The following is a 57,500-nucleotide window of genomic DNA, read 5'->3' on the forward strand; positions in this document are numbered from 1 at the left end:
GGACTGGGCTCTAAGAAAAGCTGTCTCTGGTGTGGACCAATCAATTTCAAGGAGAATGCACACATTATCAGAGTTGTTTTTTGTTTGCATTCTGACCTCAGGTATTATGGTTAATGCAAACACGATACCTTGTAAAAAGGTGTCAGTTTTGTTGCCAGAAAAAATGGTAAAAAAAACTATTATTATTAATGTATAACCGTTTTTTAGATGATTCATTTGGGCTTAAGGGGAAAATCCACGAGTTATTAATTCACGTCTAAATCTCAACGGTGCGGTTAATCCGCAAATCGGACAAACCGCACGCGCACAATCGAGAGTCTGAGTTGCTACAAAGTCCAGAGTCTACTGGTCATACGTGGGAAGTGTCGGCCTGCACGCGAAACGAGTTGAGTCTTTAGAGAAGACCTCAACAGGGTGAGCGAGCTCGCCCGTCTAGCCACTGGTGGCCAGGGCATTCCGTGGTCTTGGCGCAATCAAAGGCCCGCGGTCAGCCCAGACGCAGAGGCTTAGTTCTCGGCACACGGGGCAAATGTAAATCGTCGGATCGGAGAAGCCGTGAGTTGTTGAATGTGAAATGGTTAAGGGCCGTTTAAGGCCTTGGAATGTTAGCAGCAGCAGCAATACTTAAAATTGTACCCGAGATTTAACCTAACCACACAAGGGCTAGCCAACTACGCAACCACTAAACTCCACAACTACTCAAATCATTTAGCCGCTTCAACCACTCAACGGCACAGTCACTCACCTACCCAACCTCTCAATCAGCGTCGCCACCACACGACCACTCAATCACACGGTCCACTCTCCTACCCAACCTCTCAACCGCTCAACCACACACACGGTCACTCACCAACCGACCTGTTAAGTCATTCAAAGATACAGACCCTCAACGACATGGCTTATATTGAAGCCACCACTCAACCACGCAACCATTCAACCACACGGTCACTCGCCGAACCAGCCCTCTCAACCGCACTGATTTATTAATCTTGCTACCATTGTTTCAGCTGCTGTGCCAGGAGATGGAATAGAACCAGCGACCTCTGGATAACAGGTCACTGTAGTGAGCTATCACCACGACTGCCAACTGAGTCTGTCCCGTGACCTTCTGGCAGCAGCGAGCATTTCACACTTCACGTGATAGCTTCAAGGTGTACCTAGCGTGGCACAAGCGCCGTGGTGACGGCTGACGACGGTTGTTGTTGTTGTGTGTGTGTGTCTACGTCGCTGTAGTGAGGAGGAGCGCAATGACTCTGGCCCACTGATCCCAGCTCCCAGGAAGTGCTTGCGGCTGGACTTTTCATCTACCGAGTCCGAGACGGACTCCGCACAAGGTGATCGCCGTGTGAGCGCGCGCGCCGGTCTTGGCGAGACGCCGAAATCTCGTCGCGATCGTCGGTTAACGCCGTTCCGTCTCGAGGTTGAAAGACGTTAACTCTGTCCGTCCGTGTCTCCCTCTGTCTCGTGTGTAACGTGGTGGGGGGGGGGGGTGGGACGGTGGGTCGTAGCGTTCATTCGACGCGAGGGGACGTTGACTACCTCGCCTGCTATGCAGGAGGTCATGGATTGGATCGCGACCCTGACGCCTGCTGCTGCTGTATATTTGGAGTTTGCGTGTCTCTCTCTCTCTCTCCCCGTGGTTGTGTGGATTTTTATTCGGGTCCTCCGGGTTTTCCCTCCACATTTAGAATCAACTTCAAGCGCTTCCAGTGTTTGGCTGTAAATATTGTGGGTCTGGGGGGGGGGATGGTGTGGGGGTAGGGGCGGGTGGGGGGGGGGTGTGGTGGTAGGGGGCGGGTGTTGGGGGGGTAGGGGCGGTTCTGGGGGGGGGGTGTGGGGGGGGTGGGTGTGTGGGTAGGGGCGGGTTTGGGGGTGGGGGTGGGGGTAGGGGCGGGTCAGGGGGGGGGGTGTGGGGGTAGGTGCGGGTCTGTGGGGGGTGGGTGTGGGGGTAGAGGTGGGTCTGGGGGGGGAGTGTGGGGGGGGGGGTGTGGGGGGTAGGGGCGGGTGTGGGGGGGGGGTCGGGCAGCTCCATCAGGAACCGGCCTTGATCGTTATCGCCGTCACGTTCCACAGACCAAACGGCATCTCAGCCAATCCCCTTGAGACGACCGCAGGCGAACCTCGCCAGGAGGTCGGACCAAGACTTGGACGTCACTCCTGGCCACCGCCACCATCAGCAACAGCAACAACAGCAGCAGCAAGAGTTGCAGAGTTCGGGAAGTGAGACTGATATTGAGGATTTGGAGGTGGAGCAAGGAGTTGGGGGAGGAGGAGGAGGAAGTTGCAAAGCTGACAAAGGTGAATCCGTGAAATTGACAGCGAAACTCCCTCAACAAGCCCCAGAGTTTCACATGGACAGCGACACGGACATTGAAGAGGATGCTGGAGATGGTGGTGATGGCGGCGGTGGTGGTGGTGACGGCGGTGGTGACGGCGGTGGTGGTGGCGGTGGTGACGGCGGTGGTGGTGGTGGTGGTGGCAGCGGTGGCAAAGGTAGGCGCCTACTCGTTGAGAACGCGCTTCTGGGGAGAGGCGGCCGGGTGGCACTGGGAGGGCAGAGACGCCTCTGAGCCGGCGCTGCTGAGAGCCTGTCCAGGTTTCAGCCGCACAGCCACTGGGATTACGGTGGGGACTCATAGACTCACTCAGGAAGCCATAGACTCGCTCAGAGAGCCATAGACTCACTTAGAGAGCCATAGACTCGCTCAGAGAGCCATAGACTCGCTCAGAGAGCCATAGACTCACTCAGAGAGCCATAGACTCACACAGAGAGCCATAGACTCACTCGGAGAGCCATAGACTCGCTCAGAGAGCCACAGACTAAATGATTTGAAGAAGCGACGTAGCCAACAAAAATTCTAACTCAACCCAGTGACTCATCACCATCACCACCATCATCACGTGGCCACTGGGGATACAAAGGCGGCCGGGCGTGGTAAGTGGTGGCCACCCACCGCCTCGTGTCGGACCTTCAATCGGTGGTGCTGCTACTCGCTAACAGCACTTGCCCAACATTATGCTGAAGGCTACATGGGGGGATCTGTCTTTGTGTCTGGGATGACGATTCAGTGGCTCAAGCTATTGCTGGTGCTGCTGGTGCTGCAAGCCCTGAGGACGCGGATCAAGATGACGACAGCGAAGATGATGTTCATTTGCTGGGTGAGACCCCAAACATCGCCCAACCCCACACATCACCCAACCCCACACATCACCCAACCCCACACATCACCCAACCCCACACATCACCCAACCCCACACACCACCCAACCCCACACATCACCCAACCCCACACATCACCCAACCCCACACATCGCCAAACCACACACACCACCCAACTCCACACATCACCCAACTCCACACATCACCCAACCCCACACATCACCCAATTCCCACACACCACCCAACTCCACACACCACCCAACTCCACACACCACCCAACCCCACACATCACCCAACTCCACACACCACCCAACTCCACACATCACCCAACTCCACACACCACCCAACCCCACACACCACCCACCCCACACATCACCCAACTCCACACATCACCCAACTCCACACATCACCCAACTCCACACATCACCCAACTCCACACACCACCCAACCCCACACATCACCCAACTCCACACACCACCCAACTCCACACACCACCCAACCCCACACACCACCCAACCCCACACATCACCCCCCCACACATCACCCAACCCACACACCACCCAACTCCACACACCACCCAACTCCACACATCACCCAACTCCACACACCACCCAACCCCACACACCACCCAACCCCACACACCACCCAACCCCACACATCACCCAACTCCACACATCACCCCAACTCCACACACCACCCAACTCCACACACCACCCAACTCCACACCCCACCCAATTCCACACACCACCCAACTCCACACACCACCCACCCACACACCACCCAACCCACACACCACCCAATTCCACACACCACCCACCCCACACACCCACCCAACACCACACACCACCCCAATTCCCACACACCACCCAACTCCACACATCACCCAATCCACACACCACCCAACTCCACACACCACCCAACTCCACACACCACCCAATCCACACACCACCCACACCACACACCACCCAACTCCACACATCACCCAACTCCACACATCACCCAATCCACACACCACCCAACTCCACACACCACCCAACTCCACACACCACCCAACTCCACACATCACCCAATTCCACACACCACCCAACTCCACACATCACCCAACTCCACACATCACCCAATTCCACACACCACCCAACCCCACACACCACCCAACCACACACCACCCAACCCCACACACCACCCACTCCACACTCACCCAACCCACACACCACCCAATCCACACATCACCCAATTCCACACACCACCCAACCCCACACACCACCCAATTCCCACACACCACCCAACCCCCCACACCACCCCAACTCCACCACATCACCCAACTCCACACACCACCCAATTCCACACATCACCCAATCCACACACACCCAACCCCACACACCACCCAACTCCACACACCACCCAACCCACACACACCCACCCCCACACACCACCAACCCCACACACACCCAACCCACACACCACCCAACCCCACCACACACCCAACCCCACACACACCCAACCCCCACACATCACCCAACCCACACACCACCCAACCCCACACATCACCCACTCCACACATCACCCAACCCCACACATCACCCAACCCCACCACACCACCCAACCCCCACACACCACCCAACTCCACACACCACCCAACTCCACACACACCCAACCCCACACACCCACCCCACCTCCCACACCACCACACCCCAACTCCACACACCACCCAACCCCACACATCACCCAACTCCACACATCACCCAACTCCACACACCACCCAACTCCACACACCACCCAACCCCACACATCACCCAACTCCACACACCACCCAACTCCACACATCACCCAACTCCACACATCACCCAACCCCACACACCACCCAACCCCACACACCACCCAACCCCACACACCACCCAACTCCACACATCACCCAACCCCACACATCACCCAACTCCACACATCACCCAACCCCACACATCACCCAACTCCACACACCACCCAACTCCACACACCACCCAACCCCACACATCACCCAACTCCACACATCACCCAACTCCACACACCACCCAACTCCACACACCACCCAACCCCACACATCACCCAACTCCACACACCACCCAACTCCACACATCACCCAACTCCACACATCACCCAACCCCACACACCACCCAACCCCACACACTACCCAACCCCACACACCACCCAACTCCACACACCACCCAACCCCACACATCACCCAACTCCACACACCACCCAACTCCACACATCACCCAACTCCACACATCACCCAACCCCACACACCACCCAACCCCACACACCACCCAACTCCACACACCACCCAACTCCACACATCACCCAACTCCACACACCACCCAACTCCACACACCACCCAACCCCACACATCACCCAACTCCACACACCACCCAACTCCACACATCACCCAACTCCACACATCACCCAACCCCACACATCACCCAACCCCACACACCACCCAACCCCACACATCACCCAACTCCACACATCACCCAACCCCACACACCACCCAACCCCACACACCACCCAACCCCACACATCACCCAACTCCACACATCACCCAACCCCACACATCACCCAACTCCACACATCACCCAACTCCACACATCACCCAACCCCACACACCACCCAACTCCACACATCACCCAACTCCACACATCACCCAACTCCACACATCACCCAACTCCACACATCACCCAACCCCACACATCACCCAACTCCACACACCACCCAACCCCACACACCACCCAACTCCACACATCACCCAACTCCACACACCACCCAACCCCACACACCACCCAACTCCACACACCACCCAACTCCACACACCACCCAACCCCACACACCACCCAACTCCACACACCACCCAACTCCACACACCACCCAACCCCACACACCACCCAACTCCACACATCACTCAACTTCACACATCACCCAACCCCACACATCACTCAACCCCACACACCACCCAACCCCACACATCACCCAACTCCACACACCACCCAACCCCACACACCACCCAACCCCACACATCACCCAACTCCACACACCACCCAACCCCACACATCACTCAACCCCACACACCACCCAACCCCACACATCACCCAACTCCACACACCACCCAACCCCACACATCACCCAACCCCACACACCACCCAACTCCACACACCACCCAACCCCACACACCACCCAACCCCACACATCACCCAACTCCACACACCACCCAACTCCACACACCACCCAACCCCACACACCACCCAGCCTGGGTTCGATACCTGACTGGGGCAACTTTCTGCGTTGAGTTTGTATGATTCTCCCCCTGTTTTGCAGAGCGAGAGCGAGTGTGAACTCCCCCTGTTCTACAGAGTGAGTGAGTGGAGTTTGTATGATCTCCCCCTGTTCTACAGAGTAAGTGAGAGTGAGTGGAGTTTGTGTGATCTCCCCCTGTTTTACAGAGTGAGTGAGTGGAGTTTGTGTGATCTCCCCCTGTTTTACAGAGTGAGTGAGTGGAGTTTGTATGATCTCCCCCTGTTCTACAGAGTGAGTGAGAGTGAGTGGAGTTTGTATGATCTCCCCCTGTTCTACAGAATGAGTGAGTGGAGTTTGTATGATCTCCCCCTGTTCTACAGAGTGAGTGTCAGTGAGTGGAGTTTGTAAGGTCTTGAATGAGTGCGTACAACAGCTTGCTGCGCTACGTACCCAGCGTCCCGAGTTCAATTCCCGATCACGGCCTTTGTCTCCCCAGTGGCGATGTTTACACCCCCCACCAGGTACTCATTTGAGGCTTAGTCGACCTAGGGAAGGCCCAGGACCGGTTCAGATAATCTCCCGTGAGCGGGAATCAGATTCGTAGCACAGCGCGCTGACCACTCGCTCGCACGACGTCACTCTGTGTGGGTTGTTCTGTTGCTGCAGGTGGATGGATCCGCCAGCCGGGAGCTCGAGTGGAGGCAGGGCTAGAAGCAGAACTGGGGGCAGTGCTGCACCAGGAGTCCTCTCCTCAGAGCCTCTCAGACATGCCGACTCAGCATTTCCCCTGCATCGATGAGGTGTGTGTGTGTGTGTGCGTTATCGCCACTCGGGGAGAGAAAGGCGGCCGGGACTGGCGCTGGCCACCCACCCCCTCGTTGCGCTGTGTGCTGGCGTTAGTAGGTGCCGCTCGCTAACAACGCTCGCCCCGGCAGCTTCAGTGAGCTACATTGGTGGGTCTTCATCTTGAATGTGCATTATGCGAGCTGTCACAGTCAGCGATGGTGTTGGTGCATCTGTCAGTCACCTGGGTCTGTCCTATGATCTCACAGTGACCCTTTCACCATTCCACCTATTTTTACTATTTTAATTTTACCAGTTGTAAGGACCCCACTGAGCTACGTAGCTCAAATGATCGCTCAACGAAGTGGCTTATCATCACGTGGAAATTTATAGCAGCGAAATACTCTAAACGCGTCGTGTTGAGTCTAAATGTGGAGGGGAAAACGGAGGGCCCGGAGAAAAATCCACGAGATCACGGGGAGAGAGAGAGAGAAAGACACCACACATTTCAAATATATTGGTGCCAGGGTTGGGTTCTGACTCACGACCAATGATGGAGCCAGGATTTTCAAGAGGGGGGGGCAACCCCTCCACAGAGGTCGCAACCGGGTACCCGATACCCGTACCCTACCCGATACCCGGCTACCCGTACCCGGCCGGGTACGGGTACGGGTAGGCCGTGAGTCACTGGTGAGTAACCGTTTGTCACTCATTTCGGGTAGAGTACGGGTACGGGTAGGGAACGGGTACCCGTACCCGGCCGGAAACGGGTACCCGTACCCGGCCGGGTACGGGTACGGGTACCCATTTGCGACCCTGGTGCGGCCGGGTACGGGTACGGGTAAGGAATCAAAACCCGTTTGCGACTTCTGCCCCTCCAGCAATGAAAAATGATCGGAGTTGTTATTAAGTAAGGACTACCTGTACTGGCAAAACGTCACGGTACTGGAATTGTAAATGTTGTAGTGGGTTTTACTCTCCGGCGTGCTGAACCAGTCAGTAATTGGCACGATTTGTTTACGTGACAAACCTTACTAGTTGGGTGGTGGCGGGTTTAACGACACATTTATATTTACGTGATCTCACCAAAAAAAACGGTATTGTGGATTATTATGAAAGTTGGCATTTGTCCGCTGCTGGTGCTGCGATTGCTGTGGCTGATGCGTACGTGTGTGTGTGTGTGTTGATGGCGTAGCGGTTAGTGCTACGAACCCATTGACGGGCAAAATTCTGTGAAAATTATCTTAACCGGTCCTGGGCCTCCCCTAGGTCGACTTGGCGTCAAATGAGTACCGGGTGCGGTGTGGGGTAAACATCGCCACTGGGGAGACAAAGCCGGCCAGGCGTGGTGCTGGCCACCCACCCCCTCGTGTACCGCAGTGCCGGCCTGCATAGGTCCTGCTCACTAACCGCACTTGGCCCAACAGTCTGTTAAGGCTACGTGGGGGATATTTGTCTTTGTTGCAGGTGGAGACGCAGGCGTACGTGTATCCCAAGCAAAGTCATTGGACCTCCCTCTTTCCCAACTCTTCAAACTCTTCCATGCAGCCCTGTGGCGCAGGTACATGGACAAACTCTTTGGTGTGTGTCTCTCTGTCTGCGGAGGAGGCTCGTGAAGGACGCTGCTGCTGCTACTGGGCAGTTGGAGGCAGTCGCCCTCCAGCAACAGCGGAGGGCAGAGGAGCGACGCTCACAACAACGAGCGGAGCGCCGGGTGGATAAAATACAGCAAGTTGGCACAGTAGGGGGCACAGGTGGTGCATCGGCCAATCATCTCAGTCAGTCAACCCATGGCATCTGGGTCAGTCCCGTGACCTGCCAGTGGGCGTTCGACACTTGACATGGCCTTAAAGTGCACATAGCCTGGCACAAGCGCTGTGGTGACATCACCACCACTTAGTGGCGAATGGCGGTTGTTGTTGTCGTTGGGGGTTCATAATGGCCATGTCATAGACATTGCTGAGCTTGTACTGTTGAATTCTTGGGTTCGAAATCCTGCATCTGGGTGTCTTAGCCGAACTAAAAACTAAACTAAACTACTTTTATTTTACCAGGTAAGGGCCCACTGAACTATATAGCCCTTTTTCAGAAGCGATCTGGCCACAAATGGTAGCGCAACGAAGCGGCTTATCGCGTGTAAATTTACAGCAGACAAATACTCTAAACGCGTGACGTTGATTCCAAATGGGAAGGGAAAAACCGGAGGACCCGGAGAAAAATCCACGAGACCACGCGGAGAGAGACACGCAAACTCCAAATATACAGCAGCAGGCGTCAGGGTCGGGATCGAACCCACGACCTCCTGCCTACCAGGCGAGGTAGTTAACATCTCCTAGCCACTGTGATGATGAGAGAGAGAGACGCAAACTCCAAATATACAGCAGGTGTCAGGGTCGGGATCGAACCCACGACCTGCCTACCAGGCGAGGTAGTTAACATCTCCTAGCCACCGTGATGAGGATGAGAGAGAGACGCAAACTCCAAATATACAGCAGCAGCAGGCATCAGGGTCGGGATCGAAGTTAACATCTTGCCATTGCGGCATCCTTAGGGGGTTCATCATGGCTATGTCAGGATCACAATGGCCTTGTTTGAATCATAATGGCCATGTTCGATTCATGATGATGACCGTGTTGGAGATGCTCACCCAGAACCGTTGAGAAACTGGGTTCGAGCCCTGGGTCTGGGTGTCTCTTATAAACTCGTACTGTCCGTGTCGGAGTATAAAGTAATTACTCTCAAACTTAAATTTCTGCAACTAATACCCTATCTGTGCCTCCACACACACACACACCCCAACATACTAACACACACACGCGTAAACACACACACACACACACCCCAACGTACACATTCACACACGCACACATACGCCCACTGTGGAACGATATCCACCACCCTTACACTGCCTACCAACGTTCCCACCCACAAAACCCATCCAGGCTCCCCATTCCATCCACCGCCATCATCAGCATCACCACCATCAACGTCATCGGCACTGCCAATGGCACCAGAAACATCACCGTCATCATCATCATCGTCCCTCGACGAGACGCAGCCGATGGAGCAGTACGTCGGCAACAAGCGGCAAGAACCAGCTGCCGTGTCTCCTGCCACCGGCGCCTGCCACTTTGATGACTGCGAGCCCACGCAGCCCGTGGAGCGGTTATTCGGCGTCGGTAACGACCACGAGATTTCACCGGGCACCAGCGGCGGTTGGGAGGTGGGGTCGGCGTCGGCGTGCCGAGCGAGCAGAGGGCGCCTGTCCAAAAGCCGGAGGTCGACGGCGAAAGTCTCGGTGGAGGTGTCGCCTTCGGGGGCGAGGGGCGGCCGAGGCGTGGGGGGTGGCGCCGGGAGAGACGGCGCCCAGAAGGAGGTGGGCGGAGAGGCGGCGGTGGAGGCCGCAGATGAGACGCTCGGTCCGCAGGGCGAACTCCCGCGCGCTTCCAAGGAAGCGGGAGACGTCGGCACGCCGTCGACGGAGGAGGCCGAAGGTGGCGGATCGCTCGGCGGAGATTCTGGTGGCCCGGTGAGAGACGGTGGAGATGGCGGAGACGGCACGGCGGCGGCGGCGCTGGTGGAGAAGAGAGACCGCGGAGAGAAGAAGTCGGGTGCCGATGGCGGTTTGATGAACGCGGAAGGCGGGAACTCGGCCTCGACCATGGGAAATCCCGAGGGTGTTGAGACCGCGAGCTCTGACGACGACGAGACGATCGATTTGGACGCCGAGTTTCCGGCAGAGTCGCGTGAAGGTGAACCGACAGGAGGTGACGAGCCGCTCCGCTCCGACACCGGCGGGCAGTCGACGGACCCCCCCGAGGAAAGTTCAGAGGGGGGAGGAGAAGCCGGGGCAGGAGGAGGAGTGTCGGGGGAAACCACGGCTAAGACGCTTTCCCTGACAACTGAAAGGCCGGCGGAAGATCCGAAGGCTGATGGAGACGGTGAAAAGACTGCGACTGAGAACGAAGATTCTCTGCCGAGCACCGCGGCCGGGTGCCCGTCGACTGGCGGGGAAGATCGCGGGCGCGAGGGGGCGTCCACGCAGACGGACGCCGCTTCGCTCGGCCCGCGAAGCACGTCGACGGAAACCGGCGACGCCGGAGAGAAGTCGACCGAGAGGCAGGGTGCCTCCCCGCCGCCGCAAACAGCCGTGCCACCGACTCCCGCGGGCAACGGAGAAGAGGTACCGCCAGCAGCGGAGAAGACTGCCGGATCATTGCAACCGGGGATCCCGTCGTCTTCGAAGCGAGGAGGACGCCTTGGAGGGAAGTCGTCGGGCAAGAAAGGCGTCCCGGGAGAGCGCGAAACGGCGGGGGGCTCCGCGACGAGCGGAGCGCGTGAAGCGGCGGCAGCGGCGGTCGTCGAGGGAGAGACACGGCGGCCCACCAAGGTCGAACCCCCGGGAACTTCGAAGAAACCCGGAAGGAAGTCGGCAAGGAAGTGGAATGACTTGCAAACGGCGGCGGCCTCCGGAGAGGCGAAGGGGAACTCCGACGTCCCGTCGACGGCGGTCGGGGCGGAGACGCGGCACCCTGGCGCCAGACGCCCGGAAGCTCCGAGGAAACTAGGAAGGCCCTCGGCGAAGACTCAAGGCGACTTGTTCGGGTTGGAGACTTGGGTGGCTCCGGTCGAGGGCGAGGGGCGCGACGAGCTGACGGCGGGGGTTGAGGAGGCCGCTCGTGCCGCCGAACTTGATCGCCCGGAAACTCTGAAGAAGGTCGGAAAGGCGTCGACGGGAGAGAGAGAGTCGCCGGGTGAGGCGAGACATGGCGGAGATCCGCCGTCGGAGGATGGTGAAGAAACGCGAGCGCGCCGCACGGAATGTCCGGAAAGTTCTAAGAAACTTGGGAGGAAGCGTTCGGCGGAGGATGGAGACTGCGCTCCGCCGGGAGAGTGCGGGCGCTCGGGAGACGCCGAGGAAGCGAGACTCGGCGGCGGTGACGGTGACGGTGGCGGCGCCGACGGTGGATCGTCGGCCGAGCCTTCGACGCCCGCGGGGAGAAATGCCCCACGGCGTTCCGCCAGGACACCGAGCGCGGGACGAGGCGGCAGGAAGTCCGCGACCGCCAAGAGGGGCGGCACGGCCGCACCGGCGCCAGAACCGGGAACACAACCAGAGCCGCCGAGGTCGAGACGCCAGCGGAGTTTGACGGTGGTGGTGAAGCGTCTGGCCAAGGTGACGGGTGCCGAGCTTCCGGAGGATCGCGGGGAGGAGGAGGAGGAGGAAGGTGCTCATGTGGAAGCTGCTGGGACCGTTAAACCTCTGGCTGAAACATCGAACCAAAGGGACGTTAATCCAGGTGGGTGTACGTATCGTCCGCGGATTATCTGTAAGTCTGTGTGTGTGCCTCTGTGGTGGTTAGCGCTACGCTGCGCTACAAACCTGGTGACCCGGATTCGATTCCCGCTTACGGCAAACACCAGTGACGATTATCTGAATCGGTCCTGGACCTCCCCTAGGTCGACTCAGCCTCCAATGAGTACCTGGGGCGATGTGTAAACGCCTCCTCGTGTGCCACAGTGCCGGCCTTCACAGGTGCTGCTGCTGCTACTCGCTAACAGCACTTGGCCCTACAGTCTGTTAAGGCTGTACTGGGGATCTTTGTATCTGTGTGTACTGGGGGTGGGGGGAGCGGTGGTGCAGTGGTTGGTGTGCCACGCTAAAAACCCGGCGACCCAAATTCGTAGGTGCTCGCTAACAGCACTTGCCCCAGCAACCTGTGTAGGCCACACTGGTCGTCTTTGTCTTTGCCATCCCCAGGTCACCCCTCGCCCAGCACTCGTAGGATTGGCCAAAGGAGGACAGCAGCCGGGAGGTCAAAGGTCGCCAGTTCAGAGGATGACGCCACAGAGCAGGTTGGACGGGTGGTGGAGGTGAGTGAGCGGCCACGGGGAGAGAGAGAGACGCTAACTCCACATATACGGCAGCAGGCGTCAGGGTCGGGATCTAACCCACGACCTCCTGTGTATTATAAAGGATTGTATAGAAATAAGTTGAATGGCGGATGAGGATAGGGCAGTAAATAGAATAGCGGATAAGGGGATTGTGCAATTGTGAAATTAGCGGATAAGAGTATGGCAGATAGCAGGATTTATGCTCTTTGTTTTACAGGATGTCCCCATATCCAGCAGCATGGATCGGAAAACCCGAGCCAAGCAGAAAGCAGCGACGGCAACATCGGCGGCAGTGGCAGTCAAACCAAGCGGAGGGGCGGGAAGTGATGTCGCCACAGCCCCACATGACGACAAGACAGGAAGTGATGTCGCTAGAACCCCACGTGACGACAAGACAGGAAGTGATGTCGCCAGAGCCAAACGCGACGACAAGACAGGAAGTGACGTCACCAGAACCACACACGACAGGACAGGAAGTGATGTCACCATAACCTCACGCAACGACAGGACAGGAAGTGACGTCGCCAAGGCCCGAGGCAACGTGCGGCGTGGTAGAAATCCGCGGAGCAGCGCCGCCGCGACAGGAGGAGGTGACGCCGGCAGTGACGCCGGCAGTGACGCCGTCGACGCGGGAAGCAGCGGCGTCGACACGGGAAGCAGCGGCGTCGACGCGGGAACCAACGTCGCCCGGACAGGACGCGGCGCGCCCTCGAAAGCGGGCGATGGCCGGGCGGAAGGCGCCGTCGTCGCGGCAGGAAGTGATGTCACAGCAGTGGGAAGCGGCGTCGGCGATGCCGTGCGCACGGAAAGTGTCGCCCCCGGGACGGGAAGCGACGGGGCGGCGGCCACTCCACGGACCGGCAAGGTGGCCCAGGGAAGGGCTCCAGGCCGGGCAAAGGGCGCCGCGACGCCACAGAGGAGGAGGAGGCGGGCCGGCGGCGGCGATGACGACGGCGGTGACGGCGGCGATGACGAGACAAACGGCGCACTGGCGCGGGGAGGAGAGGTCCACCTCGTCATCTGGCCAGATGATCCCAGAGGTCGGGGGGTCGGCAGCGGTCATCGAGGGTCAGCCGAGGTGGAGGAAGGGCAGCAGCGGCGACACCGGGGGGCGGGGGGTGGCACGCGGAGCAGGGGACGAGCACGGGCCGTGGTGGCGGAGGAGGTGGAGGAGGCGGTGGTGGAGGAGGAGGTGGTGGAGGCAGTGGTGGAGGAGGCGGTGGATAGCGGTGGTGGAGGTGCGGACGAGACAAAGGGAGTAGAAACAAGTGAGTCCCATCGTCGTCGTCGTCATCGTTGTTGTTTCCAGGAGCATCACCACGGCGGCGTTCGTGGTGTAGTTGATAGTTGGTGAGACAAGAGATTAGCACGTAGTGGGTATGCTCAGCTAATGTTACGGTTCGTAGTCGATTTATTTCAGGGTTGGGCCGCATAGTGACCGTCTCGCCAGATTGTTTTGTCGGGACGCCCTCCACCACCGACTAATGACAGCCAATCAGATTAAACCGTCACGCGGTGGGCAGGCGTTTAAAGACGTGGCGATTATGATTGTTTCAGCTCACTCACTGACCTACCCACTCAATCACTCACCTACTCACCCACACACCCACCCACTCACCCACCCACTCAATCACTCACCCACCCACTCACCCCCCCACCCACTCACCCACCCCCCCACTCATGCATCCACTCACCCACTCAATCACCCACCCACTCAGCCAGACACTCACCCACCCACTCACTCACCCACTCACTCACTCACCTACTCACCCCCTCAGCCACTTAGGCGGTGGAGGGTTCTCAAACATCACCCCAAACGATCACTTATGAATCAAGTCTAAGATCTGTTTTCATGATCTCCCTGTCACTAGAAGCGGAGAGCGGTGGGGGCGGGGGAACCGCACCACAGGAGGAAACCCGGCGGAGGCGGCGAGGTCGCCCACAGCAACAGCAGGTGGCCCCGCAGGAGGTGCCGCCCCCCTTGGCTGCCTCCCACAATGCCGCGGGGCAGGAAGAGGGTAGCAGTGATGCTGCCGCCGCTGCTACTGCTGCCAGTGATGATGGAGACGGTGGCGATGGTGCGGGAGGTGCGACGATAGTAAGTGGAATCAGTACTGACGTTACACAACAGTACTTAGTCCCCGGTTGATTTATTAAATTAGTACACTATGGGAATGCGCCTTTTGGCGCCATCTGGTCCAACCCATGTGAGACTAGGCTCTAAGGAAAGCTGTCTCGGGTGTGGACCAATCAACTTCAACTTCAAGGACAGTGCACATTATCAGAGTTATGTTCTTTTGTTTGCATTATGACTGCAGGTATTGTGGTCTATGCAAACATGACTCCTTGTAAAAAGGTGTCAGTTTTGTTGCCAGATAGAAGGGTAAAAAACCAATTATCATAAATTAGTACAGTCAACAAAATCCCACCTAAGCCCCCCCCCTCCCCACCCTTTCTCCCCCCCCACCCCACACAGCCCCCCCTCACGCTGTCCACCCGGAAGAGACGTGGGGCCACGGAGCAGCCGACAGCGCCGCAGAAATCCCGTCGGAATTCCAGGAAACCGGGAACGTCGGCAACGTCAGGAACGTCCCAAGCCGCCGACGCTCCGGGAACGCCGCAGGGGAGCGGAGGGCCACCGGGAAACTCGGGAACGCCGGAAGGAACGCCGCAGGGGCGAGGAGCGGCATCGGGAAACTCAGGAACGCCGGAAATTCCTCAGAGGCCAGGAACGCCGCATGGGCGAGGAGCGGCATCGAGAAACTCGGGAACGCCGGAAATTCCTCAGAGGCCAGGAACGCCGCAGGGGCGAGGAGCAGCGAGAAACTCGGGAACGCCGGAAATTCCTCAGAGGACAGGAACGCCGCAGGGGAGCAGAGGGGCATCGGGAAACTCGGGAACGCCGGAAATTCCTCAGAGGACAGGAACGCCGCAGGGGAGCAGAGGGGCATCGGGAAACTCGGGAACGCCGACAACGCCGGGAATTTCAGGAGGGCGAGGAACGCCGCGGTCTGCCCGCAATCCCAGGGGAGACGTTCCCAAGGTGAGATTCTCCCTGTGCGAGCGTGGCATGTACGAATGTGTGTCAAAGTTCTTTTCGCACTGCAACATAGCCAACTGTGCTCATCGGAGGTGAGGCTCGCTTGGTGCACTGGCTTGCTGGGTGTGCACAGTTCAATTCACTTGCTGCGTGTGTGTGTGCGTGTGAGTGAGCGTGTGAGTGAGTGTGTGTGTGAGCGTGTGAGTGAGTGAGCGTGTGAGCGTGTGAGTGTGTGTGTGTGAGCGTGTGAGTGAGTGAGCGTGTGAGTGAGTGTGTGTGAGCATGTGAGTGAGTGAGCGTGTGAGTGAGTGTGTGTGTGAGCATGTGAGTGAGTGAGCGTGTGAGTGAGTGTGTGTGTGTGTGAGTGAGTGTGTGAGCGTGTGAGTGAGTGTGTCAGCGTGTGAGTGAGTGAGCGTGTGAGTGAGTGTGTGTGTGAGCGTGTGAGTGAGTGAGCGTGTGAGTGAGTGAGTGAGCGTGTGAGTGAGTGAGTGAGCGTGTGAGTGAGTGAGCGTGTGAGTGAGTGTGTGTGTGAGCGTGTGAGTGAGTGAGTGTGTGTGTGTGAGTGTGTGTGTGTGAGCGTGTGAGTATCTGCTGCAGGTGGCGTTCACGGGTGCGTACAACTGTCTCTATCTCTGTGTATCTCTACTTATCTATCTCTGTGTGTGTATCGCACCCCAACAACAGCGTAGCGCAGCGCGGATAAAACGCAGCAAGCTTGCACAGTAGGGGGCACAGGTGGTGCGTCGGCCAGTCATCTCAGTCAGTCAACCTACGGCACCCGGGGGTCTGTACCGTGATCTCCTGCCAGCAGCGAACCTTCGACACTTCGCGTGGTCTCCGAGTGCACCTAGTCTGGCACAGGCACCGTGGTGATGTCACAGCAGAGGTCGCAAACGGGTTTTGATTCCTTACCCGTACCCGGCCGCACCAGGGTCGCAAATGGGTACCCGTACCCAGCCGGGTACGGGTAGCCGGGTATCGGGTAGGGTACGGGTATCGGGTACCCGGTTGCGACCTCTGTGTCACCGTCACCTGCCGTTGTGGTATCTCTGTGTACGTAATTCTCCGTTTGTACCCACGTGTGCACGTGCTCGCACACGCGTGTGCACGTGCACACGCGTGTGCACGTGCTCGCACGCGTGTGCACGTGCTCGCACGCGTGTGCACGTGCTCGCACGCGTGTGCACGTGCTCGCACGCGTGTGCACGTGCTCGCACGCGTGTGTAACCTGCCACTCCGTGCGTACCGGCGGCAGGTGGCGTTCACGGGAGTGGCGGAGCTGGAGGCGCTGGAGCAGCGCGTGCGGGCGCTGGGCTGGGCCGTGAGCGCCAGCGCGCGCCACTGCTCCCACCTGGTCACCGACCGCGTGTGCCGCACCGTCAAGATGCTGTGCGCCGTCGCCAGGGGCGTGCCCGTCGTCACGCCCGCCTGGATCCAGCAGGTGCCGGGGGTTGTGCGGGCGGGCAGGGTGGTGGTAGCAGCGAGTTGGTGATGCTCGGGCCTTGGGTTCAGTACCTTACTGGGGCGTCTTTCTGTGGAGTTTGTGTGATCTCCCCCTGTTCTACAGAGTGAGTGAGTGGAGTTTGTGTGATCTCCCCCTGTTCTACAGAGTGAGTGAGTGGAGTTTGTATGATCTCCCCCTGTTCTACAGAGTGAGTGAGTGGAGTTTGTGTGATCTCCCCCTGTTCTACAGAGTGAGTGAGTGGAGTTTGTATGATCTCCCCCTGTTCTACAGAGTGAGTGAGTGGAGTTTGTGTGATCTCCCCCTGTTCTACAGAGTGAGTGAGTGGAGTTTGTATGATCTCCCCCTGTTCTACAGAGTGAGTGGAGTTTGTATGATCTCCCCCTGTTCTACAGACTGAGAGTGAGTGGAGTTTGTGTGATCTCCCCCTGTTCTACAGAGTGAGTGAGTGGAGTTTGTATGATCTCCCCATGTTCTACAGAGTGAGTGAGTGGAGTTTGTATGATCTCCCCCTGTTCTACAGAGTGAGTGAGTGGAGTTTGTATGATCTCCCCCTGTTCTACAGAGTGAGTGAGTGGAGTTTGTATGATCTCCCCATGTTCTACAGAGTGAGTGAGTGGAGTTTGTATGATCTCCCCCTGTTCTACAGAGTGAGTGAGTGGAGTTTGTATGATCTCCCCCTGTTCTACAGAGTGAGTGAGTGGAGTTTGTGTGATCTCCCCCTGTTCTACAGAGTGAGTGAGTGGAGTTTGTATGATCTCCCCCTGTTCTACAGACTGAGAGTGAGTGGAGTTTGTGTGATCTCCCCCTGTTCTACAGAGTGAGTGAGTGGAGTTTGTGTGATCTCCCCCTGTTCTACAGAGTGAGTGAGTGGAGTTTGTATGATCTCCCCCTGTTCTACAGAGTGAGTGAGTGGAGTTTGTATGATCTCCCCCTGTTCTACAGACTGAGAGTGAGTGGAGTTTGTGTGATCTCCCCCTGTTCTACAGAGTGAGTGAGTGGAGTTTGTATGATCTCCCCCTGTTCTACAGAGTGAGTGAGTCGAGTTTGTGTGATCTCCCCCTGTTCTAGTGAGTGAGTGGAGTTTGTATGATCTCCCTCTGTTCTACAGAGTGAGTGGAGTTTGTATGATCTCCCCCTGTTCTACAGAGTGAGTGGAGTTTGTATGATCTCCCCCTGTTTTACAGAGTGAGTGGAGTTTGTATGATCTCCCCCTGTTCTACAGAGTGAGTGAGCGGAGTTTGTGTGATCTCCCCCTGTTCTACAGAGTGAGTGAGTGGAGTTTGTGTGATCTCCCCCTGTTCTACAGAGTGAGTGAGTGGAGTTTGTGTGATCTCCCCCTGTTCTACAGAGTGAGTGAGTGGAGTTTGTATGATCTCCCCCTGTTCTACAGAGTGAGTGGAGTTTGTGTGATCTCCCCCTGTTCTACAGAGTGAGTGAGTGGAGTTTGTATCATCTCCCCCTGTTCTACAGAGTGAGTGGAGTTTGTGTGATTATCCCCCTGTTCTACAGAGTGAGTCGAGTTTGTATGATCTCCCCCTGTTCTTCAGAGTGAGTGGAGTTTGTGTGATCTCCCCCTGTTCTACAGAGTGAGTGAGTGGAGTTTGTGTGATCTCCCCCTGTTCTACAGAGTAAGTGGAGTTTGTGTGATCTCCCCCTGTTCTACAGAGTGAGTGAGTGGAGTTTGTGTGATCTCCCCCTGTTCTTCAGAGTGAGTGGAGTTTGTGTGATCTCCCCCTGTTCTACAGAGTGAGTGGAGTTTGTATGATCTCTTCCTCACGTTCCGTGCCGGTCTTCAAAGGCGCTCCAACTCGCTAACAGCTCTTGCCCCAAAAGTTATGTTCAAGGCTACACAGGGGACCTTTGTCTTTGTCAGTGTGAGCAGAGTGGCCGCGTGGTGGACACCGACGCGTTCATCGTGAGCGACGAGGAGCAAGAGGCCAAGTTCCACTTCCGGCTCAGAGAGTCGCTCCTTGCGGCGAGAGAGAGGCCGCTGTTCCACGTGGGTGACGCACGCACGCACACACACACGTACACACACACACGTACACACACGTACATGCACACACGCACACACGCACACGTACACACACACACGCACACGTACACACACACACGTACACACACACACGCACACACGTACACACACACACGTACACACACGCACACACACGCACACACACACACGCGCACACACACACACATACACACACGCACGTACACACATGCACACACACGCACTTACACACACACACGTACACACACGCACGTACACACACACACGCATACATGTATGTACTGGCCTGCCCGGCTTGTAGTACACTCACCACTCTACACTAACAGTGGTGTAGAGACTCCCTGTGTGTACTGGCCTGCCCAGCTTGTAGTACACTCACCACTCTACACTAACAGTGGTGTAGAGACTCCCTGTGTGTACTGGCCTGCCCGGCTTGTAGTACACTCACCACTCTACACTAACAGTGGTGTAGAGACTCCCTGTGTGTACTGGCCTGCCCAGCTTGTAGTACACTCACCACTCTACACTAACAGTGGTGTAGAGGCTCCCTGTGTGTACTGGCCTGCCCAGCTTGTAGTGCACTCACCACTCTACACTAACAGTGGTGTAGAGACTCCCTGTGTGTACTGGCCTGCCCAGCTTGTAGTACACTCACCACTCTACACTAACAGTGGTGTAGAGACTCCCTGTGTGTACTGGCCTGCCCAGCTTGTACTGAACTCAACACTCTACACTAACAGTGGTGTAGAGACTCCCTGTGTGTACTGGCCTGCCCAGCTTGTAGTACACTCACCACTCTACACTAACAGTGGTGTAGAGACTCCCTGTGTGTACTGGCCTGCCCAGCTTGTAGTGCACTCACCACTCTACACTAACAGTGGTGTAGAGACTCCCTGTGTGTACTGGCCTGCCCAGCTTGTACTGAACTCACCACTCTACACTAACAGTGGTGTAGAGACTCCCTGTGTGTACTGGCCTGCCCAGCTTGTAGTACACTCACCACTCTACACTAACAGTGGTGTAGAGACTCCCTGTGTGTACTGGCCTGCCCGGCTTGTAGTGAACTCACCACTCTACACTAACAGTGGTGTAGAGACTCCCTGTGTGTACTGGCCTGCCCAGCTTGTACTGAACTCAACACTCTACACTAACAGTGGTGTAGAGACTCCCTGTGTGTACTGGCCTGCCCAGCTTGTAGTACACTCACCACTCTACACTAACAGTGGTGTAGAGACTCCCTGTGTGTACTGGCCTGCCCAGCTTCTACTGAACTCAACACTCTACACTAACAGTGGTGTAGAGACTCCCTGTGTGTACTGGCCTGCCCAGCTTGTAGTACACTCACCACTCTACACTAACAGTGGTGTAGAGACTCCCTGTGTGTACTGGCCTGCCCAGCTTCTACTGAACTCACCACTCTACACTAACAGTGGTGTAGAGGCTCCCTGTGTGTACTGGCCTGCCCGGCTTGTGCCTGCAGGGCTGCCGCGTGCACGTGACCGCCGGAGTGAAGCCCGAGCCGGTCCACATGCGCGACATCGTGGAGTGCGGCGGGGCCACCTGGCTCCCCAAAGTGCCTCGCACTGCACAGGTACGGTGTGCGTGTGTGTGCGTGTACCTGTGTGTGTGTGTACCTGTGTGTGTGTGTACCTGTGTGTGTGTGTGTGTGTACCTGTGTGTGTGTGTACCTGTGTGTGTGTGTGTACCTGTGTGTGTGTGTACCTGTGTGTGTGTGTGTGTGTACCTGTGTGTGTACCTGTGTGTGTGTGTGTGTACCTGTGTGTGTGTGTGTGTACCTGTGTGTGTGTGTACCTGTGTGTGTGTGTACCTGTGTGTGTGTGTACCTGTGTGCGTGTGTGTACCTGTGTGCATGTGCGTGTGTGTGCCCGCGCGTGTGTGTGTATCCGTGAGTGTGTGTATCCGTGTGTGTGTGTCCGTGTGTGTGTGTGTCCGTGTGTGTGTATCCGTGTGTGTGTCCGTGTGTGTGTGTCCGTGTGTGTATCCGTGTGTGTGTATCCGTGTGTGTGTATCCGTGTGTGTGTGTATCCGTGTGTGTGTGTATCCGTGTGTGTGTGTCCGTGTGTGTGTATCCGTGTGTGTGTGTATCCGTGTGTGTGTGTATCCGTGTGTGTGTGTATCCGTGTGTGTGTATCCGTGTGTGTGTGTATCCGTGTGTGTGTGTATCCGTGTGTGTGTGCCCGTGTGTGTGTATCCGTGTGTGTGTGTCCGTGTGTGTGTGCCCGTGTGTGTGTGCCCGTGTGTGTGTATCCGTGTGTGTGTATCCGTGTGTGTGTGCCCGTGTGTGTGTATCCGTGTGTGTGTATCCGTGTGTGTGTATCCGTGTGTGTGTGTGTATCCGTGTGTGTGTGTGTATCCGTGTGTGTGTGTATCCGTGTGTGTGTGTATCCGTGTGTGTGTGTGTGTCCGTGTGTGTGTATCCGTGTGTGTGTGTATCCGTGTATGTGTATCCGTGTGTGTGTGTATCCGTGTGTGTGTATCCGTGTGTGTGTATCCGTGTGTGTGTGTCCGTGTGTGTGTGTGTGTCCGTGTGTGTGTGTGTGTCCGTGTGTGTGTATCCGTGTGTGTGTGTATCCGTGTATGTGTATCCGTGTGTGTGTGTATCCGTGTGTGTGTATCCGTGCGTGTGTGTGTATCCGTGCGTGTGTGTGTATCCGTGCGTGTGTGTGTATCCGTGTGTGTGTGTATCCGTGTGTGTGTATCCGTGTGTGTGTGTGTATCCGTGTGTGTGTATCCGTGTGTGTGTATCCGTGTGTGTGTATCCGTGTGTGTGTATCCGTGTGTGTGTGTATCCGTGTGTGTGTGTGTGTCCGTGTGTGTGTGTGTGTCCGTGTGTGTGTATCCGTGTGTGTGTGTATCCGTGTGTGTGTGTATCCGTGTGTGTGTGTGTCCGTGTGTGTGTGTATCCGTGTGTGTGTGTACCTGTGTGTGTGTGTGTACCTGTGTGTGTGTGTACCTGTGTGTGTGTGTGTGTACCTGTGTGTGTGGTGTGTGTGTAACCCGCGCGTGCGTGCACGAACCCCGCACCAGGCCGGAGTGCTGGTGGTGTCGTGCCCCGAGGACTCTGTGCGTCTGCGCGATTGCCGCGGCGTTGACGTGGTGAGCGCTGAGCTCATCCTCACCGGGGTGCTCAGGCAGAGACTGGACGTTGACGCTCACCGCCTCAGCACCAGCCGCGTGAGAGCCGCCCACTCAAACCGCACCGTTCACACCACGTGGTGTCGCTTGGACGTGGCGTTTGCACTTTTGTTTCAGGAGCGCGTTGTGCTTAACACGCACGGCACCCACTGTTACTGAGCAAGTCACAGCGTATTGGTCACCCCGTGGCACTCATAAACCTCAACGTTCATCCTATACACTACACTATACACTCACCACTAGTACACTCACCACTAGTACACTCACCACTAGTACACTCACCACTAGTACACTCACCACTAGTACACTCACCACTAGTACACTCACCACTAGTACACTCACCACTACTACACTCACCACTAGTACACTCACCACTACACTCACCACTAGTACACTCACCACTAGTACACTCACCACTACTACACTCACCACTAGTACACTCACCACTAGTACACTCACCACTAGTACACTCACCACTAGTACACTCACCACTACACTCACCACTAGTACACTCACCACTAGTATACTCACCACTACTACACTCACCACTAGTACACTCACCACTAGTACACTCACCACTAGTACACTCACCACTAGTACACTCACCACTACACTCACCACTAGTACACTCACCACTAGTACACTCACCACTAGTATACTCACCACTACTACACTCACCACTAGTACACTCACCACTAGTACACTCACCACTAGTACACTCACCACTACACTCACCACTAGTACACTCACCACTAGTACACTCACCACTACACTCACCACTAGTACACTCACCACTAGTACACTCACCACTAGTATACTCACCACTACTACACTCACCACTAGTACACTCACCACTAGTACACTCACCACTAGTACACTCACCACTAGTACACTCACCACTACTACACTCACCACTAGTACACTCACCACTAGTACACTCACCACTACACTCACCACTACTACACTCACCACTAGTACACTCACCACTAGTCAACTCACCACTAGTACACTCACCACTAGTACACTCACCACTACACTCACCACTAGTACACTCACCACTAGTACACTCACCACTAGTACACTCACCACCACTACACTCACCACTACACTCACCACTAGTACACTCACCACTAGTACACTCACCACTAGTACACTCACCACTACACTCACCACTAGTACAATCACCACTAGTACACTCACCACTAGTACACTCACCACCACTACACTCACCACTAGTACACTCACCACTAGTACACTCACCACTACACTCACCACTACTACACTCACCACTAGTACACTCACCACTAGTCAACTCACCACTAGTACACTCACCACTAGTACACTCACCACTAGTACACTCACCACTAGTACACTCACCACTAGTACACTCACCACTAGTACACTCACCACTAGCACACTCACCACTAGTACACTCACCACTAGTACACTCACCACTAGTACACTCACCACTAGTATACTCACCACTAGTACACTCACCACTAGTACACTCACCACTAGTACACTCACCACTAGTATACTCACCACTAGTACACTCACCACTAGTACACTCACCACTAGTATACTCACCACTAGTACACTCACCACTAGTACACTCACCACTAGTATACTCACCACTAGTACACTCACCACTAGTACACTCACCACTAGTACACTCACCACTAGTACACTCACCACTAGTACACTCACCACTAGTACACTCACCACTACTACACTCACCACTACTACACTCACCACTAGTACACTCACCACTAGTACACTCAACACTACTACACTCACCACTACACTCACCACTAGTACACTAACCACTACACTCACCACTAGTACACTCACCACTAGTACACTCACCACTAGTACACTCACCACTAGTATACTCACCACTAGTACACTCACCACTAGTACACTCACCACTAGTACACTCACCACTAGTACACTCACCACTAGTACACTCACCACTAGTACACTCACCACTAGTATACTCACCACTAGTACACTCACCACTAGTACACTCACCACTAGTACACTCACCACTACTACACTCACCACTAGTACACTCACCACTAGTATACTCACCACTAGTACACTCACCACTAGTACACTCACCACTAGTACACTCACCACTAGTATACTCACCACTAGTACACTCACCACTAGTACACTCACCACTAGTACACTCACCACTAGTATACTCACCACTAGTACACTCACCACTAGTACACTCACCACTAGTACACTCACCACTACACTCACCACTAGTACACTCACCACTAGTACACTCACCACTAGTATACTCACCACTAGTACACTCACCACTAGTACACTCACCACTAGTACACTCACCACTAGCACACTCACCACTAGTACACTCACCACTAGTACACTCACCACTACACTCACCACTACACTCACCACTAGTACACTCACCACTAGTACACTCACCACTAGTACACTCACCACTAGTACACTCACCACTAGTACACTCACCACTAGCACACTCACCACTAGTACACTCACCACTAGTACACTCACCACTACACTCACCACTAGTACACTCACCACTACTACACTCACCACTAGTACACTCACCACTACACTCACCACTAGTACACTCACCACTAGTACACTCACCACTAGTACACTCACCACTACACTCACCACTAGTACACTCACCACTAGTACACTCACCACTAGTACACTCACCACTACACTCACCACTAGTACACTCACCACTACACTCACCACTAGTACACTCACCACTACTACACTCACCACTAGTACACTCACCACTACACTCACCACTAGTACACTCACCACTAGTACACTCACCACTACACTCACCACTAGTACACTCACCACTAGTACACTCACCACTAGTACACTCACCACTAGTACACTCACCACTAGCACACTCACCACTAGTACACTCACCACTAGCACACTCACCACTAGTACACTCACCACTAGCACACTCACCACTAGTACACTCACCACTAGCACACTCACCACTAGTACACTCACCACTAGCACACTCACCACTAGTACACTCACCACTAGCACACTCACCACTAGTACACTCACCACTAGTACACTCACCACTAGTACACTCACCACTAGTACACTCACCACTAGTACACTCACCACTACACTCACCACTAGTACACTCACCACTAGTACACTCACCACTAGTATACTCACCACTAGTACACTCACCACTAGTACACTCACCACTAGTACACTCACCACTAGCACACTCACCACTAGTACACTCACCACTAGTACACTCACCACTACACTCACCACTACACTCACCACTAGTACACTCACCACTAGTACACTCACCACTAGTACACTCACCACTAGTACACTCACCACTAGTACACTCACCACTAGCACACTCACCACTAGTACACTCACCACTAGTACACTCACCACTACACTCACCACTAGTACACTCACCACTACTACACTCACCACTAGTACACTCACCACTACACTCACCACTAGTACACTCACCACTAGTACACTCACCACTAGTACACTCACCACTACACTCACCACTAGTACACTCACCACTAGTACACTCACCACTAGTACACTCACCACTACACTCACCACTAGTACACTCACCACTACACTCACCACTAGTACACTCACCACTACTACACTCACCACTAGTACACTCACCACTACACTCACCACTAGTACACTCACCACTAGTACACTCACCACTACACTCACCACTAGTACACTCACCACTAGTACACTCACCACTAGTACACTCACCACTAGTACACTCACCACTAGCACACTCACCACTAGTACACTCACCACTAGCACACTCACCACTAGTACACTCACCACTAGCACACTCACCACTAGTACACTCACCACTAGCACACTCACCACTAGTACACTCACCACTAGCACACTCACCACTAGTACACTCACCACTAGCACACTCACCACTAGTACACTCACCACTAGTACACTCACCACTAGTACACTCACCACTAGTACACTCACCACTAGTATACTCACCACTACTACACTCACCACTAGTACACTCAACACTAGTACACTCACCACTAGTACACTCACCACTAGTACACTCACCACTAGTACACTCACCACTAGTACACTCACCACTAGTACACTCACCACTAGTATACTCACCACTAGTACACTCACCACTAGTATACTCACCACTAGTACACTCACCACTACACTCACCACTAGTACACTCACCACTAGTACACTCACCACTAGTACACTCACCACTAGTACACTCACCACTAGTACACTCACCACTACACTCACCACTAGTACACTCACCACTAGTACACTCACCACTAGTACACTCACCACTAGTACACTCACCACTAGTACACTCACCACTAGTACACTCACCACTAGTATACTCACCACTACTACACTCACCACTAGTACACTAACCACTACACTCAACACTACTACACTCACCACTAGTACACTAACCACTAGTACACTCACCACTAGTACACTCAACACTACTACACTCACACTAGGACACTCACCACTAGTACACTCACCACTACACTCACCACTACTACACTCACCACTAGAACACTCACCACTAGAACACTCACCACTACTACACTCAACACTACACTCACCACTAGTACACTCACCACTAGTACACTCACCACTAGTACACTCACCACTAGTACACTCACCACTAGTACATTCACCACTAGAACACTCACCACTACACTCACCACTACACTCACCACTACACTCACCACTACACTCACCACTACACTCTGTTGTTATGATGCTGCGCCGGTGTGATACCGCCAATACAACAAGACTCGATAACACTTTTGATTGGCGCTTGTTTGGTGGCGGACCGTGTGTGTGTGTCTCCATCTCCGGACATTGTCCCCCTTGTTGTCGTTGCGGGGACAGGGGGACGAGGCAGACAGCTCGGACATCGACGGGGGCGGAGACGTAGAGCAGCGCGGACGCAAGCGCGCCAGCGTGCCGGCCGCGCGGGGAGCCCAGGTTTCCTCCAAACGCCGGCGCTGAAGACGACGACGACGATGATGATGATGAGGTGGAGGAGGTAGAGGAGGTGGATGATGAAGATGATCATGAGGAGATGGAGGAGGTGGATGGTGATGATGGTGATGATGGTGGTGATGATGATGGGACCATTCTGCGTGGGTGCGTGTGTCTGGGGTAGGATTGGGGAGCGGCGGTGCAGCGCTTAGCGCTACGCTGTGTAATCCTGGCGAACCAAGTTCGATTCCCGCTCATGACCAGAGGTTGCAACCGGATACCCGATACCCGTACCCTACCCGATACCCGGCTACCCTGGTGCGGCTGGGTACGGGTAGGCCGTGAGTCACTGATGAGTCACGGTTTGTCACTCATTTCGGGTAGGGTACGGGTAGGGAACGGGTACCCGTACCCGGACGGGTACGGGTACCCATTTGCGACCCTGGTGCGACCCTGGTGCGGCCGGGTACGGGTAAGGAATCAAAACCCGTTTGCGACCTCTGGTCTGGGGTTGGTTTGGGGAGCGGCGGTGCAGCGGTTAGCGGTGCGCTGTGTAATCTTGGCGAACCAAGTTCGATTCCCGCTCACGACCACCACCACCACCACCAGTGACGATACTCTGATCCGGTTCTGGCCCTCCTCTCTGTCGGCTTGGCCTAAAATGAGTACCTGGTGCGGTGTCTAAAAATCACCACTGGGGAGACAAAGGCGGCCGGGCGTGGTGCTGGCCACCCACCCCCTGGTGTGCCGTGCCGGCCTTCATACGTGTAGTTTGTATGTTATTGCAAAACGGAACCTATCTTGGTGATTGGGCATGTTAACACTTCCTGTTTTATTGCCAGAAAGGATCCAAACCTTTCTTGATTTTTCATCATTTTTGATGCTGGCAAAAAGTTCCCGTAGATATAACTGCTCGACACAAGGACATCGGTGCACTGATACATTGGCAACAAACCCTCCACCTACATACAATATCACTGGTATTGGTCTAAAACGTCCCAGTGCTGAAAATATAATATAACTCAGCCGGGATCACACGGTAGCAGCGGCAGGGACATCGCTGCCCCTACTGCATAGAGAACCTGGCAGGAACCTCCTGGAAAAATAAGAGTCTCAAGACTTCCGGGTGAGGCTTTCCAGGGCTAAACAAGTGTCACAATAAATAATAATATTCACATCATTGTCCGTGTCTCTGTGTATGTGGGAGCGGTGGTGTCGTGGGTTGGGGCGCGGTGCTACAAACCCGGCGACCCGGGTTCAATTCCCCACTGGGCCTCTCCCCTAGGTCTACTCAGCCTCCAATGAGTACCTGGTGCGGTGTGTAAACATCGCCACTAGGGAGACAAAGGCGGCCGGGCGTGGTGTTGGCCACCCACCCCCTCGTGTGCCGTGCCGGCCTTCATAGGTGCTGCTTGCTAACGGCACTTGCCCCAACAGTCTGTTGAGGCTACATGGGGGAGGGGGTGGTCTTTGTCTTTGTATGTCCCAGGTCTGTATTGCGACAGACCTGGGACAGACATCTGTGTGCTGTTGATGATGATGATGACAACAACAATGATATTACTATTTTCATTCTTGGTTCTTTCGGTAAAGTCACGTCGAAGGGAAACAACTAAATAATACAAATGAAATTAACAACTGCAACGACTATCTGGACTAGTGTCTTCGTATTTGTTTCTTACTCTTCTTGGTTCTTTGGGTAAAGTCACGTAGAAGGGAAATAATAAAATAATGAAACATAATAAAATACAATTCTCACGACGTTTCGGGCACTACGCAAGCAGCCGTCCTCAGGTGAAGAACAGGTCTGTCGGAAAGACAGCGTCTGAATGAACAAAGAGCCCCAAAGAGCCCCTTTATAACAACGAATGCTACAGGTCTTAGCTTCATCCAGCAGTGGTTCGTCTGCTTTGGGGGGTGGGGGCGTGCTCCGTTGTGGGCAGCAGAGGGCAAAGACAAAGATGTCGTAGCACTCGTTGATGCTCGACTCTGTAATGAGAGTCACGCTTCAAAGGGTCCAGCGTCACGCCTAGAAACTCGTCGGGACAGACTCAAAGGGTGTCAATTCCAGAGGCTCGTGGAGGCGCTCTCAGATACCCTCGAAATTCCTGGTGCCCAGTGTCAATGATTGAGGCTCACTGAGCCAGGCTAAGGCACCCTTAAGATCCTTAGGGTCCAGTGTTAATGACTGAGGCTCACTGAGCCAGGCTAAGGCACCCTTAAGATCCTTAGGGTCCAGTGTTAATGACTGAGGCTCACTGAGCCAGGCTAAGGCACCCTTAAGATCATTAGGGCCCAGTGTTAATGACTGAGGCTCACTGAGCCAGGCTAAGGCACCCTTAAGATCCTTAGGGTCCAGTGTTAATGACTGAGGCTCACTGAGCCAGGCTAAGGCACCCTTAAGATCATTAGGGCCCAGTGTTAATGACTGAGGCTCACTGAGCCAGGCTAAGGCACCCTTAAGATCATTAGGGCCCAGTGTTAATGACTGAGGCTCACTGAGCCAGGCTAAGGCACCCTTAAGATCCTTAGGGTCCAGTGTTAATGACTGAGGCTCACTGAGCCAGGCTAAGGCACCCTTAAGATCATTAGGGCCCAGTGTTAATGACTGAGGCTCACTGAGCCAGGCTAAGGCACCCTTAAGATCATTAGGGCCCAGTGTTAATGACTGAGGCTCACTGAGCCAGGCTAAGGCACCCTTAAGATCCTTAGGGACCAGTGTCAATGACTGAGGCTCACTGAGCCAGGCTAAGGCACCGTTGAGATCATTAGGGCCCAGTGTCAATGACTGAGGCTCACTGAGCCAGGCTAAGGCACCGACCAGTGTCAATGACTGAGGCTCACTGAGCCAGGCTAAGGCACCGTTGAGATCATTAGGGCCCAGTGTTAATGACTGAGGCTCACTGAGCCAGGCTAAGGCACCGTTGAGATCATTAGGGCCCTGTGTTAATGACTGAGGCTCACTGAGCCAGGCTAAGGCACCGTTGAGATCATTAGGGCCCTGTGTTAATGACTGAGGCTCACTGAGCCAGGCTAAGGCACCGTTGAGATCATTAGGGCCCAGTGTCAATGACTGAGGCTCACTGAGCCAGGCTAAGGCACCGTTGAGATCATTAGGGCCCAGTGTCAATGACTGAGGCTCACTGAGCCAGGCTAAGGCACCGTTGAGATCATTAGGGCCCAGTGTCAATGACTGAGGCTCACTGAGCCAGGCTAAGGCACCGTTGAGATCATTAGGGCCCAGTGTCAATGACTGAGGCTCACTGAGCCAGGCTAAGGCACCGTTGAGATCATTAGGGCCCTGTGTTAATGACTGAGGCTCACTGAGCCAGGCTAAGGCACCGTTGAGATCATTAGGGCCCAGTGTCAATGACTGAGGCTCACTGAGCCAGGCTAAGGCACCGTTGAGATCATTAGGGCCCAGTGTCAATGACTGAGGCTCACTGAGCCAGGCTAAGGCACCGTTGAGATCATTAGGGCCCAGTGTCAATGACTGAGGCTCACTGAGCCAGGCTAAGGCACCGTTGAGATCATTAGGGCCCAGTGTCAATGACTGAGGCTCACTGAGCCAGGCTAAGGCACCGTTGAGATCATTAGGGCCCAGTGTCAATGACTGAGGCTCACTGAGCCAGGCTAAGGCACCGTTGAGATCATTAGGGCCCAGTGTCAATGACTGAGGCTCACTGAGCCAGGCTAAGGCACCGTTGAGATCATTAGGGCCCAGTGTCAATGACTGAGGCTCACTGAGTCACATGAAAGCGCTTCTTGCGTCTGCATCTTGCGTCTGCATCGGATCAGGTCGCTGTTCGGACCAAACCATTGTCTGAGTAAAGTGTGGGGGGGGGGGGGTCGTGCCATGTGTCCTCTAAAGATAACGGGAACGCGGACGAAACCATTCGTTGACAAGTATAGGGGGGGGCGGGCTGGGGGAAGTGCATCGTGCCAAGGGAACTTATTGGACTCTCCTATTCGATTCGGCACTGGAATAAAGAGGCACACGCGGGGTAGAGAACACACACAGGGCAGAGACATCATCATCATCATCGCGTCGACCATGGTGATGATCATTAACACTGAGAGAGACAGAGCAGAACGTTTGATTAGAGACAAAGTTGATCGATCTGGATATAAATTATTTAGTTTTGGCTATTTATATTTTTTGAGTGATTATCATTTTTTGCTTAATGCAGTATTTCCCCCCCGAGCAATTCATTGCTAAAAAAATTATTCGATTAAAAAAATATATAAATAAATAAATAAATAAATATATTTGTAAACCCCCCCTCTGTCTCGTATTTTGTTAATGGTACAGTCCCATAGCGGGGAGCGATGTCCGTTGACTCCGTTGATTACAGCGCGGGCAATACCAAAGTGTGATTTCTGGATGGGGGGTGAGAGAGAGAGAGAGAGACTGGGCGCATGGTGGGAGGCTTTGTGGTTTTGGGGTTTGAGCGGCTTGGGTTTGGGACCGTGAGATTTGGGGGATTTGATGAAATCGCGGAAGTTTCACCCCCCCCCCCTCCCCCCCGTCAATGCCGAGCTCTTACAGACACACCCCGACTGCGTGTTCAACCAGCCATGAAAACCTTCAGGTTAGTACAATCAGTCAAATCGCTTGGGTGTTTTTTTAACTATAAATACATAAAATTTCGATTTAAAGCTTTCGTGACTGCAGGGATTCATCTTCTTGGTTCTTTCGGTAAAGTCGCGTCGAAGAGAAGTAAAAAAATAATAAAAAATAAAATAATATAATTATTTTGTTACTTCTATAAATGCATTACCCGCCAACTCACTAACAATGACCCGCTTACATTCAACACTTTCACACTAATATTTCGGTAAAGTCACGTGGGTATAAAATAAAAAAATCACGACGTTTCGGGCGCTCACACACCAACCCATTCACCCACTCGCCGATTCACTCTCTCACCCATCCACATCGCTCACACGCCCACACATTCACTCACTCATTCATTCACTCACTCAGTCACCCATTCATTCACTCATTAACTCACTCATTCACTCACTCATTCACTCACTAATTCACTCACTCATTCACTCACTCATTCACTCACTCATTCACTCACTCACTCACTCACCCATTCACTCATTCATTCACTCATTCACCGACTCTATCCACCCGTAAACCCATCGATTCGCGTGTACATCCGCTGACCTATTCACTCACTCATTCACTCACTCACTCACTCATTCACTCACCCACCCACCTTTCCACCCACCCATTCACGAACCCACTCACCGACTAACCGACCCACTCACCCACCTGCTCACCGATTCACCCAACCACTCACCCATCTCGTCACTCACCCACTCACCCACCGACTCACCCAACCACTCACCCATAGAGTCACTCACCCACCCACTCACCCCCCCTACTCACACACAAGTGTGCGTCTCTCTCTGCTTCTCTGCGCACTCTGTAGAGTTGGTTGCGCCGTGCCCTCGACGCGCCGCACCAGGCTCTGGCTGTGGCTGTGCGCTGTGGCCTGGGTCTCCTGCGGAGTCGTCGTCATCCTCTTCAGCATCGTCTTCACTCCACACTCCACCAGCAGCAAGTCACAACCAGGCCACGTCGTCACGCCAACTTCTTATCACCATCACCAGCTCCACCACCACACCACTACCACCACTACACCACTACCAGCTTCTCACCACCACCACCACCAGCAGCAGAACCACCAGCAGCAAGTCACAACCAGGCCACGTCGTCACACAAACTTCTCACCACCACACCACTAGCACCACCACCATCACCACCACCACCACACCACTACCACCACCAGCTCCACCACACCACCACCACCACTACAACACCACCACACCACCACCACACCACCACCAGCACCACCACCACACCACCACCACCACCACACCACCACCACTACCACCACCACACCACCACCACACCACCACCACCACCACACCACCACCACACCACCACCACTACCACCACCACCACACCACCACCAGCACCAGGACTCGAGAGAGGGACCAGGGTTGAGGAGTCTCGTTTGCAAGAGTGACCTGGGGGGGGTGGGGGGAGGGGCATCAGTGTGCGAGTTGTGGTGGGAATGTTGCTGCTGCTGCTGTGTGGTCTAGCCTAGGGGCACCCCCCGTGGCAGCTGGCTCTGTGTGTTGGCCTGCCAGGAGCTGTCATCTAAGAAATGTGGAACCGTGACGCTGGCCGGCGCACGATGGCCAAACTCTTGCGGATGGCATCACAGCATCCCCCGTGTAGCCTGTAACAGACTGTTTAACGAACACGTGTGAGGCTGTCGCCAACAATATTATTCATAATCGACGTTTTTGGGTTTAGATCGCGTTATTTATAAATGTGTCGTAACCCTCCACCACCCGACACGGCCAATCAGTAAAAAAAGTGTCACGTTGACAAAAGACAAAATAGCTCGCTGCTTTAGCCCACCGGTGTGTTGAAGCGTGAATTTCAATTTAAAGCTTTCGTGACTGCAGGGATTCATATTCTTGGTTCTTTCGGTAAAGTCACGTAGAAGGGAAATAATAAAATAATAAAAATAAAACATTATCAAATACAATTCTCACGACGTTTCGGCCACAACGCAAGCAGCCGTCCTCAGGTGAAGAACAGGTCTGTCGGGAAGACAGCGTCTGAATGAAACACCCCAGGCTTGGAGCGTCTATTTAAGCCCCTCGCCCACCGCCAGACACACACCCTCGCACGCGGACAGGCGCGCTCGCCCCATCTCCCCGTGTCCCACCAACCCTGGCTCCCCCCCGCACCACCACCCCTGCCGCCTTGCAGGCGCTGTTCACAATGGCCGACGTCACGCGGGACGACCGCGGGCAACGTCACAAGGCCCACGTGACCACCAACACGTGGTCAGCAGCAGCAGCTACTACAGCAACAACAACAGCAACAACAGCAGCAACAACAGCAACAACAACAACAGCAGCAGAAACTTCACGGTGTTGGCGTGGAGATGGCCATTTACAAAGGGTGAGATCAGTTCCAGTCTCAGCGTTCTCCTCTAACGGGATCGTCCATAAATGACGTCACGCACCTGGGGGGGGGGGGCGGTCAGACATTTGTGACGATGTGTGACGACGGGGGGGGGGAGGGGTTTGAGAAATGTGACATCACATCAAAATGCGTAACTTTAATAAATAAATATAGACAACACGTTCTACTTAATTAAATAGACTTTTTAATAAATATTTTCTCCTACAACATCAGAGTGCAGCGCCACATTAAACACGCACTACAATGACAATAGTTTAAAGCGATTTGAAGCATATTTTTTTTTTGGGGGGGGGCAGAGCTTTGTGACGTCATATTTGAGGGGGGGGGGGGTCTGACTTTTTGTGACGGCCCCTAACGCCACGTGCGGTTTGCACGACGGCGATTGGACGCACAACGAGGCGACACAAATGTGTGTCGTGACGCGGGCGCCACTTGGACGTAGCAACGCGAGTCGGGGCCAACGCAGCTACGTCGCAGCGCCAGGCGGAATAAGCGGTGGTCGTAACGGCTGCCTGGGGGTAGCGTCGTCATCGTCGTCATCGTCGTCATCGTCATCATCATCGTCGTCACCTTCGTCACCTTCGTCATCATCGTCATCGTCGTCACCTTCGTCGTTGTCATCGTCGTGATCATCGTCATCATCGTCGTCATCATCGTCGTCATCGTCATTGTTGTCATCGTCGTCATTGTCATCACCGTCGTCACCATCGTCACCTTCGTCGTCATCATCATCGTCGTTGTCATCGTCGTCATCATCGTCGTCATCATCGTCGTCATCGTCATTGTTGTCATCGTCGTCGTCGTCATCGTCGTCATCGCACGAGGCATTGGGATGCTGCTGGATGATGCTTCTAGACGCTGCCCAGCACCACGTGTCTCTCAGTCTGCGTCACGACGTCTCACGGCGTCATCGCGGCCTCTGCGTCACCCCCTACGTCATAGAGCTCAACCGTCACTGCGGCCTTGCACCCCATTGGTTCTCAGTCTCCCCCCGTGTCTCCCCGTGTCTCACCCCGTGTCTCACCGTGTCTCACCCCGTGTCTCCCCCCGTGTGTCTCACCCCGTGTCTCACCGTGTCTCCCCCCGTGTCTCTCCCCACGTGTCTCCCCGTGTCTCACCCCGTGTCTCCCCCCGTGTGTCTCACCCCGTGTCTCACCGTGTCTCCCCCCGTGTCTCACCGTGTCTCTCCACGTGTCTCTCCCCCCGTGTCTCCCCCCGTGTCTCACCCCGTGTCTCCCCCCGTGTCTCACCCCGTGTCTCCCCCCGTGTCTCACCCCGTGTCTCTCCCCGTGTCTCTGTCCGTGTCTCTCCCCGTGTCTCTCTCCGTGTCTCTCCCCGTGTCTCACCCCGCGTGTCTCCCCGCGTCTGCCAGGAGCGAGCCCCCTGCGGGGTGACGAGTGTCTCGGCGTGTCCCCGCGCTGTCTCCTGTCCCAGGACGCGCGTCTCCTCCCCTCGGCTGACGCGGTCGTCTTCCTGCACAGACACGTGCGCCGTGACCTGGCCAACCTCCCACTCGGGTGCGTCTCTCTCTCTCACACACACACAGATAGCTACACACACACAGACACACACACACAGACACACATACACACACAGACACACACACACACAGCTACAGACACACACACACAGCTACACACACAGACACACACACAGACACACAGACAGACACACAGACACACACACACACAGACACACACACATGATGTTGATGGTGATGTTCATGTTGATGGTGATGTTGATGGTGATGTTGATGGTGATGTTGATGCTGATGGTGATGTTGATGCTGATGGTGATGTTGATGGTGATGTTGATGTTGATGCTGATGGTGATGTTGATGGTGATACTGATGTTGATGGTGATGTTGATGGTGATACTGATGTTGATGGTGATGTTGATGGTGATGCTGATGGTGATGTTGTTGTTGATGGTGATGTTGATGGTGATGTTGATGGTGATGTTGATGGTGATGTTGATGGTGATGTTGATGGTGATGTTGTTGTTGAAGGTGATGTTGATGGTGATGTTGATGGTGATGTTGATGGTGATGGAGACAGGAAACGGCCTCCGGGCCAGATCTGGGTGTGGGGCTGCATGGAGCCTCCTCCCTACGCTCACCTGCCCAGAGGTCTCCACACGGTCTTCAACTGGACACTCACCTACAGGTACACACACACACACAGACACACACACACACACAGACACACACAGACACACACACAGGTACACACACAGACACAGACACACAGACACACACACACAGCTACACACACACAGCTACACACACAGACAGACACACACACACACAGACACACACACACAGACACACACACAGACACACACAGACACAGACACACAGACACACACACAGACACACACACAGACACACAGACACACACACACAGGTGCACACACACACAGACACAGACACACACAGACACATACACACACAGACACACACACACAGACACACACAGACACACGCACACACAGACACACACACACACACATAGCTACACACAGCTACACACACACACAGGTGCATACACACACATAGCTACACACACACACAGCTACACTCACCTACAGGTACACACACACACAGACACACACACACACAGACACACAGACACAGCTACACACACACAGGTACACACACACAGGTACACACACACAGAGGTACACACACACAGAGACACACAGACACAGCTACACACACACACAGGTACACACACACACAGACACACAGACACAGCTACACACACACACAGGTACACACACACACAGACACACACACACAGACACACACACACAGGTACACACACACAGAGACACACAGACACAGCTACACACACACACAGGTACACACACACACAGACACACACACACAGGTGCACACACACAGGTACACACACACAGAGACACACAGACACAGCTACACACACACACAGGTACACACACACACAGACACACACACACAGGTGCACACACACAGAGACACACAGACACAGCTACACACAGACACAGCTACACACACACACAGACACACACACACAGACACACACACACAGGTGCACACACACACAGACACACACACACAGGTACACACACACACAGGTGCACACACACACAGGTGCACACACACACAGACACACACACAGCTACACACACACACAGACACACACACAGGTACACACACACACAGACACACACACACAGACACACACACACAGGTGCACACACACACAGGTGCACACACAGGGGACCACTCAGAGGCTCTAAGAGGAGGAGCAGCAGCACGTGATCAGCAGCAACCGCCGCGTGGCGATGAGCTTGACACCACCAACACATTTCTCCAAGCTCTGCGATCCTGTATGGTATGGAGGCGTTGTGTAGGCCGACTGATGATGAGTGTCATGGGAAACGTTTTGTTGTTGTTGCCAGCATCACAGTGTGAGGAATAAGAATCAGGTTGCGTACCCTTTCTGGACGTTCAAACACTCTCTATAGATTCTAGTTTTTACGAGGAATCAAGTCTGTTTACATGTGAGACAGTCCACATGTGCGAGGCGGGGGGGGGAGAGAGAACACGCTCTGCCATACGGATGGAACAGATGGAGATTAGTCCACACGCGCGTAGAAGGGAGTGAGATGGAACAGATGGAGATTAGTCCACACACGTGGTAGAAGGGAGTGAGATGGAACAGATGGAGATTAGTCCACACACGTGGTAGAAGGGAGTGAGATGGAACAGATGGAGATTAGTCCACACACGTGGTAGAAGGGAGTGAGATGGAACAGATGGAGATTAGTCCACACACGTGGTAGAAGGGAGTGAGATGGAACAGATGGAGATTAGTCCACTCACTTTGCAGGCCGGATTCGGATGTCCCCACCCCGTACGGGTGGCTGGAGCCCCGGGAGGGGGGGGAGGAGGGGGGGGAGGAGGGGGGGGGAGGAGGGGGGGGGAGGAGGGGGGGGGAGGAGGGGGGGGGAGGAGCCTCCGTGTGGCTCCGCCCTCAAGTCGGCACGAGCCGCCAACCGCTGCCGGACCGCCACCACCAACATCAACATCAACGCCACCGACCAACCACCACCACCAACACCATCAACACCACCAACATCACCACACACCACCACCAACACCAACACCACCAACACCAACACCAACAACACCACCAACACCAACACCACCAACACCAACACCACCAACACCAACACCACCAACACCAACACCACCAACACCACCAACATCAACAACATCATCACTACCATCAACATCAACACCACCAACACCACCAACACCACCAACATCAACACCATCATCATCAACATCATCATCATCAACACCACCAACACCACCAATACCACCAACACCAGCACCAACACCACCAACACCACCACCATCAACCACCAACACCACCACCAACACCAACACCACCACCAACACCATCATCATTAACATCAACACCACCATCACCACCAACATCAACCCCACCACCATCACCACCACCAACACCACCACCACCTCCACCACTATCAACATCAACCCCACCACCACCACCAACACCACCTCCACCAGCACTAACACCATCAACCCCACCACCACCAACACCATCAACATCAACACCACCACCACCACTTCCACCACCACCACCAACACCACCATCAACATCAACACCACCATCACCACCACCACCATCAACATCAACAACACCTCCACCACCACCATCACCACCACCTCCACCAACATCAAAACCACCTACACCACCATCACCACCACCACCACCACCTCCACCACCTCCACCAACATCAAAACCACCTCCACCACCATCACCACCACCTCCACCAACATCAACACCACCACCATCACCACCACCTCCACCACCAACATCAACACTACCACCACCACCATCACCACCACCTCCACCAACATCGAAACCACCTCCACCACCATCACCACCACCAACATCAACACCACCACCACCTCCACCACCACCACCACCTCCACCACCTCCACCAACATCAACATCAACCCCACCACCACTGCCACCACCACCACCATCTCCACCACTACCACCACCACCAACATCAATCCCACCACCACCTCCACCAACATTAACACCACCTCCACCACTACCACCACCACCCCTCCCCCCCCCCAGCAAGAGCGAGCTGGTGGCCTGGGCCGTGTCCCACGGGGGCGCCGCGTCTGGCCGCGACGCCTACCACCGCGAGCTGGCGCTCCACCTGCGCGTGTCCGTGTACGGCCGCGGCCGCACGGCCCTGCCCCGACTCCCCGCGGCGGCGGCGGGGGGGGGGCACGGCCCCGGTCCTCTCTCGCTACCTCTTCTACCTGGCCTTCGAGAACGCGCGCTCCCCGCACTACGTCACCGAGAAGCTGTGGGCCAACGCCCTGGGCTCGGCGGCCGCCGTGCCCGTGGCCCTGGGGCCCCCGCGGGCCGACTACGAGCGGGCGACGCTGCCGCCCGCCGCCTTCCTGCACGTGGACGACTTCGCGTCGCCCCGCGAGCTGGCGCTGCGCCTGCGGGCGCTGGCGGCCGACGGGGCGGCGTACGGGCGCATGCACGCGTGGCGGCGTCGCTACCGGGTGCGGAGCGCGCGCGGCTGGGACGAGCGGCTGTGCGCTGTGTGCCGCAGGCTCGGGCGGAGCGGGGGGGTAGTGGAGGGGGGGGCGGCGAGGGGGGACATTGCGGAGTGGTTCGCGGGGGGGGATTGAAGGGGTTCCTGGTGGGGTCTCGGTGGGGTGAGGGGTCTTCCTGGTGGGGTCCTGGTGAGGTCTCGATGGGGTGAGGGGTCTTCCTGGTGAGGTCTCGTTGGGGTCTCGGTGGGGTGAGGGGTCGTCCCGGTGAGGTCTCGTTGGGGTCTCGTTGGGGTCTCGATGGGGTCTCGATGGGGTCTCGGTGGGGTGAGGGGTCTTCCTGGTGGGGTCCTGGTGAGGTCTCAGTGGGGTGAGGGGTCTTCCTGGTGGGGTCCTGGTGAGGTCTCGATGGGGTGAGGGGTCCTGGTGAGGTCTCGTTGGGGTCTCGATGGGGTGAGGGGTCTTCCTGGTGAGGTCTCGGTGGGGTGAGGGGTCTTCCTGGTGGGGTCTCGATGGGGTGAGGGGTCCTGGTGAGGTCTCGTTGGGGTCTCGGTGGGGTGAGGGGTCCTGGTGAGGTCTCGTTGGGGTCTCGGTGGGGTGAGGGGTCTTCCTGGTGGGGTCTCGATGGGGTGAGGGGTCCTGGTGAGGTCTCGATGGGGTCTCGGTGGGGTGAGGGGTCCTGGTGAGGTCTCGTTGGGGTCCTCGGTGGGGTGAGGGGTCTTCCCGGTGGGGTCTCGGTGGGCTGAGGGGTCGTCTCGATGCCGCGTGCGTTCCGGTGCCGCTGTGGATCGCCCCTTGCCACTTGAAATCAGGCGGGGGGAGTCGGTCCGGTGTGCAGGGTGCTTCGAAAAAATCCGTTAGTGCTTACATGGGACTGTCGTTATACAGGTAGGAACAATGTTCCACACTGCCCACCAGGGATTATTTGTCTGTCTGTCGTGCATAAATAAATATATAATACAAACAGCTCTTTGATTGGTGGAGACCTACTGCCGGGTACGGAGAGGGGAGGGGCCTGAGGGAGGGGGGGGGAGTCAGGGGAGGGGCCTGAGGGGGGGGGGTCAGGGGAGGGGCCTAAGGATATGGGGGGGGTCAGGGAGGGGCCTAAGGGAGGGAGGGGCCTAAGGGAGGGGGGTAAGGGGAGGTGCCTAAGCAAGGGGGTGGGGCCAATAGTTAAAGGGGCTGGCTACCTGGCTGGCTGCCTGGCTACCTCAAGTCAAGTTATCTTTATACAGGTAGGAACAACAGGTTCCACACTTGCCCACCAGGGATTATTTGTCTGTCTGTCGTGCACGAATGCGCTGCCCACTCCGAAGGAACGTGTTTAATGGAAACAGAAACGGATAACAACACAGTGTGACGTGATCACAAACGTGATGTCAGTAGCTTCAGAAAGTCAGAGAGTCTCTCCCACGTGTTCGCCATCGTTGTCAACACGTGGCCTGGAATCTTCTACAGGTGGTGGTCTCCAGAGCACAGAGGCAGCAACATTTCTCGTGGCGTGGTTGCAAATTCTCAGAAGTGTTGAATAAAAATGTTTAAGCCCCCTGCATTGAAGTCTGAACCCCCATCTCGTGAACACGCCCTTCCCTCCTTCCTTTGGCTGGGTACCCCCCCCCCCCCCCCGCCTGGTTGTAAGTTTCCTGATTTTCGTGCACTACGTATTGGGAATTCTAGGGTGGAATGCGCAATTATACATTTTAATTATTGTTATTTATCAGCTCGCCTGGTATGCAGGAGGTTGTGGGTTCGATCCCGACCCTGACGATGCCTGCTGTATATTTGGAGTTTGCGTGTCTCCCTCTCATCATCATCATGGTGGCTAGGAGATGTTAACTACCTCGCCTGGTATACAGGAGGTCGTGGGTTCGATCCCGACCCTGACGATGCCTGCTGTATATTTGGAGTCTGGATCTCTCCCCGTGGTCGCGTGGATTTTTTTTTTCTCCGGGTCCTCCGGTTTTTCCCCTCCACATTTAGCGTCACACGTTTAGAGTACTTGGCAGCTACATATTTTCTACATAAAGCCACTTCGTCGAACTATCATTCGCTTCTGAAAAACAGCTACGTAGCCAAGTGGGGCTTTACCTGGTGCAATAAAAATAGTTTATAGTTTAATTGCTGCGGTCTAGCAGAGGGGCACCGACAGTGGCATCAGTCAGCCAGTGGGGTGGTGTGGGGGGGGTGATGGTTGTGTGTGAGATCTCACATGCACATAGTCTGGCACAAGCGCCGTGGTGACGTCCCCACCACTTCGTGGCGAATGGAAGTCGCTGTTGCTGCCATCCCAATTGAGCCACTAAAATTGGTAATTTTATTTTAATGTTTTTGTTTAACACGCAAGCAAGAGCTTTCGCGACCGATATCAACCTTTGTTGTTAAATCCTTTATATTAAGTTCGCCTGCTTGCTTGCGCGCTTACGACCGTGCAAATCTTTCGGTCGTTTTTTTACCCACTTCCCGTGATTCAATCGAGCTGACATTTTCCACACAGACTCGTTGTGCGTGACAATTAATTTTCGTGAAAAAATGTTTCCAAAATTTTACACTTTTTAGGAACAAAAAATTATATGTAATTACCAATTGCTTAATGGTGCCAAGCAATCATCTGACCCATAGGTGGCAGCCATCTCAAGCCAGAGGACGAGAGGACTCTAGCCGCCACGCATATAAAGGATTTATAGTGAAAAACTTTGTTTTTACGGGTTAATTTTTATTTGTATCCATTCCTCGTACCTCCGATGAGCACGGTTGGCTATGTGCGGTGCGAAAGAAGTTCAACAACACACACGATCCCCCTCTCCTCCCCCCACAGAGCCTCAGCATGTCGGGACAAGTGCTGTGAGTGAGCAGCACCTATGAAGGCTGCCGGCACCGTGTGGAACACGAGGGGGTGGGTGGCCAGCGCCACGCCCGGCCGCCTTTGTCTCCCCACAGTGGCGATGTTTACAAACGCATTTGAGGCCGAGTCGACCTAGGGGAGACCCAGGACCGGGTTCAGATAATCGTCACCGGTGTTGGTGGCTGTGAGTGGGCATCGAACTCGGGTCGCTGGGTTTGTGGTGCAGCGTAGCGCTAACCGATGCGCCACCACTCCTGGTACACACACACACTGCGAATATTTTAAATGACTAAATCCCACCGTTGTACAAACGACGCGTTGATTTTTGTTGTTACCTTTAAAAGTATATTTATTTGGTTGTTCGTACTACAAACGTGAAAACAGGGCATATAAAAAGAACACCAAAACTAGAAACATTCTACCGAAGAAAAAACATCTATCGTTTTAAAAGAAATCTACTTTAAAAATTCGATTAAAAAAAGTTATCAAGAAAAACATCTATGCCAGCATGCCGCAAATAAAGACGAGAAAATATGAGGGTGGTGGTGGTGGGGGGGTGGTGGTGGTGGGGGGGGGGGTGGTGGTTAGGAAAGGGGGCAGGAACAGTAACACACACACACAGGTGAACGCCAGGTAGTGTGCGGGGACGGTGGGGTCAAGTGGGGCTAACGCGAGCCTCCCTTCCGAGGTGTCCATCCATCGTGGAAGAGAGTTGGTGGACAAAATAACCTCCCCTCCCCCCCCCCCCCCCCAATTACCGCGGTATTTTTTGTCGTATAACTTTCAGAGCAATATTTCAAACATTCGAGCCCAATGCAAGGTGAGAAAAAAAAATCATGAAAAAAACCCCAATTCGAGACTAACACGGGTTTTAAAGAATCCTCAGAAAATGTCGACACATCTGGGCTAAAATACAGCCTTTAAACGAATCCTTACAATACATCCTAAAGGTTTGGGCATTACAGGCTTAAAAGCATCCTTAAAAAGTTTAGATTTTCACCATCACACCATCACCCATAGTTCACACACAGAGAAACGTATAAAACCTGCACACGTGTCAAGCCCGCCGGGGTGTAAAGACAATCTCCTGAACCGCGCTGCGCCAAATTCACGGGAAAGTGATGATCCAATCCTCACGTTTACTCCAAAAGAAAATATTTTTTTTTTTAAAAATCAGCGGCCATCATCGAGTCACTGCTGGATGAAGGCCGCCCCCCCCCCCCCAAAAAAAAGGCATCGTCGCCACCGCCATCTCCCGCTGTCACGCAACTAAAACAACCCCGTCCCTGTCGATCCTGCGCGCGGAGCAGATTTCGCTTCTCCATCTCCGCAGCGGACGTTCCCCTACTCCCCATGCGCTTTTCCCACCATTGGCTACCAAGGCGGTCACTTTCATTCACCCACTGGGGGCCCTTTTAATTGTGGCCGTGACAGTGTTCCGGTCAAAGCCAAAACACGCGTACGATTTCATGCCCTCTTTCATGCCCTCTCTTATCCTCACACGGAACATCTCCACATCATCATCTACGTCTCTTCAGTCATCCTCTCTCATCTCTACATTTTTGGTCGCATTTAAAATCACCTCAATAAAAAAAGAATCTCTCTAGTGTCATTCCCTCTTCTTACTGTCATCTCCAAAAGAATTTCTCCTCAGGACCCTGCAAAGGGACCAGGGCGTTCTCCCCACTGATAGTTTTTTTTTTTTATCCCCTCCCAGACTAACAAAAGAGACGTCTGGAACATCATCATGGTCAGATCTAGAATCTCTCGATACCAGAGGAGAGTCGAACTGTGTATTAATGCATCGTCTTCAGTCATGTATCATCATCATCGCTAACCGGGCAAATGACAAAATCCCGGACTTTTAATGTTCCGTGAAGACTTCGGCAATTCCCTTGGGGGTAACAGAGCTGCTGTTACCTCCCTCAAAACAACGAGATGGATCGTGGCAAAAGCAGGTCGGGTGGCAAAAACGCCGAATGACAAAGGGCGCCTCAAGCGCCTGCGTGGTTAAGGCCGCCCCCCCTTTCTGAAAGTTGGCTCCGCCAGTCTGCCACAACTTCAACAACTTAGTCGTTATAGCGATCGCAAAGTCATAAAAAAAGTAAAACTCTTCCTAGAAAATTTCGAAAGTCACGAATTAAAACGTACAGAAACATTTGCCAGAGGCTCCCTAGACTAGCTAGTCCCAAGTTCAACTAGGCCTCCGTTAACAGTACAGCTTTAAATTAGTTCATAAAAACACATCTGCCGTTTCATTTATACCATATTGTTTGGACAAGTATTTGAATGCTAAAGGACGTTGACAATAACATTTCCGTGTCGTATTTTAGGTAGGAGATGAACCCACATTTTGAAGAATATAAAGTCATGCCTGCACTTGATTTGTTTTTAAAGATAAAGTACTTCATAGAGTTCTCTCACATCCAACAGAAGAACTAGAGCTAGTCCCAGACATTCATTGCAAAAGCTTCAGAAGTCAACAGGCACCGACGTGGATGTAAAAAAAGGTTACTGTGCTACCAAGTTTAAAACCCGAACCTTCTTAGACATCAAAACGCCCTAGCCCATTCACACAAATCCCGTAGCCTTTTATTGTTGGGGGTCATTTTGTTTTTTTTACATATATGTCACATCTTTCCTCGGGCAGAGTCTAGCCGAGTTGCAGTCTTGCTTGCCTCTCTACACAACGAGATCCTACCCCTCCTTTCCTAGTTTCACCTGCTGCACTCTGGCATGAGGGCTGTGTTTATTAGGTCACGGCTCGGCTCGGGCTCAAGCGAGCCGGCTCAAAAGAAGCCACGCTTAAAAATCGAGCCGACTATGAAAATGACCACAGCCACACTCAGGATCTGAAACGAGCCGAAACAGCCCCAAAGCCATGGCCAAGCCATTCACAGACACACCTTTGGAAGCAAATGAGCAGTGCAAGCCCGAGTTGGGCCGTGTTAGAGACCAGGGCTTGAGTTGGGCGTGTTAGAGAGCAGGGTCTGAGTTGGCCGTGTTAGAGACCAGGGCCTGAGTTGGGCGTGTTAGAGACCAGGGCCTGAGTTGGGCGTGTTAGAGACCAGGGCCTGAGTTGGGCGTGTTAGAGACCAGGGTCTGAGTTGGCCGTGTTAGAGACCAGGGCCGTGTTAGAGACCAGGGTCTGAGTTGGCCGTGTTAGAGACCAGGGCCTGAGTTGGGCGTGTTAGAGACCAGGGCCTGAGTTGGGCGTGTTAGAGACCAGGGCCTGAGTTGGGCGTGTTAGAGACCAGGGTCTGAGTTGGCCGTGTTAGAGACCAGGGCCGTGTTAGAGACCAGGGCCTGAGTTGGGCGTGTTAGAGACCAGGGCCTGAGTTGGGCGTGTTAGAGACCAGGGCCTGAGTTGGGCGTGTTAGAGACCAGGGCCTGAGTTGGGCGTGTTAGAGACCAGGGTCTGAGTTGGGCGTGTTAAAGAGCAGGGTCTGAGTTGGGCGTGTTAGAGACCAGGGCCTGAGTTGGGCGTGTTAGAGACCAGGGCCTGAGTTGGGCGTGTTAAAGAGCAGGGCCTGAGTTGGGCGTGTTAGAGACCAGGGCCTGAGTTGGGCGTGTTAGAGACCAGGGCCTGAGTTGGGCGTGTTAGAGACCAGGGCCTGAGTTGGGCGTGTTAGAGAGCAGGGTCTGAGTTGGGCGTGTTAGAGACCAGGGCCTGAGTTGGGCGTGTTAGAGACCAGGGCCTGAGTTGGGCGTGTTAGAGACCAGGGCCTGAGTTGGGCGTGTTAGAGACCAGGGTCTGAGTTGGGCCGTGTTAGAGACCAGGGTCTGAGTTGGGCGTGTTAGAGACCAGGGCCTGAGTTGGGCGTGTTAGAGACCAGGGCCTGAGTTGGGCGTGTTAGAGACCAGGGCCTGAGTTGGGCGTGTTAGAGACCAGGGTCTGAGTTGGCCGTGTTAGAGACCAGGGCCGTGTTAGAGACCAGGGTCTGAGTTGGCCGTGTTAGAGACCAGGGCCTGAGTTGGGCGTGTTAGAGACCAGGGCCTGAGTTGGGCGTGTTAGAGACCAGGGCCTGAGTTGGGCGTGTTAGAGACCAGGGTCTGAGTTGGCCGTGTTAGAGACCAGGGCCGTGTTAGAGACCAGGGCCTGAGTTGGGCGTGTTAGAGACCAGGGCCTGAGTTGGGCGTGTTAGAGACCAGGGCCTGAGTTGGGCGTGTTAGAGACCAGGGCCTGAGTTGGGCGTGTTAGAGACCAGGGTCTGAGTTGGGCGTGTTAGAGACCAGGGCCTGAGTTGGGCGTGTTAGAGACCAGGGCCTGAGTTGGGCGTGTTAAAGAGCAGGGTCTGAGTTGGGCGTGTTAGAGACCAGGGCCTGAGTTGGGCGTGTTAGAGACCAGGGCCTGAGTTGGGCGTGTTAGAGACCAGGGTCTGAGTTGGGCGTGTTAGAGACCAGGGCCTGAGTTGGGCGTGTTAGAGACCAGGGCCTGAGTTGGGCGTGTTAAAGAGCAGGGTCTGAGTTGGGCGTGTTAGAGACCAGGGCCTGAGTTGGGCGTGTTAGAGACCAGGGCCTGAGTTGGGCGTGTTAAAGAGCAGGGCCTGAGTTGGGCGTGTTAGAGACCAGGGCCTGAGTTGGGCGTGTTAGAGACCAGGGCCTGAGTTGGGCGTGTTAGAGACCAGGGCCTGAGTTGGGCGTGTTAGAGAGCAGGGTCTGAGTTGGGCGTGTTAGAGACCAGGGCCTGAGTTGGGCGTGTTAGAGAGCAGGGCCTGAGTTGGGCGTGTTAGAGACCAGGGCCTGAGTTGGGCGTGTTAGAGACCAGGGCCTGAGTTGGGCGTGTTAGAGACCAGGGTCTGAGTTGGGCCGTGTTAGAGACCAGGGCCTGAGTTGGGCGTGTTAGAGAGCAGGGCCTGAGTTGGGCGTGTTAGAGAGCAGGGTCTGAGTTGGGCGTGTTAGAGACCAGGGCCTGAGTTGGGCGTGTTAGAGACCAGGGCCTGAGTTGGGCGTGTTAGAGACCAGGGTCTGAGTTGGGCCGTGTTAGAGGCCGAGCCATGACTAAGAAAAGCGGCCCTGAGAATAGATGGGCTTAATATTCTTGGTTCTTTTGGTAAAGTCACGTAGAAGGGAAATAATAAAATAATAAAAATAAAACATAATAAAAGTTTGTTTTATTTTTATAATTATGTTTTATTTTTATTATTTTATTATTTCCCTTCTACGCGACTTTACCGAAAGAACCAAGAAGATGAATCCCTGCAGTCACGAAAGCTTTAAATCGAAATTTAATAGATGGGCTCTCGACAGATGAGCTAGGTTGGCGAATCCGGCCTATCTGCCTCTTGACCCGTCTCTCTCGTGGCGAGTTTAGCTCCTCAACTCCCAACGGACTCAAGATGTAAACAGGACATGCACTCAACTAGGTCCGAGCTTAGTCTCGCCTCGGAATTCTGGTGGAGGAGTAGGCAGGCTGCTGTGGAGAAGGCTCCACTCCCACCTAGAGCAACCACAAAAGCCTGAGTCTTTCCTAGACCATTAACCCTCCCCAGTCTAGGAAAGGAGTCTCGCTATGCATCTAAAAACGGGACCTGTACCTTCAGCCACGTCTAAGAGGAACCAAGACGAACTTCCGCTAGACTCTGCCCGGGACTGCCGCCCATGGTCAGCCTAAGTGTCATTGAGGCCGGAACCGGCGAAGGAGCGCATGTAAGTGTGCACCGCGGTCGGAAAGAGGTTACTGCCGTCACCGCTCCCGTCCCTCCCACCGTCGCCACCGCCGTCGCCGCCGTCGTAGCCGGCGTCGCCGTTGAACCCGCAGGCGCCGGCGTCTCCACTGCGAGGGGCGCCAGCGCCGCGCAGGCAAGAGTCGTCGGATGTCTCCATCTTGCACACGCCGCCCTCGTCGTGACACGACGCAAAAGCTCCGTCGTAGGCCGCCGCTGCCACGATGTCACCGCCGCCGCCGGTGCTGCTGTCGGCGTCTTTGTGGTCATGGACAATGACGACGGGCGCGGCAGCTCCAGGCCCATTTTGCCCGTTGGCGTGAAACGGTGGCACGTTGTCGTCGGGGAAAGACGTGCAGGCCTTATTGCATTTCTGCCGCCGGTTGGAGAACCACAAACGCACCACCTTGCGTGTTCGGCGATTGTGGGGGGGGGGGTACAGGAGAACGGGAGGCTTGGTTACAAGTGTGAGCGAGAGTCACGACCCAAACAATCGATATAGTAATACAACAAAAAAAAGTTAAAATCGGCGCAAATTTACTGGCCCGACCAATGCCGGCTTTGCAGGTGCCGAGTCACATTTGTGCCACACAGGGTTAGCTGCTAACGGGGGGTGGGGGGGGGGTGCCTCCTAGGCTAAACCACATGGCAGCAATAATCACCCCCTACCGGCGGATTAGCTCCCACCGAGGTGGGAGGCGATGGAGAATGGATGGAAGGCGCGCGCTGCCATTTGCCGGGGGCATTTAAACTAGAAACTTTTTAGATCACCGGGTGTAAGGCCTCACCGAGCCGATACAAAATCTCTTTTTCACAAGCAACGTAGCCATCACAAATGATGGCTCAACGAAGTGGTGGCTCATCATCATCATCACCACATGGAAATTTAAAGCGGGAACCAAATACTCGAAAAACGCGTGATGTAGATTCTAAACGTGGAAGGAAAAAAACCAACGCAAGACCCAGAGAAAGATCCACGCTACCATGGAGGGAACATGTAAACTCCAAATGTACAGCAGGCGTCAGGGTTGGGAACGAACCCACGACTTGTATACCAGGAGAGGTAGTTAACATCCGAGCCACTGTGACGCAAGACGATAATGGCTACGATTTGTTATTGTTACATCATGCCAGAGGACTTCCAAACGGGCTGGTGAGCTCCATGTACAATGGCAGTAGCGGTGGTTGTGGTTGTTAGTGGCAGTGGGCGAGAGTGTGGTGGTGGTGGCGGTGCACCGCAAATACCTCCATTAACAATGGCTCCGGTACCGTAGATGCCGTAGAACGCAGCAGGACTCGGAGGGGTCCATCGCCGTCCTAGGTAAAGACAAACATTTGAAAGATGTAATAAGAATAATACACATACACACGCATACAGAAATCACGGGAAGCGATTAAAGAGTGAAATTATGCAACGCTTCTCGCACCCCCCCCCCCAGTCGTCACAGTGGTCATAACGGTGATGAGTCGTAGCGGTGGTCAGTGGTGACGAGTCGTAGCGGCGACGATTCGTCCGATAGACTCACATTGTTCTCCAGTTTGAGATGCTGGGCGATGCTCGCGATGGCCGACATGTTGGGCTTGGAGCAGACATTGTAGTAGGCCTCCAACTGCATCCGCGTGTAGCTCGCAAAGTAGGTGCGCTTCTTGCGAATACGTTGCACCACCTCGCGCGGAGTCTTGCTCAGGGTCTGTCCGGCCGCAGCGTTCTCAACGCCCTGCGGGGAGTGGTGGATCCACGGTCGAGATTCCGTTTCTTTGGTGGCGGAGGGGAGGGGAGGGGGGGGGCGACTGGGTTCGTTGTCGAGCGAGCGGGCGATGACGGTCGATCGATTGCGGGTTCGTCCGGTTGCCGCGGCAACGAAGGATGGCCGTGATCGTGTGCGTGGGTGGGTGCGTGGGTGGGTGCGTGGGTGGGTGCGTGGGTCATAGCCCGGGCGACGTTACCTCTTTGGTGTCGTTGCTGCCATTGCCGCCGTTGCCGCCATTGCCGCCATTGCCGCCATTGCCGCTGATGCTGCCGTTGCTTTGCACATCGTCCATCCACAGCTTGAAGAGCGGCTGCAGCTTGCACAGATTCCTCTGGCTCAGCTGCAACGCCTCGAAACGGCAGATCGTCGTCTGGCTGAACACTCGGCCTGGGCGGGAGGAGGGGGGGGGGGCGGCAATGAGCACGGAGTTGAGGCTTTGTGGACTACGCGACACGCGGACAGAGCGAGGCACGGGTCGAGTCTCCCACCCACACCGCCGCGCGAGAGCCTCACCGCACAGCGAGCCGACGGAGATCCCCATCTCGGCCTGCGTGAAGCCCAGGTTGACGCGCTTCATCTTGAGCTCCTTGGCGAACCGAGCCAGTTCATCGATGCTCATCAAGTTGTCCTGCTAAGACCCACGGGGGAGGGGGGGGGGATGAGAAAAACCTCCATCAACCACCACCACCACCACCACCGAGACGTCTCACCTCGGCAGACCCACCACGGGGGCCGGCCGACCCACGAGTCGGAGCGCCGCAGGGTTTGCAGCGCAGTGCGTTAACCGCTGTGCCACCACTCCCCACCAGTGCACAGATTAATATCGCCACACACACACAAAGATGCCCCATGTAGCCTTCAACATCTCTTGGGCAAAGTGCCGTTCCAGTCTACCAGTTAAGATCGGCATGGCACACGAGGGTGGGGGTGGTGTGGCCATTACCATGCGCGGCCGCCTTTGTCTCCCCTAGTGGCAATGTTTACTACACACCGCACCAGGTATTTAGAGGCCGAGTCGACCTAGGGGAGGCCCAAACCCCGTTCAGATAATCGTCACTGGCAGTGTTGGCCGCGAGCGGGAATCGAACCCGGGTCGTCGGGTTCGTAGCGCAGCGTAGCGCTAACCGCCACACACACACACACCTGTACATTTGTACACGTACACAACAACAACAACAACCGCCATTTGCCACTAAGTGGCGGTGACGTCACCACGACGCAGGATTGGAAGGATGCTTGCGGCGCCACACGTACACACACACACCTGTACACACACACACACACTACACATACCTGTACACAAACCTGTACACAAACCTGTACACAAACATGTACACACCTGTACACACACACACACCTGTACACCCACACACACACCTATACACACCTGTACACACGTCTCCCGCGTCCTCACCTCTCCAGCGCCCGAGTCGCAGCGCTCGCGCCAGCTCGTCGTGGTGGCGCTGGGCTCGCACGAGGAGCCCGCTCCGTCGCTCTCGGGCGACGACACCACCACCACCACCACGTCCCCCTGCTGCAGCTGCTGCTGCAGCTGCTGTTGCTGCTGCTGCTTGCGCAGCTGGTGCTGCTCCTGCTGCCGGTGCAGCTCCTGGTACAGCTGCTGCTGGTGCTGCTGGTGCTGCAGAAAATTGAACTGCTGCTGCTGTTGCTGCTGCTGCTGCTGCTGCTGTTGCTGCCGCTGCTGCTGCGGTAGCTGCTGATAATGATACCGCTGTGTGGGTTGAATAGGAGACATTTGGTCTGCGTCGAGTCCATGTTGACCGGCCTGATATTGATGATGTGGATGCTGCTGCTGCTGCATCATCATCATCAACGGAGCAGGCCACGCGTCTGGCGAAGCACCAGACTCGCCACCGCCGCCACCGCCGCCGCCGCCGCCGCCACCGCCACCACCCGAAGCCGGCAGCCCCCACTTGCCGTCGGAAGCGGCCTCGCCCAGAGCACCGTGCCACTCGTAAGCGGGCCTCTGCCCATGGTGCGGTTGGTGAGGCTGCTGCTGCTGCTGCTGCCGTAGCAGGTGATGCATCAGCAGTAGCTGCTGCTGCTGCTGCTGCTGCATCATCGTGCCGTGGCACTCGTCGTCGGACACGCTCACCACGGTGTCGCCGCCGCCGCCGCTGCTGCTGCCATCGTCGTCGTCGTCGTCGACGATGTCGATGACGACGCGCTCCTCGAAGCGGGAGGCCGCGGGGGCCGCCGGCAAGCCCGGCCAGCCCTGGTGGTGGTGGTGGTGGTGGTGGTGCGGCGGCGGTGGTGGTGGTGGTGGTGGCGGCTGGCACGGCACGGTGGAGGCCAAGAAGCTGGCCGAGGTGCTGGCCACCGCCAGGTCGTCGTCGGGGGACGCGGCGCCCAGGCCGGAGAGGAACGGAGCGGCGAAGCCGATGGACCTCGGCGTGAGCTGCCTTTGCCGACGCTGCTGCTGCTGCTGATGATGCTGCTGCTGATGCTGGTAAGCCAGCGTTTCATCCGTGGCCACGCCATTACTCTGAACGGCCGTCGGCGAGCCGGCCGTCGTGACCACGGTGGGCCCGTAGGTGGACGGATGACGAGGAGGGCCCTCCTGCTGCTGCTGCTGCTGCTGCTGCTGCTGATACTGCTGCTGATACTGCTGCTGATACTGCTGCTGATACTGCTGCTGTTGCTGCAGCTGCAGAGAGTAATAGTCTGGGATGTTGATAGTAGCGAACCAGTTTGTCCCCATCCTATGTCCCAGAGGCGTGTCCGGTGTCTGCAGCGATGACGACGACGACGACAAGGAAGACGAGGAGGAGGAGGACAGCGACGAGTTGTTGAAAGCGTCCATCACCTGACCGCCAGCGCCGGTCGGCTCCTCGGGCGGGGAGCTCTGCGCGGAGACGCCCGGGTGGGGGCCGTAGGCGCGGAAGCGGTTGTCCAGAGAGGGCCCGGGTTGGGGTATGTCCAGCGCAGAAGTTTGGAGGGATTGGGTCTCCATGGTGGTCGTTTGGTGGGGCGATGAGAAGCGAAGAAAGGATCTAGAAAGTTCGATTTAAAAAAAAAAACAAGAAATGAAATTTCGATTTAAAGCTTCTTTCGTGACTGCAGGGATTCATCTTCTTGGTTCTTTGGGTAAAGTCACGTAGAAGGGAAATAATAAAATAATAAAAATAAAACATAATAAAATATTATTTGTATTAGGTTTTAAAATATTATGTTTTATTTGTATTCTTTTATTATAATAAAATATTATATTTCGATTTAAAGCTTTCGTGACTTCAGGGATTCTACCTTCTTGGTTCTTTCGGTAAAGTCACGTAGAAGGTAAGTAATAAAATAATAAAAATAAAACATAATAAATTCTCACGACGTTTTGGCCACAACGCAAGCAGCCGTCCTCAGGTGAAGAACAGGTCTGTCGGGAAGACAGCATCTGAATGACAGACCTGTTCGTCACCTGAGGACGGCTGCTTGCGTTGTGGCCGAAACGTCGTGAGAATTTATTATGTTTTATTTTTATTATTTTATTATTTGCCTTCTACGTGACTTTACCGAAAGAACCAAGAAGAAATTAAATGTTAAGATGGAGGTCCTCTTTGGTTTATAGGTGGCAATTTAAATCAGCATTTAAACAAATACAGGGTGAACCAAAAGCCAGGTGCAGAGGGCTTTTATTATAATGGAGGGTGGCCCAAAACTCAGGACACCCTGAAGCAGCGTCACTGCCCGAAAAACGTCACTTATTGAATACAATTTTGGAAGCCGCACACACACACACAAGGCGGTTGTCGCTATTGACACGACACGCATAGAGTTTTTGTTCAACTTGAGAAGAAAAAAAAGCTATACACCAATAAAATAAGTTATTCATTTTCATTTTTTTAAAATTACAAATAAATATATTTAAACTGCTGCAAAGTTTTAGAAAAATACGGATTCTTAACAAGAGAACACATTCCTGCGGAGGGAGCTGGTAGGAACGTCGGGTTGCTCGGTCAATGGCCTGCAGGGTCAACGGCGGCGTGGTGTATTCCGCAAATATGCCCGACTGTGAGGGCGGGCACAAGCCGGCGTGAGTAGGTGAAACGTTGAGTTTTATAAGGGCACCACGGGGTGACCAGCCCCTCCCCACCCAGCACCACCCAGCCCCTCCCAGCCCTACCCAGCCCCTCCCAGCCCCACCAGCCCCTCCCAGCCCCTCCCAGCCCCACCAGCCCCTCCCAGCCCCACCCCCCCCCTACCCAGCCCCACCCCCCCCACCCAGCCCCACCCCCCCCACCCAGCCCCCACCCCCCCCACCCAGCCCCACCCCCCCCCACCCAGCCCCACCCCCCCCACCCAGCCCCACCCCCCCCCCACCCCAGCCCCACCCCCCCCACCCCCCCCACCCAGCCCCACCCCCCCCCCCCACCCCCCCCACCCAGCCCCACCCCCCCCCACCCAGCCCCACCCCCCCCCCACCCAGCCCCACCCAGCCCCACCCCTCACACCCAGCCCCACCCAGCCCCACCCCTCACACCCAGCCCCACCCAGCCCCACCCCTCACACCCAGCCCCACCCAGCCCCACCCCTCACACCCAGCCCCACCCAGCCCCACCCCTCACACCCAGCCCCACCCAGCCCCACCCCTCACACCCAGCCCCACCCAGCCCCACCCCTCACACCCCCCACCCAGCCCCACCCCTCACACCCCCCACCCAGCCCCAGCCCTCACACCCCCCCACCCAGCCCCAGCCCTCACACCCCCCACCCAGCCCCACCCCTCACACCCCCCCACCCAGCCCCACCCAGCCCCACCAGGCGGGAGAGACTTTACCGCCGGAAAGAAAACAACCCACATCGAATATCAATTCCTGCAGTCACGAAAGTTTTAAGTCGAAATGCGAAAAAGAGCTTCATAGCTCATCGGATTTCCTCCGGGTCATGAATAGTCGGACTGCGTTGGCAGTGGCGCACACAACAACAGTAGAAGTGGTTGTGCACAACAACAACAGTGGTGGTGCACACACAACAACAACAATAGAAGTGGTACACGCACAACAACAACAGCAGCAATGGTGGTGCACGCACAACAACAGCAGCAGCGTGCAGCCTTTGAAGGAACCCCCCCCCCCCCCATTGTCTATTTCGTGGGCGACGGTTCGGGCATTAGGGCCTTGTTCAGGAGTTCATCTGCACGCCCTAGGGACGCGGCTGTACCTACTGTGAAATCTTCAGTTCAAAGGCAAAGTCCCCCGTGTAGCCTCTAACACTGTCGGGGCAAGTGCCGTTAGCGAGTAGCAGCAGCACCTGTGAAGGCTGCCGGCGCTGTGGCACACGAGGGGGTGGGTGGCAACCAGCACCACCACTCCCGGCCGCCTTTGTCTCCCCCCCCCCCCCCCCAGTGGCGGGCGTTGACGAGGCACGCAGCTCCGAGGGGTTGTCAACTCCAACGAGCGCCTCTCCCTCCCGCTCTCTCTCCACGTCGTCGTAGCCGACAGAGGCGGGCGGGGCGGGCAGCGCCGTGAGCGTCACGCGGCAAAGTCGACGGGAGTTGAAGCACTTCGAGTGGCGGCAGGGAAACGTGCACGCGGTGGTGGTGGTTTAGTGTAGTGTATAGTGTGTGTAGTGTATAGTGTGCGTAGTGTATAGTATAGTGTATAGTGTGCGTAGTGTATAGTATAGTGTATAGTGTGCGTAGTGTATAGTATAGTGTATAGTGTGCGTAGTGTATAGTATAGTGTATAGTGTGCGTAGTGTATAGTATAGTGTATAGTGTGCGTAGTGTATAGTGTAGTGTATAGTGTGCGTAGTGTATAGTGGTGTATAGTGTGCATAGTGTATAGTGTGCATAGTGTGCATAGTGTATAGTGTAGTGTATAGTGTGCATAGTGTATAGTATAGTGTATAGTGTGCGTAGTGTATAGTGTGTGTAGTGTATAGTATAGTGTATAGTGTTTGTAGTGTATAGTGTAGTGTATAGTGTGCGTAGTGTATAGTGTGTGTAGTGTATAGTATAGTGTATAGTGTGCGTAGTGTATAGTATAGTGTATAGTGTGCGTAGTGTAGTGTATAGTGTGCGTAGTGTATAGTATAGTGGAGTGTGCGTAGTGTATAGTGTAGTGTATAGTGTGCGTAGTGTATAGTGTAGTGCGTAGTGTATAGTGTAGTGTATAGTGTAGTGTATAGTGTAGAGTGCAGTGTAGAGTGCGTAGTGTATAGTGTAGTGTAGAGTGCGTAGTGTGTAGTGTATAGTGTAGTGTGCGTAGTGTATAGTGTAGTGTTAAGTGTATGTAGATGTATAGTGTACGAAGTGTATAGTGTAGTGTACATGTTGACTTTCTTTCGCACCCTAAGTAGCCAGACCGTGCAAATCGCTCGCCGCGGGTTGTAAGGACGACGAAACTAAACACAACAACAACCACCAACCACCACCACCAGACCACCAAGCTCTACGTTCAATCTCAGCGCTGCAACCCTCAAGCTGAAGTTGAAAGCGGACTTACCGTTAGCGGAGGTCGCCCCGTCTAAGTCGACGCTTCACGTCCAACGCTGCACGACTTGCCCTCGACACGAGATCCAGGGGGGGGGGGGGGCACGAAATAGTGGGGGGCACGAGGTGGGGGGCACGAGGGTAGTGGGGGGGCACGAGGTAGTGGGGGGCACGAGGTAGTGGGGGGCACGAGGTGGGGGGGGCACGAGGTGAGGGGGGCACGAGGTAGGGGGGGGGTAAGAGGTAGGGGGGGGGCACGAGGTAGTGGGGGGAGGCCGCACAGCTAACTGACATCCACCCCACCCTCCCCTAACTACCTGCCTTTTATAGCCCCCGTCG

At 55.0% G+C, this 57,500-nt stretch overlaps 3 protein-coding genes across 5 annotated transcripts; 2 read left to right on the forward strand and 1 right to left on the reverse strand.

Moving 5' to 3' along the window:
• The first annotated feature begins 190 nt into the window (after positions 1-190).
• Positions 191-29,006, forward strand: LOC144740334 (uncharacterized). Of its 2 annotated transcripts, XM_078623204.1 has the most exons (15): positions 195-1,334; positions 2,074-2,493; positions 3,070-3,159; positions 7,090-7,223; positions 8,674-8,767; positions 10,149-12,506; positions 12,968-13,080; positions 13,319-14,369; positions 14,973-15,199; positions 15,578-16,144; positions 17,397-17,582; positions 19,480-19,605; positions 21,101-21,211; positions 22,669-22,815; positions 27,739-29,006. In XM_078623204.1, the coding sequence occupies exons 2-15, from the start codon at positions 2,352-2,354 to the stop codon at positions 27,856-27,858; spliced, it is 5,466 nt and encodes a 1,821-aa protein (XP_078479330.1). In that variant the 5' UTR covers positions 195-1,334; positions 2,074-2,351; the 3' UTR covers positions 27,859-29,006. The 2 variants fall into 2 exon arrangements, with proteins under 2 accessions (XP_078479331.1, XP_078479330.1); XM_078623205.1 differs by lacking the exons at positions 17,397-17,582; positions 19,480-19,605; positions 21,101-21,211; positions 22,669-22,815; positions 27,739-29,006 and adding an exon at positions 16,739-17,190 and having other exon boundaries at positions 191-1,334.
• A 5,639-nt stretch (positions 29,007-34,645) lies between these two features.
• FUT7 (fucosyltransferase 7) lies at positions 34,646-40,592 on the forward strand. Its single transcript, XM_078623206.1, has 3 exons — positions 34,646-34,679; positions 36,225-36,369; positions 40,001-40,592. The coding sequence occupies exons 1-3, from the start codon at positions 34,646-34,648 to the stop codon at positions 40,590-40,592; spliced, it is 771 nt and encodes a 256-aa protein (XP_078479332.1).
• A 7,835-nt stretch (positions 40,593-48,427) lies between these two features.
• On the reverse strand, positions 48,428-57,258 carry LOC144740338 (uncharacterized). Of its 2 annotated transcripts, none has more exons than XM_078623210.1 (7): positions 57,175-57,258; positions 52,128-53,727; positions 51,227-51,344; positions 50,910-51,100; positions 50,489-50,680; positions 50,208-50,279; positions 48,428-49,368 (listed from the first exon to the last, which is right to left on the reverse strand). In XM_078623210.1, exons 2-7 carry the CDS (start codon positions 53,685-53,687, stop codon positions 48,907-48,909), a joined length of 2,595 nt encoding a protein of 864 aa, XP_078479336.1. In that variant the 5' UTR covers positions 53,688-53,727; positions 57,175-57,258; the 3' UTR covers positions 48,428-48,906. The 2 variants fall into 2 exon arrangements, with proteins under 2 accessions (XP_078479336.1, XP_078479335.1); XM_078623209.1 differs by having other exon boundaries at positions 52,101-53,727.
• Positions 57,259-57,500: the final 242 nt, after the last annotated feature.

Source organism: Lampetra planeri, unplaced genomic scaffold, assembly GCF_965212315.1.
Source record: "Lampetra planeri unplaced genomic scaffold, kcLamPlan1.2.h2 scaffold_207, whole genome shotgun sequence".
Lineage (NCBI taxonomy): Eukaryota > Metazoa > Chordata > Hyperoartia > Petromyzontiformes > Petromyzontidae > Lampetra > Lampetra planeri.

What these genes read in the sequence shown, in the direction of transcription:
- LOC144740338 (XM_078623209.1), bottom strand. Translation starts at nt 53,687, where the DNA reads ATGGAGACCCAATCCCTCCAAACTTCTGCGCTGGACATACCCCAACCC. An exon ending in CGCGGGAGACGTGTGTACAG is followed by an intron (nt 51,345 to 52,100) that starts GTGTGTATAGGT and finishes CGTGGGTCTTAG; the next exon opens with CAGGACAACTTGATGAGCAT. An exon ending in CTCCGTCGGCTCGCTGTGCG is followed by an intron (nt 51,101 to 51,226) that starts GTGAGGCTCTCG and finishes CCTCCCGCCCAG; the next exon opens with GCCGAGTGTTCAGCCAGACG.
- LOC144740334 (XM_078623204.1), top strand. Translation starts at nt 2,352, where the DNA reads ATGGACAGCGACACGGACATTGAAGAGGATGCTGGAGATGGTGGTGAT. An exon ending in ATTTCCCCTGCATCGATGAG is followed by an intron (nt 7,224 to 8,673) that starts GTGTGTGTGTGT and finishes TCTTTGTTGCAG; the next exon opens with GTGGAGACGCAGGCGTACGT. An exon ending in AGGTTGGACGGGTGGTGGAG is followed by an intron (nt 13,081 to 13,318) that starts GTGAGTGAGCGG and finishes TTTGTTTTACAG; the next exon opens with GATGTCCCCATATCCAGCAG.
- FUT7 (XM_078623206.1), top strand. Translation starts at nt 34,646, where the DNA reads ATGGCCGACGTCACGCGGGACGACCGCGGGCAAC. An exon ending in GCGGGACGACCGCGGGCAAC is followed by an intron (nt 34,680 to 36,224) that starts GTCACAAGGCCC and finishes CGCGTCTGCCAG; the next exon opens with GAGCGAGCCCCCTGCGGGGT. An exon ending in CTGGCCAACCTCCCACTCGG is followed by an intron (nt 36,370 to 40,000) that starts GTGCGTCTCTCT and finishes CTACCACCACCA; the next exon opens with CCCCTCCCCCCCCCCAGCAA.